The 52,923-nt window shown below is 42.5% G+C and overlaps 1 protein-coding gene across 1 annotated transcript; it reads left to right on the forward strand.

The window, feature by feature from the left end:
* The first annotated feature begins 4,164 nt into the window (after positions 1 to 4,164).
* LOC147678574 (extracellular calcium-sensing receptor-like) lies at positions 4,165 to 47,022 on the forward strand. Its single transcript, XM_086945702.1, has 4 exons — positions 4,165 to 4,496; positions 21,699 to 21,990; positions 44,389 to 45,213; positions 46,789 to 47,022. The coding sequence occupies exons 1-4, from the start codon at positions 4,165 to 4,167 to the stop codon at positions 47,020 to 47,022; spliced, it is 1,683 nt and encodes a 560-aa protein (XP_086801828.1).
* Positions 47,023 to 52,923: the final 5,901 nt, after the last annotated feature.

Consider the following 52,923-nt stretch of genomic DNA (forward strand, 5'->3'; position numbering starts at 1 on the left):
CGCCCCGTCACTTGGGCAGCCATGCGCTATATAAATCTAACAAATAAATAAATAAAAACTATGCGGGTCTTCTTCAGGACTGGTTGGGGCTGATGGGGATGGGAACAGCCTGGTGAATTAAAAAGACAGCTTTCAGGTTTGGATTCTATTACGAGAGTCCTGTATAAATAGCCTGTCAAGCATAAGACTCACCTCGTAGCTAGCCCAGCCGGGCTCACTTGTGGAGATTGTACCGCAATTCAAATTCTGGTAAGGAAAAAGAGGCCTAGATTAGTGCTCCTTAATGGGAACTAAACGTACATGTGTTCCCAGTACCCAGTGTTCCCAGTACTAAGGTAACCTGGTTCAACCTTTGTATTCTTACCTCTCTGTGGTGGCAGAATTATAGCCACAAGAGTACAGGGTCCTGCAGGGTCACTTGCAGCTCTGATTAATTGTCTGTTTCTGTATCCGTTTCCCGCCTAAAATTAAAGGGAAAGGATATTGGACATGAGCTATTTTTCATAACTTATATTTTTTATTTTTGGGCAAACATTAGAGAAGTGCTGTTATTGTCCGTCTGTGCGCTTACCTCTCTATGGAGCCTGTTTGAAATCACAAGAGTTACTGGTCCTGCAGAGTTGCTTGCAGATCAGTAAAAAGCCAGTTTCTGCGGCTAAAATTAAAATCAAAATTGGAGTTGTAACTCATTGTTGGTGAAATAGATAGATCGAATGCCGTAACTAGGGTGTCTGATCTGACCTTGTTTCATCAATGTGCCAAGCTACGCGAGGAAATGCTGCAACCAGCGGCGGAACGCTCTGTACCGGTAAGGCTTCCTGGAAACAATGCGAGCCTGCCCCGATACAACTGGATATATCCAGTGCTACAGAGCGCGAGGACGCCGACGGCGTGTGCGCGTCATTTGTTGCTAAGGAACCGGCGTTCCTTGCATACGGGGATCCAGAAGGGGGCAGCGAAATGAAAAGGCATGTTATGCCGATGTTATGATTCGTTTGCACGTTGCTTGACCACTAATAAAGCATTATTCAAGAGTGATTGGGGACAGAATATCCAAATTCTACTGTTTAGATTGGCGATCTTATACTCTTTGCCTATGATGGTGTATGACCAAAGTGGTATATTCACGTACTGTGCATGAGGTGAGGTTTCAAGTTACAACTTCGATCATAAATACAGTTTTACAATTAATTCAACATAGAAATCATGTGCGTAATATATAGGTTGAACGAACTAGTGTAGCATGGATGTAAATCTGTTACAACGTCGTCTTTAAATACAGTGCTACTGTATTTAAAGACGACGTTGTATCAGATTTACATGGATGTAAATCTGTTACGTCGTCTTTAAATACAGTGCTACTGTATTTAAAGACAACGTTGTAACAGATTTACATCCATGCTACACTAGCATCTATCTATTTCACCAACAATGAGTTATACCTCCAATTTTGATTTCAATTTTAGCCGCAGAAACGGGATTTTTACTGATCTGCAAGCAACTCTGCAGGACCAGTAACCACCGACCCCCTCCAAGAAGACCCGCATAGACGCCCCAGGTGCGCTACCATAGGGTTGAAACGTCGACAACATTTCAGTGGACCAATTCTCTAAAGACTCTGTACCAGATACTGACATTTGCAGTATACAGAATACATTAGTCACTGTGGATATATATTGGTCACAATCCCTCCTTCCCCCCCTTTTTCCCTCTCACTACCATTGGAAACCATCATTGTATATATTGTAGATTGCACTTTCACAAATTGCACTAAGCACTGAATGTCACTCATTTCACAAATTGCGCACCACTGTACAGCTTTCCTTTATGTATGTTTTCAATCAAATGAATTTATAAAGGAATACAATTTATAAAAATATTTCGCAAAATCATAGATGGTTTGGATTCCCATCTCTAGTTCTTTGTACAATTTTGAACTGATTACTTCAGTTTACAATGAAACATTATTATTGTGTGTGAATAAGGTATAATATAAAAGAAATTTAGTTCACCCGAATGAACCAACTGTTTTTCTGCCCAGGTTCAGAGGGATACTGGGTTAACCCCATTCATTATTTAACCCACACACACTAGGCTATGCAACCTCAGCCCACCCTTTCCCCCACTGTGATGGACAGCTCACTCGAGGGACCTCGGCCCCTATGGGCGCGGTGGCAAAGTTACAGATACACGGGCTCACTGGAGACAACTCTTCTGGGCCTTTTCACAGCTGTAGTGCAGGAAAAGCACAATACATTTACCCAACGAGGTAGCACTTACTGATTAGCCAGTAGAGAGTACTCCAGTTGAGTATAGTGTGCAATTGCAACAAAATCCACGATTTCGCGGGGAAATCCCAGATTTCGCAGATTTTTTTTGCGAATTCGTGCGAATTTGCGAACTGCGAATTCGCCCATACTTAGATGTTTTAAACGAAATATGTTTATCAAAATATGCAACAAGCCAACGTCTCTCAAGACAGGAATAGTGATCTAGATTGCAAGGGATGAACTGGGAAGAGAGAACACATTCTATTAATCTTCAAAGTCAAAAAGGCAACTTTTCTCTACACTGCAAAAACACATGTTAATTCAGCAAAAGCATTTCAGACTGACTAGGCCTCACTTTCATATTTTTTCATGTGCCACATTTTAACTTGCACCAAAATGTGTGTGTCAATTTAAATGCAGTCTGTCTGAAGCACAAAAATAAAGCAATGCCTGACTCCAGATGAAATCTGCTCCATCACTGGGCAGACAGAATACTGGTTAGTTGGAATCCATTCAATGTCGCATGCATTCCTTGACATGCATACTTGCTATCTGTAGTAAAATCAGAACACAATGAACCTTTATAACAACTTCGCAAGCCAGGCAAGTGACGGCTGTCATGTAAGTGTGCAGGGACTACAGTGTATGGCATACTTTACTGCCTGTGATGAAAAATGCAGCTGTTTAGTGGGTCTCTGTACCAAACATACATGACTGAAGCCAGTACCAGTCTGGGAATTATATGTATTAGCATAATAGTGTATTAAGTGACTTGCGTTGTCCGGGAGACTTAGCGGTGCAGGGTCAAATTCGAAGGATTTAGGGCCAGATTTACTAAAGTTTTGCGTCATGGTTGCACCTCTTTTGTGGCGCATACATAATGCAAAATGCTAGTAGATATTTACAAAGCCACAAAAGAGGCAATTTGCACTGCTCTCTGAGGCTTTTAAAATACAAAAGGTAGTACAATGCAGTGGCTTGCGCTGCATTTTGTTACATTTCATTGTGGTAGGTGTCCTGCATGGAACATGGTCACTCCCATGCATCCACGCATGGATTTCCTGCAATCCCAGATCTAAACTTGGGATTGTGTGAAATTGCTACACCTCCCAGAAGGCATTGTAACAAGAAAAAAATCTATTTTTTCTCCTTGTTATTTACTCTTTTTTGTGTGCTGTAATCAACAGCACACATACAAAGAGGAAAATCCTTCAAGAGGTTGTTTTTGTGCAGAAAGGTATCTCTTCCGGAACAAAAACAATTCTCCTTGTAATGCAGACCCCCTTGTGCTATGGTGCAACGGGGGCCTGCATTGACGCTAGGCTGCCTGAAGTGAGACAGCACAAGAAAAGGAGAGGAAAACACTGTATGATGTTAAATACGGCGCACTCCTGCCCTTTCAGGCAGCGTAGCAATGTGGTTCGCTGCTTTGTACTGGATAAAAGTATGTTAAATTTGCCCCTTATTTTTTTTTAATTTGTTTTATATTTTCTAAACTAATAATTTTACTGCACATTATTACCTGCCTAGACATTTTCACTGTGCTCAATACATCTAGTCAGCCTTTCTAACACAGATCAAGTTTGTTATTCATGAAGGTCTTTGAGCTGCTGGTTTCTAAACAGGGAAAGGGTTAAATGATATGTTGCTGTCTTTGAACCACTGAGAATTTTGCAATATATCATTCATAAACTCTAGAAAGGTATACAATCTCCATGCCACTGAATTCCATTCCCACCTGTTGTTATTGTGCTATGTTGTCTCATGATGAGATTCTCTAATGATGTTGTTAGACATCATGCACAGCAGAGGATAGATGTACAAAATGTTATCATTAATTGCTAACTATGTTGATCATCCTATTACAGAATAGTGCCATGAGCAGCTGGCGATGATGAGTCTAGGAAACCTGATATTTAGTGAAATTTCAGATCTTCTGAGCAACAGTAAAATTTGTGAAGTATATAAACCTGCCACAAACATGATTCTAAGAAGGTTGAAACAACCAAGCCTCTTGCAGAGAGCACTGTCATGCCTGTTGATCAGCTGCCTTGTGCCAACTTCTTTTGAGCAGAAGAGAACAGATGGATGCCACATTCCTAGACCACAGGCAAATGGGTATTCAAGTGATGGGGATATCCTGATTGGTGGTCTATTTCCACTCCATTATGAGTCATATCCCGACATCAGCTTCAGAGAGGAGCCCACACCGATTGGATGTCAGATGTAAGATGACAAACTATAAGTGTAAATTTGGAAAACAGTTTTGCACAGTATTTCTGAAAAAACAAATAAGCAGATATGTAATGCACATTCCTGCCATCGTGTTTATTTATTTATTTATTTTCAGGGTTTTATAGGGCACGGACAAGACCCTTGCGGGTATCAGAGCCCTTTACAGTACATGGGAATAATAATAACATAAGTCCAGGAAGAGTACATAAAGCCATAGGGCAATCATAAAGCAGGGCTCTATCAATCAAGAAGAGGAGAGTTTCTCATTCATCAACTTAGCCAAGAGCTTGAGATGGTTTCTTCCTCCCTGTACAACCCATGCTTAAATAGGGGGTTATCAAATCTTTTCCTATCTACTGTTTGATTGGTATCTTGCATATAGTATTCTCATTTTCAGATGCATGGTGCATTCTTCAAAACAAGCACCTTGAATTGGTGCTCCATGGCATTATTGGTGATTGTTTGGATATAGAGGTTACTCCTCACTCTTAATTGCTAGAGGGGCTCCTCCAAAGCTGAGTTTAGGCACAGAAATGGAAGAGTGATGGTAAACATGCATCGCCTCACCTCTGCTAGCTCTATGGCCAGATACGATCTTCAGCTCAATTCCTGGCATCCAAAATTTGACTACTCAGCAACCAATAAACAGTTAACTTCCCATAACATACAGTTTAAACTTCTGAATTATACATGGCATCTGCCCAGAGACAGACATTTGTGCTAATATTTGAGATACTCACTTTAAGAGGGGTAAGATGCTAAAATTGAGACAGAGGAATGACTGTTCAGAATGCAAAAAAAATCATCTTTCTAACACAGCTGAAGCACAAGTGTGTAAGGTACTAAAAGACTTAAAAGAAGCTAATACTAGTTCTTCAGCACTAACAGGAACATTTTCAAAATACTTTGGTTCAGCTGTATGAAGCATTTATGCAGTCACAAACAGCCCAAATTACAGAATCAGGCTGTTAGTGGCTGCACAAATGTATTTTCTTAAGTATATGACAGTTACCGAATCACAATTTGGATTTGAAACCCAAAACTGATTTGGTATTTGGAAAGGGCGTGTTTAGATTGTCACTTCAAATTAAGAATCGTAGTGGTATTAAATAAAGCTTTACGACCAGATTCTGGTTGCAAAACATTAACCTTTTATCACCTTCTCAAAGAAGGTGGTAAGTCATTCAGAAAGAAGAATGGGTCCCCAAGGGACCCTTTTCCCTTTGTGAATGTTGACCACATTTTCTTTTAACACACCTTGTTTTCCTTTAAGGAAAATGAGCTGCATTAAAAAAATGCTTTAATTAAAAAGCAAACACAACAGGTGATGGACCGAATGTGGATCAATGTCACACACTCATCCCAGTCCAAAGATCTGGGCCCAAATCCATCGTTTTTTGCACTCCACACCACCCCGGGTTAGACAATGGCGATATGCAAATCAGCTCTGACCCTGTGCCCCATGGGAACAATCCAGTCCGAACTACAAAAGCCATGTCCTTCCCAGAACGGAATCAAGCATCCGAGGACCGGACCGGTTTCGAGGTAACACCTCTCATCAGCCCGGCTAGCTTGACTCCAGTGGTGTGGAGTGCCTGGGACCCACGTCTGGGCATCCCCAGCGCACTTAGGGCGGAATATGCAAACACAACAGGTGATGGACCGAATGTGGATCAATGTCACACACTCATCCCAGTCCAAAGATCTGGGCCCAAATCCATCGTTTTTTGCACTCCACACCACCCCGGGTTAGACAATGGCGATATGCAAATCAGCTCTGACCCTGTGCCCCATGGGAACAGTCCAGTCCGAACTACAAAAGCCATGTCCTTCCCAGAACGGAATCAAGCATCCGACTGGACTGTTCCCATGGGGCAACAGGGTCAGAGCTGATTTGCATATCGCCATTGTCTAAACCAGGGTGGTGTGGAGTGCAAAAAAACGATGGATTTGGGCCCAGATCTTTTGACTTGGGGAGTGTGTGACATTGATCCACATTCAGTCCATCACTTGTTGTTTTTGCAGTTAATTAAAAAGTAATCACAGACATGGTGGTCTTCTGATCCCAGCAGGCCACCAGACCTCTGATGGCTGCTATGCCTAGTGGATAGCAATTTGCAACCTAACTCATTAACATTCATGAGGTAATTTGAATTGCAAACCACTAGAAATAAGTAATTTGTGAACAGATCTATTAGTACATAGTTCGCTTCTCAAATTACCACACGGGTCACTAAATACAGGTCGAAAATTGCGACCAATATTTTTGCAACCATTTCTTAGTATGTCCATCCTTTATCCCTTATGATCCTGAATAACTAAAGGTCAACATTTGGAGATTTGGCCCACACCACATCAGTGTCACAGTGATAGTGCACCCCTTCCTTATGCAACCAGGTCTCTCCAGATGTGCTAGAATAGATTAAAATGTTTAATCCAAACTAGGACATGCCAATAAAGTTGGAACTCCTGAACATTTAGTGATAGGGCAGCGTTTCCAATGAACCAAGAACTGAAGTTGCCCTCTATATACGCTGGAATCATAAATGTCACTTTTTTCATACTCTGAGATTCCTTTTAACATGACTGAAAGTGGAAGAGGGGGAGGATTACGATGAAAAGGATCAAAAAGATGTGCTTTTAGTTAAGATACAAGAAAGGTCGGATTCACTTCCCAAGATAATGGTAGTTTTTAGATGAAAAGCTTTTGGATTAATCTGTTTGTAAAAAATGTTGTTTGTAGCTAAAACTGAGAAACCTTTTTCTGAACTTGGTTAATGAATAAAGAATGAATAGAAACCAGGAAACTGAGAAGAAAGCCAGTCTTTTATTTTACTGTGAGTCCTTGCGTATGATCAGAATTACATTTTATTTTTGTAAATATTTAGGATTGGTGTAAATTCTTTTCAATTATTGCATATGCTCCTCTAAATGACTGATTACGTCAGGAACAGCAGGACCAAAAGTAAGAATCTGAGGAGCTTCTGGAAGACTGTGAATAAAAACCCTGAGGCAAGAAAGTAGATACCTTGGTGACAGAATGGGCTGCATTCTTATGCTCACATTTTGCCAATTGCAGATTGTCATTCCAATTACTTTGTGCAGCATTGCTATAACTATGCAAGTACTGCTCTAAGGTGTGACTTGTTATCTCTGTAAATGCATTTGAATGAAGGGGGTATGTCTAAAAGCATCGTATCTGGCAATCCATGTAGATGGAAAATATCGGAGATACATATCTTTGCCATTTGTAAAGAGTTGAGCCCAGCGTTTTCCAGAATTTGGAAATATACTGTGAACTTCAGTCTAACATCATATTATTGCATAAACCACATAGATGGAATATATCTGTGATAAATATCTTTGTCATTTCTGAAGCTGAAGAAGTCTTCCTAAACATGAAAAATTGGTCATCCAAGACAAGACATTTAGAATCACAATTATCATATGTTCACCTTTTAAAGGTGGCTCATGTACAATATAATCAATGGAAATAGTGTGGCAAGGATGGGGTGGGAAAGGCAACGGAAATAACTATCCATAGGGACACTTTATCCATAGTGAAAATGTACCTGTAGAAGTCTACTACAGGTTTTGAACTGTAAGGGTATGCTTAGACATACTTTTAAACCTTTGTATGTGTGTTGTACAGTACAGCACACAAAAAAACGTAGAAACATTTAGGGAAAATAAAATCGTTTTGTGCATACCTCAAGGAAGAGTGTTTTTTGCAACAAATGACATCCTCTACAAAGAAGCACTGTGTGAGGCACAGCCCTGGAGCCCTAGAAGCCAGTTCACATGTTTGCACACAACCAGAAGAGAAGATGCAGGCAGGAGTCCATGCCAAGCAGACCACAACATGGAAGGTAAGTCTGTGCTCTCTTGAGCCACTGTCATGTTGGTCTTGACATGACCTGACACGTAGCATAGGTACTACCAATGTAGGTTACAAATTATTATGACATATTACTGGAATCATCGATATATCAAGCAAATGACAGAAGCTAACACCCTTTTTTGACTAGTTTGGGTTGGGCAATTAAGGGCGTGGGTGCCATTCCATGTCCCATATTTCCTGGTGAAATATGTAGAGTAGTACATTGTCTAGGTAGTTCAAAACTAATATTAGCATTAAATAATTGCATAACTCCTTCCAAGGCACTCTTGGAAGAATCTGCCCTACTGTATACCAATTCACAGAAATCTTTAAAAAAGAAAAGAACAATCAAGGACTACGCCAAGACAAGTAACGAAAGAACAAATATGGCCTACAGTATTCAAATGGACTCACTAAATGTATAACATGAGACCTAGCAAGTCCTTCTCTTCCCAAACAACCAAGAGCTACTCTACCAAAAATAAAAATACTAAAATACTACTAGAATCTTCTCCACCACATATACATAAAAAAATTCTGACTAAGCAAACCAATAAAATAACTAGCCCTATAAAATCCCAATATAATTAAACAATATTTCTTAAACTAGCTTAAAATAATTTCTTTTACAATTCTAAAAACCAGAATAATATAAAACAAGTTAATATTTCTAATAACCTTAACAAAAATATAATGCAATAGAATTCAAGTTAAAAAAGACAACATCATACTTTTAGAAAATTATCAAACATAATCAACTCTAAAATACTATTTTATTAAAGCATAATAAAGAAAACCCAGCAAAACTTTTCGGTAGAACATACCATTAATGTATGCAAAGTACAACACACACGATTTACAATTAAAAGTTGAACAAAAACAAATAAAAAAGCAATAAAAGCAGCAAACACATATATCAGAGTGCATCCTAGATCAGTTTGAAATTCAAGCAAAATAGTAAAATTAAGTTAAAAAATACATTAGCTGTATCCCCTCTAATCCATGATTATTTGGTACTACTGGGAATTCCAGTTGCCTGTTGATGCCACATTACAGTGCTTTATCTCAAAAATGTCTCACGATTATGCCAGACATTAAGAAGGAATCAGCTCACTGAGAACACAATAGGTTCCGATGTACCTATTCTCAGTAGTCGCTGAGCCTGTATATACATAACTGAATTTCATAATTTAAATCTATCCCACACAACATTTCATTTTGCTAAAATAACTTTAAAGTACTTACAGTTTAGAAGCCGAACACTTTTGAAGCAGAAATCCAGAGTTAAAAAATCCCTAAAAAATGCAAATATTTACTTCACTGCAAAAATATTTATTCAAAATAATTTATATAAAAATTATTTAAATATCTCCAAAACTCTAAAAATATATTTTGAAAATTTGTTTTATGTTTTCTAAACTAATAATTTCACGGCACATTCTTACCTGCCTAGACATTTTCACTGTGCTCAATACATCTAGTCCAGCCTTTCTAACACAGATCAAGTTTGTTATTCACGAAGGTCTTTGAGCTGCTGGTTTCTAAACAGAGAAAGGTCTACATGCTATGTTGCTGTCTTTGAACCACTGAGAATTTTGCAATATATCATTCATAAACTCTAGAAAGGTATAATATCTCCATGCCACTGAATTCCATACCCACCTGTTGTTATTGTGCTATGTTGTCTCATGATGAGATTCTCTAATGATATTGGTAGACATCATGCACAGCAGAGGATAGATGTGCAAAATGTTATCATTAATTGCTAACTATGTTGATCATCCTATTACAGAATAGTGCCATGAGCAGCTGGCGATGATGAGTCTAGGAAACCAGATATTTAGTGAAATTTCAGATCTTCTGAGCAACAGTAAATTTTCTGAAGTATATAAACCTGCCACAAACATGATTTTAAGAAGGTTGAAACAACCACGGCTCTTGCACAGAGCTCTGTCATGCCTGTTGATCAGCTGCCTTGTGCCAACTTCTTTTGAGCAGAAGAGAACAGATGGATGCCACATTCCTAGACCACAGGCAAATGGGTATTCAAGTGATGGGGATATCCTGATTGGTGGTCTATTTCCACTCCATTATGAGTCATATCCCGACATCAGCTTCAGAGAGGAGCCCGCACCGATTGGATGCCAGATGTAAGATGACAAACTATAAGTGTAAATTTGGAAAACAGTTTTGCACATTATTTCTGAAAAAACAAATACGCAGATATGTAATGCACATTCCTGCCATCGTGTTTATTTATTTATTTATTTTCAGAGTTTTATAGGGCACGGACAAGACCCTTGCGGGTATCAGAGCCCTTTACAGTACATGGGAATAATAATAACATAAGTCCAGGAAGAGTACATAAAGCCATAGGGCAATCATAGAGCAGGGCTCTATCAATCAAGAAGAGGAGGGTTTCTCATTCGTCAACTTAGCCAAGAGCTTGAGATGGTTTCTTCCTCCGTGTACAACCCATGCTAAAATAGGAGGTTATCAAATGTTTTCCTATCTACTGTTTGATTGGTATCTTGCATATAGTATTCTCATTTTCAAATACATGGTGCATTCTTCAAAACAAGCACCTTGAATTTGGTGCTCCATGGCATTATTGGTGATTGTTTGGATATAGAGGTTACTCCTCACTCTTAATTGCTAGAGGGGCTCCTCCAAAGCTGAGTTTAGGCACAGAAATGGAAGAGTGATGGTAAACATGCATCGCCTCACCTCTGCTAGCTCTACGGCCAGATACGATCTTCAGCTGAATTCCTGGCATCCAAAATTTGACTACTCAGCAACCAATAAACAGTTAACTTCCCATAACAAGCATTTGTGCTTGTCTTGCCGATCTGTGTTTTTCTCTGTTTTGCCCGTTTTTTTGTCGTTTATTTTTGCCTGTTTGTATTTTAAAGTGTTTTGTAAAGTATTTTAAAGTGTGCGCTCTCCTTCCTTGTTGCCCGCCTACCGCGCCACCCCCCGCCCTCCCTTCCCGCCACCGCCGCTTGTCCCCGCCCCTTTTTCTTCTGTAACCCTCCCCGCTCCCGCCTCCCAGCTGCCCCGCCCACCCGCGCACTTCGCCTTAAATGGCGACCGTGCGAACGCGCAGCGGTCACGCCGATTGTGCGCCGAAGGCGCGCCAAAGGTAAGCCCGTCTGCGCCCGTCCGCGACCGGATCGCGACCAGCGCCAGGACCCCTGGCCCCCGAGGAGCCCGACCGACCCGCCTGACGTACTCCGCCGCCACCCTCACCGCTCTCAACACCGGCCGACTCCCAGAATGCCATCAAGCCACACCACGACACACCCACGGACCTTTCAGCTGCCACGCCTGCAAGTTCTCCTGCATCCGGACCAGCCCCGCACCAGCACCCGACAAGTCGAACTCCAGCAGCACCCACCTCAAGTGCATCCTGCTCAACACCCGCTCCGTCCACAGACACGCCATCGAACTCTGGAACCTCCTAGACGCCACAGCCCCTGACGTTGCCTTCCTCACGGAGACCTGGATGAACGCCTCTTCAGCTCCCGACATCGCCATCGCCATCCCAGAGGGCTACAAGATCGTCCGGAGGGACCGAAACGCCAACCAGATGGGAGGAGGCATCGCCATCATCCACAGGAACACCATCCGTCTCACGACCAGCACCGACAACACCCTGACCAGCGCCGAACACCTGCATTTCCAGATCCACACCAACCCGAACACCACCCTCAGAGGCACCCTGATCTACCGACCCCCTGGACCACGCACGCAATTCAGCGAGGACATCGCCGACTTCGTCAGCCCGCATGCCCTCCCCTCCGCCGACTACATCCTCCTGGGGGACCTGAACTTCCACCTGGAGAACAACAACGACCACAACACCAGCACCCTGCTCGACAACCTCGCCAACCTGGGACTCAAGCAACTGGTGTCCACCCCCACCCACCTCGCCGGACACACACTCGACGCCGTCTTCTCATCCAGCACAGACATCAACTTCAGCCACGCCACAGAGCTTCAATGGACGGACCACAGCTGCGTCCACTTCACCTTCAAGAGAACGACGACCCACCAACACCAGCAACACACCGCCCGCAGAAGCTGGAACAAGATCACAGCAGACCAGCTCGCCACCTCCCTGAGCCAACACCCTCCTGCCAGCTCAGCGAACCCCAGCCAGGCCGCCGACAACCTCACGAAGTGGATCACCATCTGCGCGGACGAGCTCGCCCCGCTGAGGACCCCGCCCAGCAGACCCGCCAGCAAGAAGGCCCCATGGTTCACCGACGAACTCAAGAGCTCCAAGAAGAACTGCCGAGCCCTCGAGAAAGTCTGGAAAAGGGACCCGACACCGGACAACAGGACCTCCTACAAACTGGCCACCCGGAAACACCACCAGCTGATCCGCGCCGCCAAGAGAACAGCATTCAAGGACCGGTTGGACAACAACGCACACAACAGCAAGGAACTCTTCAACATCGTGAAAGAGCTTTCCAACCCCAGCGCAGGAAACAACGACATCACCCCATCACAAGACCTCTGCAACTCCCTCGCCTCATACTTCCACAACAAGATCACGGACATACACAGCAGTTTCAACAACCAACCAACGCACACCACGACCGACCTGCCACCCCCCCCCACCACCACCCTCCACGCCTGGACCCCGATCAGCACAGAAGACACCATCCGCACGATGAACTCCATCCACTCCGGATCACCAACCGACCCCTGCCCTCACCACGTCTTCAACAAGGCCGACGCTGTCATCGCACCCCACCTGCGAGACATCATCAACACATCCTTCGACACCACCATCTTCCCCGAAAGCTGGAAACACGCCGAACTCAGCGCTCTACTCAAAAAACCAACAGCGGACCCCACCGACCTCAAGAATTACCGCCCCATCTCGCTTCTACCGTTTCCAGCCAAAGTCATCGAGAAGACCGTCAACAAGCAGATGGCCGCCTTCCTCGAGACGAACGGATCCCTCGACCCCTCACAGTCCGGCTTCCGAGCCAAACACAGCACCGAGACCGCCCTCATCGCCGCCACCGATGACATCCGAGCCCTGATGGACAAGGGAGAAACAGCGGCCCTCATCCTCCTAGACCTCTCCGCGGCATTCGACACGGTCTGCCACCGCACCCTAACACGGCGCCTCAGCAACATCGGTATCCAGGACAAGGCGCTGGAATGGATCATCTCCTTCCTCGACGGAAGAACACAGCGAGTCCGCCTACCACCGTACAAGTCAGAGGCCTCCGAAGTCATCTGCGGCGTCCCCCAAGGATCATCACTGAGCCCCACCCTCTTCAACGTCTACATGAGCCCCCTCGCGGCCATCGTACGCAAACACCACCTCAGCATCATCTCCTACGCCGACGACACCCAGCTGATCCTCTCCCTGACCAAAAACCCCGCCGCCGCCAGAGCCAACCTGCACGAAGGGATGAAAGAGGTAGCCGAGTGGATGACGACCAGCCGCCTGAAACTGAACTCGGACAAGACGGAGGTCCTCATCCTGGGCTCTTCACCCTCCGCCTGGGACGACTCCTGGTGGCCTCCCGCCCTGGGCACCGCACCCAAACCGACAGACCATGCACGAAACCTGGGCTTCATCCTGGACTCCTCCCTCTCCATGACCAGGCAAGTCAACAGCGTCTCCTCGGCGTGCTTCAACATCCTACGCATGCTACGAAAGATCTTTTGGTGGATCCCCGCAGAGACCAGGAAGACCGTCACCCAGGCCCTCGTCACCAGCCGACTGGACTACGGCAACGCCCTCTACGCCGGGACCACCGCCAAGCTCCAGAAGAGACTCCAGCGGATCCAAAACGCCTCAGCCAGACTCATCCTCGACATCCCACGATCCAGCCACATCTCCGGTCATCTGAGAGACCTTCACTGGCTCCCCGTCAACAAGAGAATCACCTTCCGCCTCCTCACCCACGCACACAAAGCCCTACACGACCAAGGCCCGAGCTACCTCAACAGCCGAGTCAACTTCTACGCTCCCAAACGCCACCTCCGATCAGCCAACCACGCCCTCGCCGCCGTCCCCCGCATCCGAAGAGCGACTACAGGAGGAAGGTCCTTCTCCTACCTGGCCGCCAAGACCTGGAACTCCCTCCCGTCCGACCTGCGCCTGACCCAAGACCACCTCTCCTTCAGGAAGAAGCTGAAGACCTGGCTGTTCGAGCAGTAGCGGCACCCCCCCTCCCCAGCGCCTTGAGACCCTACGGGTATGTAGCGCGCTTTATAAGTGTCATTGATTGATTGATTGATTGATTGAGTTTTCACTTCTGAATTATACATGGCATCTGCCCAGAGACAGACATATGTGCTAATATTTGAGATATTCACTTTAAGAGAGGTAAGATACTAAAATTGAGACAGAGGAATGACTGTTCAGAATGCAAAAAAAATCATCTTTCTAACACAGTTGAAGCATAAGTTTGTAAGGTACTAAAAGACTTAAAAGAAGCTAATACTAGTTCTTCAAAACTAACAGGAACATTTTCAAAATACTTTGGTTCAGCTGTATGAAGCATTTATGCAGTCACAAACAGCCCAAATTACAGAATCAGGCTGTTAGTGGCTGCACAAATGTATTTTCTTAAGTATATAACAGTTACCGAATCACAATTTGGATTTGAAACCCAATACTGATTTGGTATTTGGAAAGGGCGTGTTTAGATTGTCACTTCAAATTAAGAATCGTAGTGGTATTAAATAAAGCTTTACGACCAGATTCTGGTTGCAAAACATTAACCTTTTATCACCTTCTCAAAGAAGGTGGTAAGTCATTCAGAAAGAAGAATGGGTCCCCAAGGGACCCTTTTCCCTTTGTGAATGTTAACCACATTTTCTTTTAACACATCTTGTTTTCCTTTAAGGAAAATGACCTGCATTAAAAAAAATGCTTTAATTAAAAAGCAATCACAGACATGGTGGTCTTCTGATCCCAGCAGGCCACAAGACCTCTGATGGCTGCTATGCCTAGTGGATAGCAATTTGCAACCTAACTCATTAATATTCATGAGGTAATTTGAATTGCGACCCACTAGAAATAAGTAATTTGTGAACAGATCTATTAGTGCATAGTTCGGTTCTCAAATTACCACATGGGTCACTAAATAAAGGTCGCAAATTGCGACCAATATTTTTGCAACCATTTCTTAGTATGTCCATCCCTTTATCCCTAATGATCCTGAATAACTAAAGGTCAACATTTGGAGATTTGGCCCACACCACATCACTGTCACAGTGATAGTTCACCCCTTCCTTATGCAACCAGGTTTCTCCAGATGTGCTAGAATAGATGAAAATGTTTAATCCAAACTAGGACATGCCAATAAAGTTGGAACTCATGAACATTCAGTGATAGGACAGGGTTTCCAATGAACCAAGAACTGAAGTTTCCATCTATATATGCTGGAATTATAAATGCCACTTTCTTCATACTATGAGATTCCTTTTAACATGACTGAAAGTGGAAGAGGACGAGGAGGTGAAGGATTACAATGAAAAGGATCAAAAAGATGTGGTTTTAGTTAAGATACAAGAAATGTCAGATTCACTTCCCAAGATAATGGTAGTTTTTAGATGAAAAGCTTTTGGATTAATCTGTTTTTAACAAATGTTGTTTGTAGCTAAAACTGAGAAATCTTGTTCTGAACTTGGTTAATGAAAAAAGATTTAATAGATACCGGGAAACTGAGAAGAAAGACAGTCTTTTTTTTTACTGTGAGCCCTTGCGTATGATGAGAATTACATTTTATTTTTGTAAATATTTGGGATTGGTGTAAATTCTTAGCAATTATTGCATATGCTCCTCTAAATGACTGATTAAGTCAGGCACAGCAGGACCAAAATTAAGAATCTGAGGAGCTTCTGGAAGGCTGTGAATAAAAACCCTGAGGCAAGAAAGTAGATACCTTGGTGACAGAATGGGCTGCATTCTTATTCTCACATTTTGCCAGTGGCACATTGTCATTCCAATTACTTTGTGCAGCATTGCTATAACTATGCAAGTACAGCTCTAAGGTGTGACTTGTTATCTCTGTAAATGCATTTAAATGAAGGGGGTATGTCTAAAAGCATAGTATCTGGCAAGCCATGTAGATGGAAAATATCTGAGATACATATCTTTGCCATTTGTAAAGAGTTGAGTCCAGCGCTTTCCAGAATTTGGAAATATACTGTGAACTTCAGTCTAACATCATATTATTTCATAAACCACATAGATTGAATATGTAAATTGATACTTGTATAGCGCACTACTCACCCCCAAGGGTCTCAAGGCGCTTGTACGAATACCGCTGTGGAACCCATCCTGGCTTTCCCTGTGAGGCGTCCACTCCTGGGCACCCACAAGGTGGTGGCCAGGCATCCTTAGCGTTGTGGGGTCCGTTGTGTGTAGATTAAGCAAGCTATTGACCATAGTGGGACTCCATGATTGGAATAGGCACCGAGGCAAGAATTATCAGGTCCATGGAATTTTGAGCCCAAGACCCGCCGAGGCGGGGAATTGAACCCTGGTCCCGGGCTAGACCTCTGCATCAGGGTCTGCCGCTCTAATCATTGAGCCACAGAATATATCTGTGAAAAATATCTTTGTCATTTCTGAAGCTGAAGAAGTCTTCCTAAGCATGAAAAATTGGTCATCCAAGACAAGACATTTAAAATTACAATTATCATCTGTTCACGTTTTAAAGGTGGCACATGTACAATATAATCAATGGAAATAGTGTGGCAAGGATGGGGTGGGAAAGGCAACGGAAATAACTATCCATAGGGACACACTATCCATAGTGAAAATGTACCTGTAGAAGTCTACTACAGGTTTTGAACTGTAAGGGAATGCTTAGACACCCTTTTAAACCTTTGTATGTGTGTTGTACAGTACAGCACAAAAACAAACGTAGAAACATTTAGAGAAAAGAAAGCCGTTTTGCGCATGCCTCAAGGAAGAGTGTTTTTTGCAACAAATGACATCCTCTACAAAGAAGCACTGTGTGAGGCACAGCCCTGGAGCCCTAGAAGCCAGTTCACAGGTTTGCACACAACCAGAAGAGAAGATGCAGGCAGGAGTCCATGCCAAGCAGACCACAACATGGAAGGTAAGTCTGTGCTCTCTTGAGCCACTGTCATGTTGGTGTTGACATGACCTGGCACCTAGCATAGGTACTACCAACGTAGGTTAGAAATTATTATGACATATTACTGGAATCATCTATATATCAAGCAAATGGCAGAAGCTAACACCCTTCTTTGACTATTTTGGGTTGGGCCATTAAGGGCATGGATGCCATCCCACGTCCCATATTTCCTGGTGAAATATGTAGAGTAGTACATTGTCTAGGTAGTTCAAAACTAATAATAGCATTAAATAATTGCATAACTCCTTCCAAGGCACTCTTGGAAGAATCCGCCATACTGTATACCAATTCATAGAAATCTTTAAAAAAGAAAAGAACAATCAAGGACTACGCCAAGACAAGTAATGACAGAACAATTATGGCCTACAGTATCCAAATGGACTCACTAAATGTATGACATGAGAGCTAGCAAGTCCTTCTCTTCCCAAACAACCAAGAACTACACTACCAAAAATCAAAATACTAAAATACTACTAGAATCTTCTCCACCACATATACATAAAAAATTCTGACTAAGCAAACCAATAAAACAACAAGCCCTACAGAATCCCTATATAATTAAACATTATTTCTTAAACTAGCCTAAAATTATTTTTTTACAATTCTAAAAACCAGAATAATGTAAAACAAATTAATATTTCTAATAACCTTCACAAAAATATAATGCAATAGAATTCAAGTTAAAAAACACAGCATCATACTTTTAGAACATTATCAAACATAATCAACTCTTAAATACTATTTAATTAAACCGTAATAAAGAAAATCCAGCAAAACTACTATACAACAGCAACGTAGACAGAATGACACATATATCAATAAATCAATCATAAATACTTTTTTCGGTAGAACATACCGTTAATGTAAGCAAAGTACAACACACAAGATTTACAATTACAAGTTGAAGAAAAACAAATAAAAAAGCAATAAAAGCAGCAAACACATATATCAGAGTGCATCCTAGATCAGTTTAAAATTCAAGCAAAATAGTAAAGTTATGTTAAAAAATACCATTAGCTGTATCCCCTCTAATCCATAAGCCATGATTATTTGTTACTACTGGGAATTCCAGTTGCCTGTTGATGCCACATTACAGTGTTTTATCTCAAAAATGTCTCACGATTATGCCAGACATTAAAAAGGAATCAGCTCACTGAGAACACAATAGGTTCCGAAGTATCTATTCTCAGTAGTCGCTGAGCCTGTATATACATAAAAACTGAATTTCATAATTTAAATCTAACCCACACAACATTTCATTTTACTAAAATAACTTTAAAGTACTCACAGTTTAGAAGCTGTAGACCTTTGAAGCAGAAATCCAATTCTAGAAGCAGAAATCCAAAGTTTAAAAATCCCTAAAAAATGCAAATACTTACTTCAGTGCAAAAATATTTTTTCAAAATAATTTATATAAAAATTATTTAAATATCTCCAAAACTCTAAAAATATATGTTGAAAGTAGTTTTCCAGGAAAACCAAATTAAAAAAGAATGAACGTAAAACTTTTGATACTCAAACCACAAAAATCCAGCTCATTTTCATACCTTGGATTTTTTTTCAATATTTTGGGGGGTGCCTGGTCACCTCAACCTGCTGGCTTAATGGGACAGCTTGGGGAGCCCACCCCTGTCTCAGCAGCTGGTTCCCCAATCAGCGAGCAATCTCCAATGCTGATCACTTTGTGGGGGCAGGGAGTTAGGTATGTGATGTCCAGCTGCTACCGCCAGACACAGGCACAGGGAGTGTGGTGAAGCCACCTCTTTTGGGGGACAAGACAACTTTCCCATTTCATTTTGTATCAGTCCCCATGGAGATGGGGGTTCCTGGGACTGACGTAGAAAAAAGATGGGGGCTATACATCTCCCACCCTGAAATATATGATTACATCAGGTGGTGACCCCAAGGCCCTAGCCCACTTCAGAAATACATTTTCACTGGGTAGTAGAGCCTCACAAGCTTGGACTTCAGTGGGGGGGGGCATAAACGTAATCAAACTTACAGTATCCATAACTCATGCTGGCTCATTTTACTACTGGTGGCAAGCTCTTGCCTGCCTCCTGGCCTGAAAAGTGGTAATATACAAGGAACCGGTTCCACTGACTCCCTGCACCAGATTTTGCTACTGGTCTTTTGTTTCTGTTTGCAAAAGTTTAGATTTTTTCCTCGACTGGTCTTCGGGGGGAGGGGAGGTAACGGGGTAAGCTGAACTGTCCTGGAGAGACCCACTTTTCCTGGGGTCAAATGAGAACAGAGTCCTTAGTTGTTTTGGGCATCATGGTGTTTCTTCTTACAGTTTTCCATGGCTGTCGCTGTCCCCAGAGTCCAGCATCAAAAGCACAAACAGCACCACCAGCCCTCTCTCTCCCTTGTGCAAACGTTTTTGAAAAGGGGTGGAAAGTTCTAGGAGCTAGGCACCCCTGGTCAGTCCTAGGGTGTCACATCACCTCTCCACTCCTGTTCCAACCCTCCTGCACAGCATGCTGGGACAGCAAGATGGCATCAGGAGTCACTGGTCACATCTGCTCTTGGGGTCCGAGCTCCACCCCCTCGCTGACAATGCCTTTTCTACCAAAACTTCAAAGAGGCACCCCCTCTTGTGTTGGCTCAAGTTGTCTTGGCTTCCTCCTTTCTTCAGTAGGCTTCAGCAGGCCCCAGCCCTGGTACACAGATTTATCTCTGTGTATATAATAAAGTGCCATTGCAGACAAAACTGTAAATGACACAGAATTTACCTACAAGACCCCATCAACATTATAAAGTCTTCCTCAGGTCAAAACTAACCCTGCAGAGTCCCTGCGGTGCCAGGCTACCTGTGCACAGTTGCTGTGCGTGATGGGAGTTTCACACATGCTCCCCACACGTGGGCACACATGTGTGCACAAGTTTTCGTGCATAACAAGCCAAGTGCCCCTTCCGTCGCTGTGTCCACTGACATTAGCCTAAAAGGCAGAGATGTGCATTAAACACACGCAGTCCATTTGCCATGCGATTATCATGGGTGAGACACGTAGTGAGACTCACCCAAAGAAAAGTACAAAACCGGGTGATCCAAAATGAAATAAAAGCTACATATTAAATAGGTGGAATCCATTTTGCAATACTGACACTAAACATTTTTAAGCCGAAACCATACCCAGTATCTAAACTCTTTAACTGGTGAGCTGAGCTTCACAATTGTAACTCCAAATGCTGAATTATTAAGAAAAGTGTTTTTATTTTGGGAAGTTCAAATGTACTATTCTAACTCCAGATACTACAAAACAAAACTGTATGGAGGGTCAAGGGGGATATTTAAAGACCTGTCTACTAAATCCCCTAGTCAAGTACACAAATAACAAGAGAGTAGACCAGGTCTGGGGATAGTGCGTCACCAAACAGATGACTCCGATACGATAAGATGTACATGTGTGCCAGTGTTGCTGAAAATTATTGGACACAAAAGGCTAGAAAAAGTCCCATCAGACCACCCAACTGGTGGAGTTTGCGTCACGTGGGATATTGCTGATCAATCCTTACCACACCCAGTCTTACAGTGCTGTAGTGGAAAAGGATGTCCGCGGTCCAGCCATAATGATTCCAATGGAGTGGACTAAATAAAGTGCAGTGCTGAAAGAAATGGTGATAAAATAAAATTGGCTACACTGGCCCAGAGAGAGTGTACATACTAAAGTCAGTGTGTCAATGGTTAAAAACACGCCTGGTAGAGAAGTTGAACTACCCAGTGGCGCTGTGCAAATCGGTCGACATGTTTCAGCATAAGGGGCCATTCCCCTGCTTTCTTCAGGACCTTGGGTGTGTAATGGCTACTGCTACTGTAACCGCACGTGATAAAGTAAGTAGGGGACTGAATAACCATACCGATAGACAGGACAAATACATATCTACCAGGAAGTAGAACTCTTGGACGTCCACTGGCGAAGGAGAAGCTTTCTTCTTCCCAGCCTTGTGTGGGTGACGACCTCACCTCACCCGGCAACCGCTCGGGAGTATGAGGCCCGCTCTCTCCGTCGGTGCCCCTGTAGTTGCACCAAGCGGAAGTGGAGGTCAAACATGTCGACTGATTTGCACAGCGCCACTGGGTAGTTCAACTTCTCTACCAGTATAGATCAAGAACATTGTATTTTAATTATAACCTTTCATTTTTTACTATCTTGTGTTTTCTAGGTTCTCTCTAGAAGTTTACCAGTGGATCCAGGCCATGGTGTTTGCTATTGAGGTGATCAATAGGAAAGCTACCCTGCTACCCAACATCACTCTGGGTTTAAGGATCTACGATTCTTGCACAACAATGCAGCGGTCACTCTATGGGACCTTGTGGATGCTCACAGGACACGTGAATCCTGTTCCAAACTACAATTGTCATGGAAGTCGCCCGCCAGCTGCCATTATTGGGGACTCTTCTTCCACACGTTCTATGCTCCTAGCACGTATCCTTGGCCTGTACAGATACCCACAGGTACTGCACTATAACTATTCTCTTACTCTAACTTGAGATCCAGCATCCTCCCTGAACCTGTAGTGTTGTTCTTTTGAGAACTAGACTATACAAAACGTTAAGAGCAATTTTGAACAGGATGTAAGCCCAGCTGCTATGTAAGATGGCTGCTAAGGAACAGAGCTTCAATCCCTTGAAAACAATCATGTGGATTCTGATCCTGCATCTGAACTCCAGAATACATATTGCAACACCATCTGATTTGAGAAAAAGCTGATCTGTGGTTTTATTGCAGTTGGTGTCAACAACTAAGATGGGGTGGGGGAGGTCTAGGACGACATGGTGGAGCACTCTGTCAGAGTCCTTGCAGTGATATGGTTCATAGGTGACCCTGAGGAAGTGCCCACGCTCATACCAGTATGTGGATTTGGCTACCTGCACTAAACATCCTTTGATGACTATGCAATGTACTTCCCTGTAGATCACCAAAGGGGAAGAATGAAAGTACATAGATGTCAATAGCGTAGGCGGTTCCTATGAACCACAGGAGGTAAGTAGCCAGAAACCACCCTGAATTTAGGAAAGTGTGCTTCTCACTGCCCTTGAAAAGTTGAGGATTATAAAAGGATGTTCCATTTGGTTTCTGAAGGGTTATCTCCATGATACTTATAGCAGCACTTACCTACTAAAAGTGAATCTTGACATAGATGATCAGGCAAATATGTTTTTGTAGTGAGAAGGGCAGAATGCAACTGGGTGTTGCCACAGGCCATCTTATACTGTTGTAAGCTAAGAATTGCCTATGTAACATTCAGTAAGAGTGGATTTTTGCCGAAGGAGCTATGATTTGAGCGTGTCTTGGATCAGTAGAAGTTGGGGCAATTTACTGAAAGTGTAGTGAACATGCATGATACTGTGACAGAGATGCTGATATTATAGCACCAAGTACTGAACTCACTTGATTCTGCAGGGACTATGTGCACCCGCACTTGATTTCTTCCAAAGTCAGTAGGGCAATATGGGGAAATATGATGCACAGTAGAGCAAACCCTTTTTGACCAATGATATACTAATAAGACTACTTCTCTGGGAAGAGGTGAGGGGGTGCAGTTGCCCATTCGGAATCAGTAATCCACTAGTGATATCAACACAAATCTTCTATATAGAAATAGCAGGTTTATATCTGTAGATACTAAAGTAGACATGCTATCAGTGGAAATGGAACACCTTGAAGAAAGGTTAGATAGACAGGCTACAAAGATTGGCATGGTGGAATGCCATGTTTCCGACCAATACCCCCTCAGAAAGTCCTGGAAGTGATTCATACCAGCATTTAGGACCTACAAGCCTTATCCAGATACAATAACATTAGTATAATAGGTTTTGCTGAGAAATGGCAATGTGCAAACTCAAAAGGTGAGTAAATGGACGGTAGGCGAGGAGTTGCTTCCAAAACAGTGCAGGCATGATGATGAGGTGGGCGATGACCTAGAGGTTTAGGGGAGCTCCTTGAGGATTTCTTGGACCCTGGGGAATTCCAAGGGCTGATGTTGATGACTCTGCCTACTATTTTGGGCGTACTAGACTGGAAAAGGCTCCACTTCCAACATTTGTGATCAAGAGTGATTTATGTATACTGTTAAATTACTAATCTAATGTAATACTGGCTTTTTCTCTCTGTGACATGGCTATTAATGGTTATTGTTAATATGTCAGTCTCTTTTTTTGAACTATAAACACTCAATAAAAAATGTTTTTTGTAATAAAAAGAAACTGATATGCAGTGTCCCACAGGGATCATCCCTCAGCCCCACTCTTTTCAACATATACATGACAGTGCTCAACATCATCCGATTACACCCAACTTATCCTCTCCCTGACAGACAAGACAAACAGCACTAGAACCAACTTTACCAACTGCCTGAACATGGCAGGAGACTGGATTGGAACCAACTAACTGAAGCTCAACTCCAAGAAGACAGAAGTACTGGTCTTTAGCAACAAAAACTCCCTAAGGGATTCCACCTGGTGGCCGTCAGAGCTAAGACTAACACCTACTGATAATGCAAGAAATGTAGGGATCATCCTAGATGACATGCTTAACATGACGGCTCAGGTCAATGCAGTTTGCAACTCTTGCTTCCACACCCTGTGCATGATGAGAAAGATCTTCAAATGGTTGCCTCAGAACTCCAGATGGACTGTGACACAAACACTCATCACCAGCAGGCTAGACTGCAGCAGAACCAGAATCTCTAAACAACTCCTATACAGGCTCCAGACCATTCAGAACAAAGCCTTAAGACTCATACTCAACATTCAACGCCACACCCACATCACACCTCAGGAAGCTTCACTGACTACCCATTCACAAGCACAGCCAATTCAAATTTCTCACGCACACATACAAAGCCCTACACAACACAGGGCCAGAATACCTAAACAGCCACATACACATTCACCAACCCACCAGACACCTAAACTCTACTTCACTCTCACACACTCCCCACAACCACAAAACGCAAAACAGGAGGCCGCTTTTTCTCTTACATTGCATCACAGAAAATGGAACGACATCCCTCAACACATCAGAGTCCTCCTCCCTTAATGAGTTATGCAAGAAGCTGAAAGATCTGGCTCTTCATATAAGCACCCTGGAGAACACACACTTACATACCTTGCCCAAGTGCCCGGATAACCTCTTGGGTGATTAGTGCACTATACAGATCAGCATAACATAACATGTGAAATCTCTTCTGTCTAAACTTATGGGTGAGGAAACCTATACTATAATGTTCATTGTGAAATAAACACATTGTTAGCTAGGGCTGAGGCACTGGGCTCTGCTAGACCTATTATGGCACAGCTTCTAAACTACTGAGATAGTGATACAGTGTTTTCTCTTGTGCGGGGACAGGGGGGGCTTACCTAGAAGGTCAAGTTTCCAAGTATCCTGACTATCCACAGACAGTGCAAGAGGGTTGTTATGCATTGATACTGGCTAAAAGACTGCTCAGGGAATTTGATGTAAAATATCCAGTGCACTACCCAGCACATTTGATAATTATGTCTGGGGCAAACCTTTAATCATCAATGACTCTAAGGTGTCTGCTACTTATGTGAAGGAAACATTTGGCATGTATCGCAATAGGTACACATTACAGGTGCTAGGCCAGATTCAACAAAGAGCGGGGTCACCTACAAAAGACCTAGACTGGGTTACAAAGAGATTGGTCCTGAGTATGTCTGGGCAAAATTGAAATTATACCAGCATAATTGTTGTAAGGTAAGGATATACTAGTTACCAAAAATTCTGAAATTCATCCATTATCCAGTTTTGTGTAATTGAGCACCATCTGTGCTATAAATTGACACAAAAAATGCTATTGGCTGCAAACAAATTACATGAAATTTATTGAACTAACAGAACATGGCTGTTGTTGATTTTGATCCTATTACTGCATCCTTGTGTCTAAAAATGACGTGAAGAGTAATTTTGCACTAGGCATTTTGCATAATTGCACGCAATTTCATATAATTTTGTCAACATTTTAATGTAAAAGCAAATTGCACTCATGTTGCACACCCTTAGTCCTGAGACCTGTATGGAATTGCCTGGAATGGAGTGCTGGTAAAGGTGATAGAGTGTTGGCAAGACATTGCTACCATGTTACTGCATAGTTGCTCCTATTCTTTACACACCATTACCAAATATAAGTTCACAATGCTAAATAAGTGCTGGTACATATTGATGGGTCGTATTTTTAGGACATGGAGAAACCATGAAAAATATGCTATAAGCAACTTGTGGGTTGTGTAACTTGTTATGAGTGAAGTTCGATGAAGTTCGCCTCCACAGATAGGTCTTCCCTAACGTTCCAGTACGGTTGAATTTCTGTGTCCAGTTCCTTGCACCTGTTAGGCCACCCTGACACGATATACTTCTTTACCCTCTTCAAGGTTTCATCCTGTTCCATTTGGTTTTCCCATTCTTCCTTTGCCACTGCCACCACGCCTACTTCCAAAATAGTGTCATCAACTTTTTCCTCCTCAGCATCACCACAGATTGGAGCCCTTGAGAGGAAATCCGCCACACTGTTTTGTTGCCCCGGAATGTATACCGCTCTGAAATTAAATCCTTGCAGGCCCAACACCCACTTTGCTATGCGTGGGGTCATTTCTTCCACATTTTTCTTTGTGAACAAGGGCACCAGAGGCTTGTGGTCTGTATGCACCTCGAATTGCATTCCCCACACGTAGTATTTGAAATGTTTGATTGCCCAATATACAGCTAGGGTCTCCTTTTCCACCGTGGAATAATTGGCCTCCGGAGCAGTGAGGGTTCTGGAAGCCAAAGCTACAACTTTTAACTCCTTCTCCACTCGCTGGGCTAAGGTGGCGCCTATTCCTCGGTTACTGGCATCTGTAGAAATTATTATGTCTCTTTCAGGATCAAATTCTGCAATAAATGGTGCCTGTATGATTGCATTTTTTATATCTTTGAACGCCTTCTCTTGGTCTTCGCCCCAGTTGAAGATGCTATCTTTCTTTACCAACACTCTCAAAGAATAAGATCTGGTGGCAAAATCTTTGATGAATTTCGCCATGTACTCTGCCAGTCCCAGAAATGACACAACCTCCTCTTTGTTTCTTGGTGTTTGAGCATCTCTAACTGCGTTGACCTGATCCCACTTTGGTTTGATGCCTTCTTCCGAAATAGTGTGGCCCAAGTAGTCCACAGAGCTCACCCCCAACTTGCACTTACTCACTCTGGTAGTGAAGCCTACGTCCCTTAATTTCCTTAACACTCCTTTGATGTTCTCACTATGTTCCTTTTCATTTGATCCATATAGCAGGATATCATCCTGGAAGCACATAGTTTTTTCACAGTCTTTTAGAATGTGCTGCATAATCCGTTGGAAGGCTGCAGCCGCAGACGCCAACCCAAAAGGCATCCGCAGAAATTTAAAATTTCCGAAAGGGGTTGTGAATGCCGTCAAGGACTGTGACTCCGGATGTAGCTCTATCTGATAATAGGCCGAGGACAGGTCTAAGACACTGAAGAATTTTGTCCCTTGGATGGTGCTCAACATCTCTCCAATTCTCGGGAGGGGATATCTGTCTACTTGGATGTTTGCATTCAAGTCTCTCAAGTCTACACATAGTCTTATGTTCTTTCCCCCATCCTTGGTCGTGATGACGACCGGAGCCAGCCATGCCGAACTTTCAATCTCCTTAATAACCGCTTGGCTGACCAGTTTCTCCAACTCACTTTTCAATGGCTCCTTCATGCGCAGAGGAATGGATCGTGTTTTATGTACCACGGGTATAGCTCCTTCCTTGAGAGTGATTCTGTGCATATAGTTTTTCAAAACCCCCAGATTTTCATTAAACACCTCCTTAAATTCCATGGTTAAGTTTTCAGCATTACTAGGTGGTTCCACTAAAAGCACCTGCTCTCTGTTGTTGGGATCTAGCTTAATCCCTATCTCTTTCTGGTGCTTTCACCCAAGAAGGCTAGAACCCCTCGTGGTAACATACACTTTCCCCGCCGTGTGCCTATCCTTAAATATTATCCTCATTTCCGCCATACCCTCTAATGGTATACGTTCCTTGTAGTATTCTACTGGACAAATGTCAGCTTTCTCTAGTTCCACACTATATTTTGCAAACTTTTCTTCAAACACACTTTTATCAATAAAAATATAAGGAGAGCACGAATCAGCATAAACTTCAAATTTCTCTCCATCAAGGGTAATTTTGCATTTAGGATACTCATTACTTTCATTTTCCTCATCATCCCCCACTTGAAATATAAAGGTTTTTTCCCCCCTTCTCCAATTTCTACATTTTCTACCATGTGTACTTTAGGATTGATATTCTTACACACTTTTGAAAAATGCCCTCTCCTGTTGCATTTCCTACATAGCACATCCCTGGCAGGACATTTCCAGTTGTTTGCCAGATGATTTGGACTACCACATTTGTAGCATAATAACCCTTGTATGTTTCTGCGTTGACTGCTCCTTGCCTTTTCCCCCACTTTACAAACTGTCTCCCCCTCATGTACCAGCTTGCTCTCATTTTTCTCTCTGGAAACCCCATCATGTATTTTCATCTCCTTCATGCACAACGCAGTGTGCTCCAAACCTTTGGCAATACTTAGTGCTTCCTCTAGGTCAGGATTCCTTGTAAGGAGTTCCTCTTGGATCCTAGGATCATTTGTGCATCTAACAATTTGGTCTCTTATCATAGAATCCGTTAACGCCCCAAATTCACACATGGCAGATAAACCCCTCAGCAACATAGTTAATGACCTTTTCATCCTTCTTCTGCGCCCTTTTGTAAAATGTGTGCCTCTCTAGTACCACATTAAGTTTAACTTTAAAATGTTCCTCCAATTTCCTCAACGTATATTCATACACATTTGTCCCTTCTACCTCTTCTTGTTCATCATCTACCTGCCTGCCTGTTATGTCCTCAAACACCTTCCTGCCATGAATCCCCAAGTTGTGCAGTAATATATGCTGTTTTCTCACATTGTTGTAATTACCTCCCCCTATAGCTATAAGGTATGACTTGAAAATTCCTTCCCACCTTTTCCATGGGATGTCAGGCTCACCCAGATCATTTAAGAAAGGTGGGGGCTGGCTCATTCCTGCCCCTGCCATGGCCATAAAGACAGGGTTCACTCCCAATGAAACCAGTAATTGTCACTTAATGCGTCCAAAAAACAGGGCCTTATTTTACAAATACCTCTTAAGATTTTTTGGGGGGAATGGTAAATTCGATTGAAAGATGTAGTTACACAGGGAGGTGGAGGTTACCTTCTGTAACAGTGTGTTTCTACTTTCCTCATTTAAACACCCTTCATTCGGTAAAGTTTAATCTTAACCCTTTACAGAGAAAAGGAAAACAGTCCTCTTTCTTCCTCACTGCATTTTCCTCACCAAACCCATAGAAAACAATTACAAAGTTCAAGGGCGGGAACTTCCTGTGAGGAGCGCTGAAGACTCGTCTTGAACAGTCAGTCAGGCATCGAGGTCGCCTTCGTTCCCCTTGCCCCCAGTCCGTTGCTCAAAATGCCGTTTGCCGCCACTCTCCACACGCTCGTCGGCAACCCAAAGCCGTTTCCTCACAGCAAGGCAATTTCTCCCACAACGTTCGCCAGGCAAACTGCGAGAACACGCCTCCGCTCACCCTTTCTGCGTCAGACCGGCTTGGAGAACTCCTTCGGCTATGGGAATGAAAACTTGCTCCTCTCCACATCACGTTTGCAGGGAACACAACATGTGAAAGCGAATCCTCAGGCTGTGCTTCGCCAGTCACTGCTAGCCGAAATTCACTACGGCAAACCAGGAGACTTTACCACACACTCCACACCGGCTCACCTTATGTCTACCTTTCTCCTGATACGCCTCAGGCAGGGGCGCCTCGCTCATCAGGGTAGATGTCACCAACCCTGAAGCAAGCAGCAGATCGCACTTTTCTCCCCCTTACAGCTGCTGCTTTTAGTACTACTGCGAGCTTCGCCTACTTTGCCGTCCTCACCCTGCTCAGCTCCAGACACGAACTGCAGAGGTGAAACACCCCAGAAAGGGTAAGTCTCTAGTTCAAGTTCAATATTGCTTTATTCGATTTTGGTTGTAAACCATAAAAGCATACATTACAAATATACATGTTTCATAAATACAAATGACCAATTAAACATTTTTTATACATTTAAAATACATTATTTACAAGCTAAAAAATATAATTTGATTGGCAACCTGCAAATTGAACTTAGATATCTAAGCATTATTAGTTAAGTCTATAAAATTAGGGTTTCAGTTTGTTCTAGTGATTGCTCAAGAGTTAAGCGATGGCGAACAACAGATTTAAGAAAGTTTGCCACTAGGAAAACCAAACGTTCACCTTGTAGCAATTGTAAAAACAACAATGCTGGACAATATTGTTTAAAACCAGTAGTCCTTAGAATAGGTACAAGCCATTTTTTTCTAAGGTTATAGTAAAATGTACAAAAAAATAAAATATGGGAAGTAGTTTGCAGCGAGTGACTATCACATGGACAGGGTGGAAGTGTTTTTGCCCAATTGTTTCTTGTAAGGTGTGTAACCAATCTATGAAATTAATTCATCCTAAATCTTACGAGGAGATGTCGTTCGTAACTCGTAGTATTGTAGGTGAGGTATGGTTGTATTGAAGGTTCTGTTTGTATAAGGAGGGCATGAGTAACAGAAGGTTTCATAATTTCATTAGTTAGTCTCAGAGCCTCTAGGTGAGCCAAACATTTCTTTTTTAGAACCTTTCTCAGTACCTCACTAATTAGAGAAGGATTAGAATAGTACTGGGACCAGCCCAAATCTCGCAAACATCTCGCTACATATCGTAGCCAACTTGATTTAGTAGCGTCATCCATTTTTATACAATCGGAAAGGATTTGTTGGGTGTAAATAGTTTTTTCTTAGGTCCATATCCTTTGCCACAATAACAATGGTTCAATTATTGCTAGGTCCGTGATGTATGAGAGGCCTAGCTCAATGTGGCAGGCAAGAGTGCCCGTGCTACCAGGTACACCAAGTAAATATCTGAGAAACGTGTTTTCCACCCGTTGAATACTGTCGAGTGCAACAAACCCCCAAAGGCCCCCTCCATACAGAGCCACAGAAAGGCATTTGGCTCTGTAAATCTTTAACATTTCCAATGGTGCTCTCTTCCCCAGCTTTCTAGCAAAATTAGTTAGGGCTGCTGTGGTTCTTAGGAAAAGCAATTTGCGAGTATCAACAGCTGCTCTCCAAGAGAGTTTATGGTCAATGGTTATGCCTAGATAGCAGTATTTCTCAGTGGTCGCTATCTTTTCTTTATTAAGGTAAATCCCCCTCATCTTGTTTTTGCGACTTGAACCCACCCTCATAACGAAGGTTTTGCTAATATTTATTTTTAGATCCAGACCTGCCATAAACTTTGAATACCTATCCAGGTTCTTTTGTAAGTCAATTGGAGTGCGAGCTAGTATTACTGTATCGTCCGCATATAGTAGTGCGGGGATTGGACGATTTTTCACCATTGGTAGATCTTGGGAGTTTTCCAGCATCTCTCGTTCTAATCCATTGGTGTATAGGGTAAAAAGGAGGGGAGCCAGGACGCATCCCTGCCTCATGCCTCTTTCTATAGGGAAATCCTCCGTCAACTCTCCTCCTACTCCATAGCGGACTTTCGCTGTGGCATTAGAATAGAGTTCCCTCAGGAATTTCACTTCGTTTGGTGGTGCCCCCATAGGGTAAGTCTCTAAATTATTTGCTTTACTCCGACTAAGCTCTTATCTGCTCCAGGGGAGAGACACCTTGCTGACCCTGGCTCAGCTTCCTCTCCAACGTCGCCAAAAATGTAGTAAAGAATACATCCAAATCGATGGGTTCAATGTTGTTTATTCAAGTAATTACAAGTACAGGTGCTCCCAGCTTGTCGAGAGTAATCTCAGTTGTCTCACAACATTCTAACGCTGCCTTCAGCTGATAGCGAGGGCTGTACCAAGAGTGGAGATAACGGAGGGGGAACAGGAGGAGGTGGGTGTAGTGTGGACAGATGGACAGCCACAAAGAAAGGATTAATGTTAAATTTATTAAGATATAACAAAGGCCCGCTGGGCACAGGAAAGAGAACAGCGTCCACCGTGAGAGTCAGGTGACAACTGTCAGACTGTCACGGTGACGTCACATTTACAGATTGTGAACATTCCATGATGACACCGGGTGATGTCAGGTCATGGAGGTGGAAGACATACTCTGCATAACAACCCTTAAACGCATAATATAAACAACAGCAGGTACAACATCTCCCTTCCTTCATATTGTTAATAGAACAGTTTCTATTCCATCACATAGTCCTGAAATCTTTTTGGTAAGTTGACAACTCTACCCCCTCTGGATGTTATGCCCACCGAAGTTGCATGTGAACTGTCTCCCATGAATGTTGCTGAGGAACTAGCCCCTCTTTCAGTCGGGCACATCACGGGGTCTTCCCGTGCTAGAACCGTGTCGTCATTTTCAGAAAATGCACTGCTAGACCTTCTTCCTAACTGTGGCGAACAACTAGGTCTGGCATCAGCATGTGACTGGTTTAGAGATTCAGGTATGTCCTCCCATTCAAGCACACTGTCGTCACCTCTCTCTTCCTCCTTTTCCTCATTTTTCCTCATTATTTTCTCCTGTCCCTGTTTCAGTTTTACCACATCGTCTTTGCTACGCCATCCTTCACCTTCTATAAACACAGCACCACTTGAAGCCTTACAGATCCTCATAGGTTTACTGAACTTTGTTTCTCCTTTGCTTACAGATCCAGGTTTCTTTACTAATACCCAATCACCTGGTATCACACATTTCTCCTTCGCCCTGTTTACCATATCAGAGTATGCCTTGGCTTTCGTTTGTTTTTTCTCAATGTTCTCTTTTACTTTGAGCTCCTCTTCGCATATTTCTGTCGATTCGACTTTGGTTCCTCTCCATCCATCTATTTTAGGTGTCATGATGTTGTTACACATTCTACCTCTTATCAAGAAAAATGGAGTTTGTTTAGTGGTCTCATTTGGAGTATTGTTGTAGGTGTTTATTTTCATTCTTATAAACTCTTTCACATCCATTCCGTTTGCAATGGCCATTTGTATCCCTTCCTTGAAGTACCTGTTCATTCTTTCAACTTGACCATTGCTCTTATATACAGTGGTGTTTTTTCCTGAGCAATACCGGAGTTTTCTAGGAACTCTTTCATCATATGGGAAACTAATTGTGAACTATTGTCTGACACCAGGACCTTAGGTTGACCCTCCTTGTCGAAGACTTTTCTCAAAAATGTTATGACTACTTCAGTTGTTACTACATTCGCAAATTCATAGCATACCCATTTTGAGTAGTAATCCGTCAATACTACCAAGTATTTGCATTCGTCTGGCAATATATTGAATGGTCCTGCAAAGTCAATTGCAATTTTTGCCCAGGGTCCATCTGGGATTTCAACAATTTGCAATTTGTTCTTTTCCAGCCTCCAATGTTTATCTGACTTTAAACATTGTTCGCACATGTCTATGTAATTTCTTATTTCACTGTCCACACCAGGCCACCAATAATGCATCCTTATGATGTTCCTGGTTGCAGTGACACCTGGATGTCCTCTATGTGCCAGCCTTACAATTTTTTGTCTGAGTCCATGTGGCGGCACAAAGACCTCACCTCTTTTTAAGAACCCATTTTCCAATGTTAATTCATCACTTACTTGCTGATAATTTCTCAGCTCACTCTGCATGTTCCTTATGGGTGGCCACTTGGATCGAACATATGAGTACACTTTTTCTAGTACAGTATCCTTAGTCATACTCTCCTGCCATTCTTTTTCCGTTATCGATCCTTCACACATTTTTGTTGCATCAATGAGTGCTACTACACATTCTGTGTCATCCTGCCACTCCTCCTTTTGACTTTGTATGGGCAATGGACAAGCAGTCCGCTCTGGCGTTCTTGCCCCCTTTTATGTGTATTATTTTAAAATTAAATTCTTGTAGTTTTGACATTAACCTTATCAGTCTTGAGCTGGCATTGCCGTTGCCTCTACCTTCGCCGTCCACCATGTATATCAGTGGCTTATGGTCGGTGACCAAAGTAAATCTTTTCCCCCATAGGTAGTCTTTAAGCTTGTGGACGGCCCATACACACGCCAAAGTTTCCCTTTCAATTGTACTGTAATTGATCTCTGTCTCCTTTAGCCTCCTCGATATGAAGGCAATAGTGTTCTCATTATTTCCCTGTTTCTGACAGAACACAGCGCCAATACCTTCAGCACTGGCATCCACAGTTACTATATTCTCCAATTCTGGGTCATACGGCTTCAGAGCAGCTGCATTTGCTATTTCCTCTTTGATTGTTCTAAAAGCCTGATCTTGCTCATCGGTCCACTTAAACACTACATTCTTTTTTAACATTCTCCTGAGTGGTTCCACCTTTTCTGCATATTTCTTTATGAACTTAGCATAATATTCACTGAGGCCAAGGAACGATTTAAGAGTTTCCTTATCCTTAGGTTCTGGGGCCTCCCTTATGGCTTTTACAAGATCATCTTTTGGTTTGATGCCTTCTGCTGTTAGAACGTGTCCCAGATATTCAATTTTATTTGTCATGAATTTGCATTTGTCCTTTGAGACAGTCATGCCTTTCTTTTTGAGAACCTTCAACACCTTTCCAATTAATCTCAAGTGATCCTGCTCAGTTTCAGAATGCAGAAGAATGTCGTCTTGAAAGGCTTCTACTCCTTTCATTCCCCCAAACAGGTTGTCCATTAGTTTCTAGAAAACGCCAGAGGAGGACGCCAATCCAAATGGGAGTCGTACATACCTATATGCACCGAATGGTGTGATGAACGTAGTCAACTTCTTAGACCTTTCAGATAGACAGACCTGGTGATATGCTGCCCTTAAGTCAATTAACGAGAAATATTTTGAACCTGATACTGACTGTAATATGTCTTGAATTTTTGGTAGAGGATGGCAATTTACAATTATATTTTTATTCAGCGACATCAGGTCTACACACAACCTAATGTCCCCAGTTTTTTTTTCTTGGACACAACAATGGCAGAAACCCATTCTGACTCATATGCTTCTTCAATTACTCTTTCTTTTATTAATTTCTCTAGTACCTCCTTCAACTCTTTCCTTATTAACAAAGGTATGGTTCTCACTTTATGTTTACATGGTATGGCTCCCTCTTTCAGTTTAATGTCATAACTAAAACCTTTGACGCATCCTATTTCATTTTTAAATACATCCTTATGTTTGTCAAGAGTTACTTCTAAGTCAAAATTGTCTTCCTCTACACACACACTGTTCACCCATTCTTCGCTCAAAATGATTGGGTCTTTGGCTCCAGGTTTTAAAACTACACCTAACTGGGCTAGATCTCTCCATCCTACTAATATTTTCCCCTTCTCTGCCACATAGACTTTTGTTTCAATTGTTCTCCCTCTGAAAAAAACAGTGTCAATAAAATAACCCAACATATTTATTTCCTTTTCCCCAAATGCTTTAGGGTTAACATCTGATTCAGACAGCTCAACGTTTTGCCATCTTTCATTAAACAGGCTGTCTGAAATGGTTGTTATCGGAGACCCAGAATCCGAGGTGAACTTCAGCTCGACCTCCCCAATTTTTACATCCCCAATGGGACCCTTTATTTTACCGTCCACCATCTCAACATACAGAACAATGTTTGCACACATTTCCTCATCAAAACTTCCTACAGTGTTTAGGTTCATCATTCTTTTTGTTTTGCATAAGGTAGAGTAATGACCGTATTTTTTACACTTGACACATTTTTTACCAATAGCGGGGCAGCTCTTGCAATCAGCTAAGTGCTCTGCAGACCCACATCTGAAACAGCTTATTTGCTTACCTCCACCCTTTCTTTCACCCCAATTTTTCTCCGGACCTTAACTTTCACTTTTCTTTTTGTCCTGCAAATAAAATACATTTGTGTTATTTCCTGTGAGCGACAGCTCTTTTGTGGATATTAGTGATCTCTCAATTCCCCTTGTAATATCTATAACCTCTTGCAAGGTTGGTCTCTTGCACGCCAATAACCTCTCTTGTACTTTTTTCGAATAACAATTTAAAACAATTAGATCTCTTATGTACACATCGGTCATTTCTTCATATTCACATTCTACAGCAAGGATTCTTAAACACGCAATATACTCATCAACAGTTTCCCCTTCTTGTTGTTTCCTTAGGGCAAACTTATGCCTTGCCACCATAATGTTATTCTCTTCATCAAATTGTTTCTCTAACCTCTTCAAGGCTTCTTGATACTCGTTTAAAGGTATAAAAGTCCCTGGGGGATTTTCATATTTGGGCAGGCTGTCAAAAATGTCTTGCCCAGCTTTTCCTAGTAACCCAAACAACAATGAACACTTTCTCTCTGCATCAAATGCTTTCCCATCAATGGATACGATGTAATTTTCAAAGGCTCTAACCCATTTTTTCCATTTCATTGTGGGTTTCCCAGGCTCATCCAGAAAACGAGGAGGTGCACATATATTATTACTTTCTGCCATGTTTTCCTCAAATGACTCTGTATCTGGTATTTCAAATAGGTATTGCCTTTTAAATGTGCTCCTTAGTTTTATTTTGCTTTCTAACTTTTCCCCTTTAGATGTTATTACTCCTTTATTCCTGTCAGCAGATTATGCCTTCATTTAATACTGAATTTCATTTACTTCACCGTTTACTTTCCTTCTTTGTTTACATTGCTTACTAGAATTATTCCTCCCTTCGTTTTGACAGAATCCTCACTTGCGCGTTGTGCTCGATGTTCTTGCTTTTCGCCTCGTTATTTTCTTATGCCGAGGAAAAAACTACATTCAAAATGGCCGCACGCAGCTCACGTTCGATGACGTATGCTGCGGCCGCCCAATGAGCACCTTGACCACCTATCCCAGCATGCTTCACGCACACAGCTGAGGTGATCTCTTGCGCCTTCAAAACTTTCCTGTCAGAAACATGACTCGCGCCAAATCCTTAGGTATGCAGCCGGTCTTGATTTTAGCAGCGCTTTACTGTTTTAATTGTCTCCGCTTAATGCTCGAGGCTTTCAGCTAGCGCACACAATTCAACTCGTCTCCTGATGCTTTACGCCGCGCTGATTGCTAATCGCTGCATTTTCCTTTAAGCGTACTAGCAGCGCTCCTTCATGCTCACGCTGCGTTGCTCCTCTCACAGGCGGCGCCTTTCAAACATATCACGGGTACTTACTCCGCGTATATATACTTGTTTCTCTTTCTTTCCTTCACATCGATTGCGGACTTCTTGAATCAAATCCGTTTTCTTATCTCGTGCTTCACCCGTGGGCCCTTTCTTGTCATCCCACCCTCGTCACCAATTGTAGTGTGGACAGATGGACAGACACAAAGAAAGGATTAATGTTAAATTTATTAAGATATAACAAAGGCCCGCTGGGCACAGGAAAGAGAACAGCGTCCACCGTGAGAGTCAGGTGACAACTGTCAGACTCTCACGGTGACGTCACATTTATAGATTGTGAACATTCCATGATGACACGGGGTGATGTCAGGTCATGGAGGTGGAAGACATACTCTGCATAACAACCCTTAAACGCATAATATAAACAACAGCAGGTACAACAGTGGGTGAAACCAAGAGGGAAGTTACAACAGTGGGCTGCCCAGAACATTCTGGAGATTGAGGTTGACATATGCATCTATGCATGTGGGAACCCAGAGAAACTAACTGCCTTCACCTAATGTTATCAGCTGTTATAAACACTATTGGATAATATTAAGACAGAGCCACAAGGGCCTGGCTTGAGCAACACAAAGGACTCATTCACACAGCTACTGATAGTAGTTATGTTATTAGAGAGTATTCATAACATTGCAGGGGGGATGTTTATGGGACAGATAGCTTGATGGGAGAGTTTAATTAAAAAATATGTCAATATGCTTCCTTTCCCTCTACTGGCAATGGTGGAGGAGGTGCATGCAAGCATCAAGCATTAAGTGAGGAACTCAGGACAACCATTCCCAATCTGGACAAGAGGCTCAATCACTGTCGTACAGGCATACAGGTTTTTTTGATAATCAAATCTGACACTGAGTAATATAGCACTTTACTACGCGTGCTATTAACATGCAGTAGGTTACAACGTGGTTGTTACAACAACCGCGTTGTTACCATGCGTGGATTTACATCGCTAGATGGCGTGCTGGACTTAGGAATAGTATAAATTACTATTCCTACTCCAGTTAGTGCAATAGCAGTAAATGTGTTAGATTTAAAATCCAACACATTCCCCGGTGTTGCACTCCACCAAGCGCAAGTTGTAGAAATGACTTGCGATGTTAAGCCATGTGTGGTTAGACAAGATATTGCAAAACAACTCCTACTTTACATGTCACGGCTGGTGCTGCCTGACCAGGCTTGCTTCATTCACAGGCACTCAATAATATATATTTTGAAAACACTTTTCGGTCTCCTTCATTAGACCAATCCCAATTTGTCTGTTGCTGCAGTCTTCTTTGACACTGAAGAAGCATTTGATTCACTTTAGTGGGGGTTCAAATGCTCAGACAGCTCTGAAAGGACAATAAACTGGTTCAATGGTTACATGCGTCCATTTTATCACGGGTATGGGTAAACTGCAATATCCCCGCGAGTTTGGGATACATCCTCTGTCTACTATTATTTGCAGTTGTGATGGAGCCCCTGACATGTATCTTTAGGGGGCATCCTTCTCTAAAAAGGTATGGCTTGGACGGGATTGCCTACTAGTCTCCTTCTCTGCCGACAACATTTCACTTTTTATTAGGGACCCTGATCACAATTTATTTCCAGTTGTCAGAGAGATTCTATACTTTGGACAACTGTCGGGGCTTAGAATTAACTAGGAAAAGTCAAAGAATTTTCCACATGCCGCATATGAACCAAATACTGGTGTGATTTTTTGAAGGTGGGGAACCAATCGGTCTGATGTTTCGGCATCCAAATGTCAGAACTGGGTACTAAGCCACCTGCTGTTAATGGCAGGGAGAATTCCACTGATCAAAATGGTTATAATGCCTAAGTTGCTTTATCTGTTTGTTAATATCCCTGTCTGACTTACCCAATCATTCTTCTGAAAGAGTCAGTCGCTTATGAACAAGTTTATATGGGCTGGAAAGCAATCATCTGTTGCCTGTGATTGACACTGTGATTGACACTTGGGTATGCTAGTAAAGAACTGGCAGTACCAGACACTGACCTATGGGCCTGATTTAGAATTTGATGGGTGGGTACATCACCACAAACGTCATGCATTAGGATATGATGCATTTGTAATATGGCAGGAGGGAAATCTGCCACATTTATGTCTGAGTACTCATCTGCCAAACTCTTAATCAAGCACCAAATTGCTATGTAGTATATGTATATCACATCATACAGAAGTGAAAAAGAAATAGCTGCACCGTGCCACCTCAACACAGCTTTTGTAAAAATTTGGGTTTTAAAAATTGTAGGCAGGCGTACAGAATTTTTAAAACAGATTTAGCAAGTGTGACTGTCTTTGCTTTTGCCAAATTTTAGAAGCCATGTGGCGTAAGCGAAGGATTTTAATACAATTTGAATGAAAATTCATTTACTTTTATTATCACCTGTAGGGATTTTGTTACTCGAATATACTAGTTATGAGAGATTCTTACATTTATAAACTGTCTAATATCTATACTGTGTTGTTTACGGGACACTGCCATCTTACTTCCTTACTCCTAAATGTCTGACTGTAAATACAACTAATTGATATGTTTTAACCTGTATGTATATTTTTATGATATCTTTTATGGCAAATCTTGCCCGAAATAAAGGAATACAAAGACAAAGGCTTTAGTGTGCCAATTGGTAGGGCCCATAAGACAGATAAAAACAGTGGACTGTATAGTATAGGCATGGCTTATGCGAATTCAATTCAAAACAGCTTTATTTGGAGTAAAATATACATCCATAAAAGCATTCTAAAACAAACCATAATGAAATTCATCCGAAGTACAGTATATACACTTTTTTTAAATTCAGACATTTCCTTTACTACATTTCTTAAAACCTTATTTAATACGAGTGTTTTCACTATATATTTAAAACAAAACAATTCTATATACTGTATATTGGTCAAGGGAATTCATAGAGGCCCGCATTTCATAATTACATTCGATCTAACAATATATTTTAAATTGATAGAAGAATGTAAAAATAATATAATGTGGAACACCTTGTGCAACATAGATGCATATGCAAAAAATTGCATATAATTAAAATTCCTATAAAATGCAAATTCTACACTTTTGTTGTGAAAGCTCTATTTATCCTCATCAGTATTTTAATATGATAATGCATCTAAGTACGCCAGTTCCTTTCTTTTCCTTATTGCGCGTACAATTAAATGTACAACAGTGCACGTAATCTTCATATTGTCCAGGGCACATAAATAATTAAAAGCATTTTTTATAATTAAACAATCTATTGGCAAGAAAAAGGGGTCTTAAGATTAATTTCCTTATATCACTATACTAAGTGCAAAATTAATATAAAGTGTAGTGTAGACTGAGAGGTTTTCCCATTACACGGTCAATTCGGTAGCTTATGGATTCGATACTTCGGATGCTTGAGCCCAAATTCACCCGAGCAGCTGCTGCTTGATAACCCATTTGTGCCAGTGACGTCAGAACCCAAGGTGCACACCTAACTTGTTCAGCTGTGGCTCACCAAAATGAAAGAAATGTATCCCTAATTGTCAAAGTGACATGCTCATTCAAGTTTTAACAAGGAACAACCACCAATTGCCAATACTGCAATTTGTTCAAACCATTTTGGAAAAGAAGAAACAGAATCAAACTGGTCCTTCGAACCGCTATTTCAGTTCGAATTAATCAATGTATTTTTCACACTGTGAATTAGATCATATAAATTTATCAAAACCTTTTCAGATTCATCATTACTAACACTATGACGAATCCTGTCTAAAATTTCTGCCCATACAAAAAGATTTCAATCTTAGTCATTTCTCACATTCAAAATACCATTCACTACTCCAGACTCATACAGACCTCATCACTCATACTCGTATTCAAACTTCTTCAAACATACCATAAGTACACACTCACTGGAAAAGGGAAAAGGAAAACATAACAACTAAAGCCCCTGGTTGGGTACAAACAAAAAACAAATCGTGAATCAGTTTGCTCACTCTGAGCTAATTGTACCAACTGGCTCAGGGTCCGATCCCCGGTACCGGTGGCAAATCAGCCCAGCCAGCACCATGTGACTCTGGGCAATAGCTCGCTTAATCTTCCCGCTGCCCCTAACATCTTCGGGGAATTGTTTGTGCGTTACAAAAAACTGGACATTTACAAATTATCAATGGATGTTTCTTGGTAAGGTTACTAAGGGAAGACTTGATCTGGACTGCGTGTTATGTCTGGGTCATTATCAAATATTGACCCAGACATAACTCCTGATGTAACACGCAGTCCAGATCAAGTCTTCCCTTACTAAGAAACATCCATTGATACTTTATTAAAGAGGGGTAGTTCAAAACACATCCCCTTGTACCCGAGAAGAGTTGCTACTGTAGCGTGTATTTACCTTTTTTATCAAACACTTCCTCAGTGACTCTTCTGATAATGGCAGCCGGAGTTGTCAGTAAGGTTTGCAGTGTGCCACTAACCAAGCTGCCAACAAAGTATGCAGCGCGCTGCTTCTTCCCAAGAAACTCTAGTTCCCCTGTTGTTCTGTTATATGCATTTCTAGGTAGCGCATAGAAGTAGGTTATGGGTATAAGGCTTTAAGATGACATTTTAACCATGTTAGAAGTGTTGGTTTTATTCTTGTTTTTTGCAACGTTCCTTCTTGCTGTTTTCATGATATCCTGTTTGATTGTTTAACCCGTTTAGTGCGTCGAACATTCCGCCCCAGTGCCGGCGTTCGATCGCGCTAACGGGATTCGGACGTCCAACGGTCGTGCGCAGCACCAGCGAGGTAGTGCACGCGACGACCGTTGGACGTTCGCAGCACGGAAGGGGTTAAATGTCCTAAGAAAAATGTTCACCCTGTTGCAATCAATAATTCTTCATATGTCAAATGTCAAAACCTTTTATATAGCGCAACAATTCACCAAAAAGGTCTCAGGGCGCTTGGCAGGGAAACGGCAACTAACCCTTGCAGGGGGCAAAAAGTGGGTGAGAGGGAGATTACTTGGGAAAGAGGCAAGTTTTCAGGCTCCTACGAAAATCTAGATGGTTAGAGAGAGACAGCAAATGGGAAGGCAGTCTGTTCCATAGCTGCAGAGCCAGATAGGAGAAAGCCCTACACCCGTTTCTGGAGGTGCGCGCCTTAGGTTGAACAAGAAAGGATTTCGTACTTGAACGTAAAGTTCTAGACGGTTTATACCACACTAATTTCTTTGCCAGCTAGGAGGGGCCTATACCATAGAGGAGTTTGTGGGTGAGACTTAGGATTTTAAACTGACATCTTTGCCGCACTGGAAGCCAGTGTAGTTTTTTTAGGCTAGGTACAGAAGCAGACCTAGGAGGTAATCCCAGTACCAACCGGGCTGCCGCATTCTGTAATATTTGGAGTTTAGTAAGCACACCTTCATTGATTGACATAAACATGGCGTTACCGTAATCTAGACGGCTGATAATAAGCCCCTGAACCAGAGGTTTTCTTGCCTCTAGAGGTAGCCATTTAAAGATTTTACGCAGTTGTTTAAGTATACCATAGCACATGCCTGATATTTGGTTCACCTGTGCTTTCATTGAAAGAGTGCTGTCTAGCATAATGCCCAAGTCACGTACCACTTCTTTTGGCTCTGGGCAAGGACCAAGTTCGTGAGGCCACCACTCCTGGGACCAAATGGTTTTGGCTGAGCCAAATAGCAGGATTTCGGTTTTGCTATAATTAAGCTGGAGCTTGTTATCACTCATCCATCTGCTAATATGAACCATGCACTGCTCGAACCTTAAACATGTGTCCCGACATCGAGAATTGCAGGTAATTAATACCTGCGTATCATCGGCATAGGATACTGTGGAGAAGCCATGGGATTTTATGATATTGGCCAGTGGGGTCACATATAGGTTGAACAGAAGGGGGCTAAGAATCGACCCCTGCGGTACCCCCACAGTGAGAGGCCTATTATGGGTGTCCATTTTGAGATAGGTATAGCGGCCGGTGAGATAGTCTTCGAACCAGGCTAAGGCATTGCCCCTGACACCAATCTCTCACAGACAATGTTTCAGAATGCTGTGGGAGATGGTGTCAAAGGCTGCCGATAGATCCAACAGGATCAGAATTGCTGACTCACCTCTATCCAGGGAGAGCCGAATGTTGTCCACTATCTCAATGACTGCGGTCTCTGTACCATGTGCGTCGCGAAACCCTGACTGTGAAGGATCAAACAGAGCATGTGTCTCAATGTAGGTGGTAAGTCGTTTATTCACCAAATGTTCCAGTACTTTCCCAAAGAAAGGTAAAAAGGATATAGGCCTATAATTGGATAGGGTGGAAGGGTCACTGTTGGGCTTCTTGAGAATAGGCTTGACCTGGGCTAACTTCCAGCTACTAGGAATTGAGGCACTTTCAAAGGAGCGGTTATAGATGTCAGACAACGTGCCGGCCAAAACCGGGAATATCCCACTACATCTAAGAGGAGGCAATAAATCGGTGGGAGAACCTGATTTAATTATTTTTAGGGCTTCTAATACTTTGTCCAAACTGGTAGGCTCAAGCTCAGTTAGGAACGGAGAGTGAGTAATGTCAGTGAAAGCCATATTCTCTTGAGATACTGTGCCTAGTATGGGCCTATCCTGATTATCTACTGGGAAAGAGGAGTAGATTGACTTGATTTTGTTGTCAAAATAACAAGATAGTGAGTTTACCCACTCCGAGGTGGGACTAAAGGTGGAGCGCTCCACTAGGGGGGAAGTGAACTCTTTCAAGATTTTATACAGTTCTTTGTTTGACTTGGTCGCTTTATTTATTCTTTGAGAAAGGTAGTGTGTTTTTGCTTCCTTTATGTTTTTTAGATATTTAGAATGAATGAGTTTGTATTTATCGCAGTCTTCTTGCGTTCGGTTCTTCCGCCAGCATCTTTCAGCTGTTCTACAGGTCGCTTTTTCACACTTCAGGTCCTCAGTAAACCAAGGTGAAGCAGTGCTCTTAGCCTTAACAGAGGTTTCTGGGATGATTTCATCTAGAGTGTTTTTTATAGATGTTTCCATTTGGGTTACCATAAGTTCGATATTCTCATGGTTGTTGCTGGGAGGTATGAAGTGAGACGAAAATGCCTGTGGTGTTAGTTTATGCCAAGGACGGTACTCTTTGTGTGTGCAGATGTGAAGAATGAAATATATCTACTGTCACCACGATGCCCCAGACAACCTTTTTGGGATTATTAGTAACCCAAAAGCAATGATTTTGCTTCACCTATGTATTGAGTGGAGTTCTGTGGGATTACAATGACCCTTCACATTCACCATTGGTGCATTGAACTAAGTTCACCTAGGTCACCCGTGGGTGGGAAAGCAAACCTTGTTAAGCTATGCCATAGTTGTAGCTTACGCAAAAATTAGAAGCATCAAAAATATTGTTCCCTCAATAAAGACCCTGATAGGTGTCACTACTTTGAATTCTGGTGATGCATCACCTACTTTGACGTCTTGCCAGGCATAATATTTGTCCACTTTTGCATGATTCCTCCAAAAGTGGCCTGGAATTTAAGGTCATATCGATTATTAGGGTTTTTCCTGACTTATGTTGATGTGAATTATCTCTCTACAGTTTACTACTCAAGCAAATATTCATTTCAACTCTCAATTGTTTTTATTCAGATCAGTTACCTAGCAACAAGTCCACTCCTGAGTGACCGGAACCAGTTTCCTTCCTTTTTCCGGACCATCCCTAGTGACGACTTCCAGTCACGTGGTCTGGCCCGGTTAGTAATACACTTTGGCTGGACTTGGGTGGGTCTCCTGGCCGATGACAATGACTATGGTCAACTAGGCATCCAACTCTTGAAACAAGAGCTCATTCAATCTGGGGCCTGTATTGCCTTTTTGGAGAACATCATCACCAGTCGACCGGATAGGAATTCATTATACATAGTGCAAGTGATCAAAAGCTCCACGGCCAAAGCTGTTGTCATTTTCTCTACTGACCCATTTGTAACTCCAATTATGGATGAAATGGTGAGACAAAAAGTGACTGGAAAAATCTGGATAGCCAGTGAGGCCTGGTCTACATCCCCTGTCCTCTCCAAGGAGAAGTATTCAGACATTCTGACTGGCACAGTTGGGTTTGCAGTCCACAGCAGAGAGATAGAGATCTTTGGAGAACATCTCAGCAATGGCCAACCTTTCCTTTCTTCCAGTGAATCTTTTATCAGCCAGTTCTGGGAGGAAGCTTATGGATGCAAGGACCAAATACCCCTCAAAGTATTTGGTGACAATGAAACCAATCCCTGCAACACCAGTGAGAAAAATTATGGAACTCTTGCAAAATACATTGGCAATGTTGAATTAAGAAATACTTACAATGTCTACATGGCAGTATATACAACTGCTTTGGCTTTGCACGATCTCATTACCTGTAAGAAGGAGGAAGGTCCTTTCTTTGGTAGGACCTGTGCAAAAGGCATGGATTTCCAAGGGTGGCAGGTAAGCTTTTGTTTAACCCACCTCCAGCAAGGCAAAACTAAGCAACCACTTACAAAGCCAATAGGACTGTCTTTAGCCCAGGCACATAACTGTAGGCAGAATGATGGCACATAGTCACAAGCACACAAGCACAAAGCATACATTCACTCATGAGGAAACTGTCCAAAATACAAAGGCATTCATTTACACAGACCAATGTACATGAAAAGGCACATGTACATCATCCATTAATGTATAAACAAAAACAATGCAGGGACATGCATCCATGTATATACAAAAAAAAGATGTAGAAACACAATATACATCAAACAACATCATAGTATTACAATCAGTAGATTCACTGGTACACTTGCACACACACACAAACACATGGGTGAATGGATGGACGCATACAATAAAGTTTTGGGGGTGAATGACTGGTTAGGTCTTAGTAGATGAATGTAAGTGTTAGAGACAGAAGAATGCTGACCAGATGGAAGTGAGTTTGAATGTATGTGATTGGGTAGTTTTTGGACAGATGTGTGTATGAGTGGATCAGTTGCTAGTGGATTTAAGTGGTTGGTCAAATGGCTGTACGAGCAGAAGCAGTGGTGTAGGTGAATGTATTTGTGTATAGGGATTGTTGATCACCTATGGATATATGAGTTGCTAGACCAATGGAATAGGATGGATGAATGGGTAGATGCCAATTATGATGTATTGGATGAATGGATGAATGGATGGGTTTGGTTGGCTAGATGGATGATCTGGCTCATTCTGTTTGGACGATAGATGTATGAGAGGTTGTGTGTGTGTTCACTCGTGTGTGCCTGTGTGATTTTGTGTAAGTTCAACTCAGACAAAAATAAAATCATGCAATAATGGTAAAACTTACTCTGTCACTTGCTGGAATGTTATGTTTTAATTTAATCACTATGAAAAGTCCTGTAATCTAAGCAGTAGTACAGAAGGATGCCATTGTTTGGCAGCAGCACTTCTCAGGTCTCTGCTACTGAGACGCTTCTCTCTGAAAGCAAGCTCTCAGAGCTAAGAACTACAAACTGTCTGCCATCAAGCCACTTTCATATGTTGCTGTGCTGTCTGGTCAGTCAGCAGATAATTATGGCTAGGAGAGCAGGCAGGCCTACAAAGAGATCCATATGCAAACACAAAATCTGTTCAAGGCATGGATTCATCAAAGGAAACAAACTGTGCTGCACAATTAACCTGTTCCAGATGCCCTGAAAGCCCAAAGATTTCTCTCATTGGGAAAACAGATGGCAACCTTCAGTTAGTTTTGTAGATTTCAATAAAGCAGCACCTTACTCATAATTTCTATACCGTCCAAATCAACTCCCTCATCCAGTTCTTACACATGTAGGTCCTTCATGGACCAGTGAGGGTTATTTCATTCATTCTTTTTCCTCACTAGAAGCAAGAACCATACATTAAAGTTTCAGCCTGTTTCAAGAGGAGTGAGTGACTTCCTGTATTGCATTGTGCATCTTTACTAGCATCCTCTGGCCATCTCTTGCAAAGGTTTGGTCTCTGACCATTAAAATGTACATCCCTTCTCCCCTTTTCTCCATTCTACAGCTTCTCCACTATATGAAAACTCTTGGTTTGCAGAAAAGAGATGGCGTGGAGCTGGTCTTTGATGCTCATGGGAACCCCCCAGCTCTGTATGACATTGTGAACTGGCAGAGAGGTCCAGGAGGCTCCCTGCAACATGTCAAGGTTGGGAGCTATAATGCCAGCGCCCCTCCAGAAAAGATCTTCATGATCAGCAACAGTGATGTCCATTGGTACAACGGGATGTCACAGGTATAAGATGCACTTATGAGAACCAGTTCCTGACTTGCACTGTGTATCCTATACTTACTGTCAGTCGTGTTCAGTCATGTCCTGCCTTTTCTTCGGCTGTGAATCTGTTCACCATGTTCTTTTTAAGGGAATGTGGTTTGAAAAATATCTGACCTTTTCTAGACAAGGTTCGATTTATTTCTGTACTATTACAAGATGCTTTACTTTTCTTTCAGCGTTCGCTTCACTCAAATGAGGGCTAAATTGAGAATCAGAGTCTGCGAATATCCTTGTTGCATGAAACAAAAGCATAGTGAAGCTTCTATAGATCCCAACCATGCCTTCAACCATAACATAAATTACGATGCAGAATAATGCAAGCAGTATAGAAATAATCATACATGCATGTTTTAATAAACCTCTGTAAACGTATTCTGTGAAAAATGCAACTAAAAGAAAATAATGCAGGCGCCAACATTAATAATTTAAATAACATACAGCTTCCAATAAACATATTCATGAATATTTAAACTTTAATACATTGATGGAAATAAAATAATTTCCCAAGACTAAGTAATTGCTCTAAGTTGTACACTATTCTTTCATTCTAAAATGCATAAAAAATGGTCACTTCAGATGAAGGTCAGCTTAAGTCTCTTGTTCTCTTAATGAAAAATTATTATTTATTTTTTATCCATACGTTTTCAGGCCTTTATGTTGTTTTCTGAATTGTAAACAAGAGCTTTGTATAGTTTCAATGATGTTTGGCTTTTATTTGAACTGTAGATCTAAATCGCATTTCTTTTTAGTTAAATAAGGTTCCATCCTCTGTTTAATTTCAGATACTGAGGGGGTCATTAGGATCGCGGACGGACTTGAGTCCGTCCGCGACCCCAGAGCATGAGGGAACGTCCGCATGGGCTGCGGCGTTCCCTCTGTGCAGATTAGGATGTGACCGCCAGGGTGGCGGTCACATCCTCTATTTTTAACATTGCTGCGGGTGGAGCTTCAAGCTGCACCCGCAGCAATGTTAAAAATGCATGCACAGCATTTGCGTGCACAAAGCGGCAGGCACCGCGCGGTGCCTGCTGCATTGTGCACGCAAATGCAGGGGGGTACCATAGGTACCCCCCATGTGCACCCCCCACCCCCCACTACACCTAGGGGGCCCGCAATGGGCCCCTGCAGTGCAGTTACACATGCTTTTCCACGGCGGAAAAGCCGCCGCGGAAAAGCATGTTTCCATGCACATCCTAATCTGGCTGAAGGTGTCTAAGAGACACCTTCACCATTTTAGTGCTTTTCCGCCGCGGTTGTAAGCCAGCCGCGGCGGAAAAGCTGCGGACCTAAACCATGACCCACCAGCCATCCTAATGTGGCGGTGGGTCCTGGTGGGTCCGCAGAGGATTTTCCGCATCCTCCGGGCCGGCGGTGGCTTCCGCCGGCCCGGAGGATGCGGAAAATCCTCCATCCTAATGACCCCCTAAATGTTACATTTTGTGTGAGCCTCAGAAATAATGCCTTTCAGACACCCTCTCTATATATACTTTTTATACTAACTTTGGGGCATATTATCAACAACTAGCGATATTTATCTCTAAATAAGCTTAGCAACATTTTTTTTATCCCCGCGCATCGTCTGATTTTATCGCATAGATAAGGTGCTATTAGCAACGTTTATCTCCAATGCGATAAAATTTCCGGCGATAGCTGCGAAAGGCGTGAATATCGCTGGAAATACAGCGATATTCAGGCATTAACGCCAATAGGTTCTTAACCTGAATATCCACCTCCCATTGGATATACAGGTTAAGAACTGGTCTGAGCAGGCGTTCGTTTTCAGCGATATTCGAGCTTAGCGCACATTTTTTAATCGCTACGCCTGCGATGATAATAGGCGATAGCAATGTTAGCGGCTGCTTTCAGTCGCTAACAGGTTGGGTACGCCCACTTTGCATGTCATTAGCGATAAATATCGCTGACATGCAAAGCGGGCCCCAAACTGCTCGCTATCACCTAAAAGCTGTCGCTAACTGATGTTAGCGACAGCTTGCTAATAGGACGATGAAATGATCGCCGCAAAAGCAGCAATATTTTCATTTCGCCTGCCTTGGTATTATGCCCATTTATTCGGATGCACCTATAAAAGCAGTATATAAAAAACATAAAAAATACAATTCATAGCAGCAAATCAGGATATGTGCATGGACAAGCAATAAGACAATCCCGCAGTATGTATATAAAAGAACAGATGTGCAAAGATTAGGGATTAAGAACAAGTAGAGAAAACGATCACATCTAGTAAATTATTTCCCTGAGTTCATAGTACATCCAATACGAGAAAGCATAGCACAGAGGCTCTGTGACATGATTAACTAAGATTAGACAAAGCTAGGATAAAAAGGGGAGGACATAAACTTCATAATGGGTCTGCCATGTACTCCCCACCCACCCTACCAGACGATCATAAATCTTTTTCAATTATTGGGGTGTAGAGATACCAAAAGCAAAATGGGCATAGAGTGCTTATCCTTAGATCATACTACGTTTGCCCCTCATGTCCTTTTACTGTTGGATAGTTAGAGGGATATTCTTTCTGACATAAAAAGCAGCCCATAAAAATAATGCCACACTACAACAGACCTCCAAAAAAGTCAGAGATTGTAGGTATTGAAATGCGGGTCAACAATACGTAAAATGTAAGGGTCTTATGACTGGTCTAATCAATCACTTCCTCTGATGGTTATAAAACTTACACAAAACGCCACATGCATAGTAATCCGTGCCATCGCTTTATTGCAGGGACAGTTGGTTAAAGTTGGAGACTAGTCGTTCATGTTCTGGTAGCTAACCAATCGGTGGAAGGTGTCCAGTCTTAAACGAATCAGAACAAACCTGTGTCTTGCATTTAGGACTGCTTTGAGATAAGGTTGCAAATCAAAAGTAGTTAAAATCATTTGGTTTTTCATAACACTGGGTTTAGAGATTCCGGTTGTCAGTCTAAGATTTTCCAGATGTGTCATCTTCGTTTTTTAAAGATTTCCTACTAGTACCGTCGAGTGTTTCAGGTTTACTGAAATACTCAGTGTGACCTAGGTTGTTGCATAGACGTTTTATATAAACAAGCTATGACATACGCTGGTATAAACTTGAGTTGAGACAATCCCTAATTGTAGCACGATTTAATTCAGTGTGTTAAAACTAAGGCAAAACACACAAGATGATGGACGGAATGTTGCACATTGCACATTGGCTAAACATTCACCCCCAGTCACAGATCTGGGTATAATCCATCGTTATTTTGCTCACCAAGCCACCCCAGTTCAGACATGGCCATATGCAAATCAGTGTTGACCCTGTGCCTTATGGGAACAGTCCAGCCCGAACTCACAAGCAATGTCTTCCCTGGACCGGAATCAAGCATCCTAGGACCGGTTTCTGGCTATCAGCCAACATCAGTCAGGATGGTTTGACTCCAGTGGCTTAGTGAGCAGGGGACCCATGTCTGGGCATACCCTTCCCACATAGGGCAAACATCAAAACACACAAGATGATGGACGGAATGTTGCACATTGGCAAAACGTTCACCCCCAGTCACAGATCTGGGTTGAATCCATCGTTATTTTGCTCACCATGCCATTCCAGTTCAGACATGGCCATATGCAAATCAGTCTTGACCCTGTGCCTCATGGGAACAGTCCAGCCCGAACTGCCAAGCCATGTCCTTGCTGGACCGGAATCAAGCATCCTAGGACCGGTTTTGTGTTTTCTCTGCTTGTTTCGTGAAGATTTCTTTCTAGGGCAAGTGATTGCAGAATAATTAGGAGGTTCTCCTACTTGTTTTGGTGGTGGTGGTGAGTTGGATTCAGATGGGAAGATTGACTACATTGAAGTGAATACCCCCATTAGCCCATATGTCCCCAGTTGAGTAATTAGCCTTTTTATTCCTTTCATTCATCATTAGTTGTAAAACTCTCTGTGGGGTCCTTTGGATCATTAGAAAAGTCATTAGTCCAGGTTACCAAGTTTTTCCAGGTTCCCCACAGGTTAACAGTGATTCTCTGACTGATGATATTTGCCTGTCTATGTCCCCCATTGTTCCTGTGATGTATTTTAATAATGACAATTGTGATTTGTCTGAGTCTGAGATTTGTTCGCAGCAGCAGGATGCTTTCTCTTACTACATATTCAGGGGACACTTAAATTGTGAAGAGAGATAGTGGATAATAGAGTCAAACAAAATCAGTGGAATAAAGGGGAAATGCAAGTTAATACAGGCTTATACAAAGATGATTACTAGGATGTCAAAGTGCCCCCCACCCACCTCTAAAATCACTGCCAAAATGAAGACCCCACTGGTGATCGTTGGTCCTGCTGTGCTCAGTAGTCAAAATAAGATTTCCCCTTTTGAATAATCAAAAATCAAACTCTACCAGTCTATCTGCTTTCACCTATAAATTGACATGCATGTACTTTGGTACACTCCAGATTGGATACTGGGGTACCCTTATAAGTCCCTAGTATTTGGTACCCATGTACCCAGGGCATAGGTACTCCAGAGGCCTCCCATGGGCTGAAGCATGTATTATGCCACCTATGAGAGGCCATGCAAAAGGGAACTACAGGTCCTCTACTGCAACCTGTGTAAGCTGGTGCGTGCACCACTTACTTTAGATATAGGTTCACTATATCTTTTGGTCACTACACTTAAAACTTATGTCACCCTTATAGCAGGCCTTATGAATCCTTAAGGCAGGGTAATGGGTTTTAGGTGAGAGGGTGACCCTGCATGAGCAGAGCCTCTGTGCAGCCTTTGGAGACCATTCTCCCGAGTTGTCTGTGACATATAGGTAGAGGTGCATTATAACCTCGCTGTAAATGCTATCCCAAAAACAGCTGCATAGAAACATATCATGTTTGGTATCAAACACCTTGGAATCTTCCTCCACACCGGTAAATGATGTGGGAGGTATGATTATATCCTTCAGAAGGGAGCTTTGTGGGGTCACTGGTCTATCCGGTGCCATCCTTCTGGACCCACGCAGCACAAAATGGATGCTGCTGACTAGAGACACTTTTTGCCCACATGCTGCTAAGCCATGCTTGAGCAGAGGAAGATGCACAATAGGCATCATGTCACAGGAAGGTGTGACCATCTCCCAGACAGGATTTAGTGTATTGGGGCTGAGTGGGTGCACTCTGAGAGTGTCTGAAAGTCTGCACCTGGGGCACATTTGGTGTCTCTGTGCTTAGTCCAGTTCAAACCAGTTCTGGGAGCCATTGGCTCCTGTTCTGGTATGAAACTGGACAAAGGACATAGGAGTAACCTCCCCTCTGTCCTGCCCCCTCTAGGAGGGTCCCCTGAATCTGTCCAACCCTCTGCAGTGGGTACAAAAGGACTTACATGGCTGTAAGTCTTTAGATTTTACATGGACAAAATTCTACCAGAAGAAACCACTGACCTTCATCCGTCTGGACACTCTGGACTTCCCTGGACCTTGACTGGGCTCAACTTCATCCCCCTTTCAGCCCGAAGCTTTGTCTGTGCCTTGCTCCATACTGGCTCCGTGCTGGACCTTTGATGCTAAGGACAACTGAAGAAACTCTCTTGGAGTGAAGGAGTCCCTCCGCTGCATTTGGAGGCACCTCAACGCAACTGACGGGTTTGCTGCTCCAGAGCTCCTGCGGACTCCGAAGAATTCAGCAACAGAGGAGGTGGGTTACGAAGGTCCCTGAAGTTGATCTGCCCTCTCAGCAAGTTGGAGGCCAGTATCCCTTGTGGTGACTGCATAACCTGAACCTCTGTGCACCGCATCCATTTGCAGTTGAATATGCTTGTTGGTGATTCCTGAGCTTGTGCATTAGACTTCGTGTAGACCTGAGCAGTATTTGCACCAAAGAACTCCAGCCTTCTCACTCCGAGTGCTC

The sequence above is a fragment of the Lissotriton vulgaris genome, chromosome 12 (assembly GCF_964263255.1).
Source record: "Lissotriton vulgaris chromosome 12, aLisVul1.2, whole genome shotgun sequence".
Taxonomy (NCBI): domain Eukaryota; kingdom Metazoa; phylum Chordata; class Amphibia; order Caudata; family Salamandridae; genus Lissotriton; species Lissotriton vulgaris.

Bases quoted from the DNA above. Each gene is read 5' to 3' on its own strand.
- LOC147678574 (XM_086945702.1), top strand. From the start codon at position 4,165: ATGAGTCTAGGAAACCTGATATTTAGTGAAATTTCAGATCTTCTGAGC. The intron at 4,497-21,698 runs GTAAGATGACAA...TGTGTTTTCTAG, and splicing joins ACACCGATTGGATGTCAGAT to GTTCTCTCTAGAAGTTTACC. The intron at 21,991-44,388 runs GTACTGCACTAT...GTTTTTATTCAG, and splicing joins GCCTGTACAGATACCCACAG to ATCAGTTACCTAGCAACAAG.